General features: G+C 40.2%; 1 protein-coding gene and 1 pseudogene across 1 annotated transcript; one reads left to right on the top strand and one right to left on the bottom strand.

Moving 5' to 3' along the window:
* Nucleotides 1-38595: 38595 nt before the first annotated feature.
* On the top strand, nucleotides 38596-40036 carry LOC127238281 (cleavage and polyadenylation specificity factor subunit 7-like; annotated as a pseudogene).
* A 5445-nt stretch (nucleotides 40037-45481) lies between these two features.
* Nucleotides 45482-58663, bottom strand: Sntn (sentan, cilia apical structure protein). Its single transcript, XM_051206773.1, has 4 exons — nucleotides 58578-58663; nucleotides 54547-54581; nucleotides 49140-49279; nucleotides 45482-46216 (listed from the first exon to the last, which is right to left on the bottom strand). The coding sequence occupies exons 1-4, from the start codon at nucleotides 58586-58588 to the stop codon at nucleotides 46064-46066; spliced, it is 339 nt and encodes a 112-aa protein (XP_051062730.1). The 5' UTR covers nucleotides 58589-58663; the 3' UTR covers nucleotides 45482-46063.
* Between the last annotated feature and the right edge of the window lie 726 nt (nucleotides 58664-59389).

Below are 59389 nucleotides of genomic sequence, written 5' to 3'. Positions count from 1 at the left end.
CCTTTCCAAGTTTGTACCATCAGAGAAAGCTGAATACACATTCTTTAGCAATCACACAGATGTCTGTTTTCTAGTCAGTCACCTATTGCGTTCCTGCTAACAGTCTCCTGTCAGAGCACACCTGAGGCCTTCCCTTTAGTCACGGTCCAGCATTCCCACTGTTCAGTCTGTCAAAAGTGTTAAGTTGTTGCTGACTCTTACTCAGTACACTCACCGGGGTGGTCTTCAGTTACTCCCACATACTGTTCTCCATACCGCTCTTTCTTTGCCTCATTTCATTTTAATATTTTATCATTTGGATAGTCTGTAGTCTGTAGTTTCACCTCCCATCCCCTTTCCCTCAGCAATGCACTAAGGCAAGCATGCCAGGAAGTGTAGTTTACATGGCCGCCAACATTCTCTTATATATATGCCATCTCCTAATTAGCTGTTGCTCTGATGTTTAGCACTTCATCTTCTCTTTGCTCATCCATAAAATGATAAAATTCAGTCCTACAGAATAATTTTGAGAGTACAATAAAAACAGATTTGCATATTCTAGCAGGACTGGAGACACAGTGTAGAACTGTAAAATCTTAATGCTGCCATCAATCAATCAGGGTGCTTCATCTAAAGGTGCTACCACCCCCACTCTCCACACACCTCTTTGGCTCTGGGTACCTTGCAAGTTCTTAGTCTTCCTCACTGGGGTCAAAAGAATTCCTGTGCCCAGGGCAGCTGTCCAAGAGGAATAGCTCAAGTTTTGCAGCTGTTTCTACAGCTCAAAGATACTCAGACAGAACTAGGCAATGAGTAAACAAAACCTCAAAAGAGTCTGCTCTTGTTGACATGGCAACCCGACTACCAGCTGTCAGCCTGAGCTGTCAAGCTGCACTGGAGGAGATTTTACCACCTGTACCTGATTAACAATTCTCAGCTGTGGCAGGAGCGAGGCAGTGGTGAGTTTGTAAAAGGACTAAATTCGAGGGGCTTCTTCAGCACCCCAATCAATCAAAGCAACCTTTCTTTAAAGATGGGCTTAGGGTTATTTTCCTCCCTGGCTCTACAGCTACTTATCTCAAGTGAGTGGCATCTGCTTGCAGACCTTTTGTCTTCAGATTTGAACCTGACTGACTTTCAAAAGCATCCCAACATGCACTTGCAAGCAGCGACTAGGCAGATGTAACAGGAAAGCAGCAAAGGTCAGATCCCCTATGACTGGAGACAGAATTATAGGAAGATGCAACAGGAGAGCAGCAGAGGCAGCAGAGGTCAGATCCATTGTGATTGGAGACAGGAGGCTTCTTAAGGAGTCACTCACTGCCTTGGTGCCAGAGAGAAGTCTCTGGGATGTAAATTATAACCATCACAGGGCACAAATTTAGCTCTCTGAAAAAATGCGTTTATTTTTCCTTTTTTTTTATTGCTTGCGCTTTAAGTAAAAGGTTCTAATTTCTTTGCTGAAGGTCTGGGCACACAGTTGCCTCAAAAGATAGCTTTTTGTTGATGTTGTTTTGTTTTGTTTTGTTTTGGTTTTTTTTTTTTTTTTTTTGGCATTTTGGCACTTTGGCTAGGATCATGTACAGTTGTCTCGGGGTGGTTATAGGAGTCACCTCCCCCAGTTGCTATAACAAATGTCCTGAGATAACTTACAGAGAGAAAAGTTTTATTTTGTTCAAAGTTTGGAGGTCATCATATGTGAAAGGCTCATTTTGCCCTATTCTGTGACGAGTGGAACATCATGGTGGGGGTGGAGTATGTAACCAAGGAAAACTGCTATGCTCACCTCCCAGGATAGGCTGCATCTCCCATGATCCCATTAATGACATACTCCAGTGATCTAAGAACCCCTTATAAGGCCCCTTCTCCTAAAGATCCCCAGCACCCTGGTAGAGAGCCACCTTGAGGATTAACCATGTGTTAATCCTCTGGGGGAATATTTAACATCAAGACTATAGCAATGATGAAGGTCTCACTGCACTGCACAGAACTCACTGACAGAGGGTCAAAAGGCAGTGAAGCCTGTGTACCACCAACGGTCCTGATGTGGGGGTCTTGTCTTGTCCAAGTGAGGTCTTCCCTAAGAAAAGGCCCTAAAAGGGCTTCTGGGAGCCCTGGAAGTATACAGCTACCATGTAGAAGAAAAATTTGAACCTCATATTTCCAAAAGTCATTAAATTTAGACTTTACATAAAGTCCAAGTAAGTTAATAAATATAATTACAGAATTAAATCAAGAAGACTGAAAAAGTAAGATAACCTATGGTTTTTATAGCATGGTTGGGAGGATGTTTGCAAATTCTATTAGAACAGGAACTTAGCTCTGAAAGGCATGGAACATGCTGGAAGCTCCTTCTTCATCCCCAGTACTTGGACGTTGAAGCCTGGGTTCAGTCCAGGGTGGATGTGAGTGTATTTGGGCCATCTTGGTTCACTTATCTCCATTACAGGAATTCTTACTGGTTTTGCTTTGAACTTAAAAGCTGATATCATCTTTCCTGTATAGTAGGACAGTCTATTGAAATAGTACTTTGAGCATTTTCCTTGTTTCTTGCCTTGATTGGGGGGTGGGAGTGAAGAAGATGGATTTCAAGCCAAGAACAGGAGTCACAGAACAGGTATTCACTTCTGAGAAGAGCTTTTGTTTTGTTTTGTTTTGTTTTAATTTCCAAACCTTCATTACTTGGTACCCAGTGGTCCTAGTTTAGTCATGACTTTTTGGTATTAGTTCTAAAAACCCACATCCTGGGAAACTCCTAGGTCCCCAGCAGTCTGGGTTGGGAAGTAGTTGCACTCTGAAGATTTGTTAAACCAGTAAGTGAATGGAAGGTGTTGTAGAATATTATTTTGAGAAGTGTTACATTTGTTTATGCTGTGGACATTTGTTTTAATGATACAAAGATGTGTTGTATTCCTTTATGTTGCATTTAGTTAACTCTATGAAACTGTGTTACTATGCCTGTCTAAAACACCTGATTTGTCTAATAAAGAGCTGAATGGCTGGCCACTCTCTCCATATCTCTTCAATATTGTACTTGAAGTTATACCTAAAGAAATAAGAAAACAAAAGGAGATCAAGGGGATACAAATTGGAAAGGAAGAAGTCAAACTTTCTCTATTTGCAGATGATATGATAGTTTACATAAGCGACCCCAAAAAACTCTACTAGGGAACTCTTACAGCTGATAAACACCTTCAGCAAAGTGGCAGGCTACAAGATAAACTCAAAAAATCAGTAGCCCTACTATATACAGACGACAAAGAGGCCTGAGAAAGAAATCAGAGAAACATCACCCTTTACAATACCCACAAACAACATAAAGTATCTTGGGGTAACACTTACCAAACAAATGAAAGACCTATATAGCAAGAAATTAGTGTCTTTAAAGAAAGAAATTAAAGAAGTTATCAGAAAATGGAAAGATCTCCCATGCTCTTGAATAGATAGGATCAACATAGTGAAAATAGCAATCTTGCCAAAAGCAATTTACAGATTAAATGCAATCCCCATCAAAATCCCAGCACAATTCTTCACTGACCTTGAAAGGATAATAATCAACTTTATATGGAAAAACAAAAGACCCAGGATAGCCAAAATAACCCTGCACAATAAAAGAACTTCAGGAGGCATCACTATCCCTGACTTAAAGCTCTACTACAGAGCTATAGTCCTGAAAACAGCTTGGTAGTGGCACAAAAATAGACAGGTAAACCAATGGAATTGAATCAAAAATCCTAATATTAACCCACACACTTACAAACACCTGATTTTTGACAAAACAGCTAAAAGTATACAATGGAAGGAGGAAAGCATCTTCAACAAATGGTGCTGGCACAACTGGATGATGGTTTGTAGAAGACTGCAGATAGACCCATGTCTATCACTATGCACAAAACTCAAGTCCAAATGGATCAAAGACCTCAATATAAATCCAGCCACAATGAACCTCTTAGAAGAAAAAGTGGGAGGTACCCTTGAACAAATTGGTACAGTAGACCTCTTCTTGAACATAACTCCAGTAGCATAGACACTGAGATTGACAATTTAAATAAATGGGACTTCTTCAAACTGAGAAGCTTCTGTAAGGCAAAGGACACAGTCCACACGACCCCCAACAGACTGGGAAAAGATCTTCACCAACCCCACATCTGACAGAGGGCTTATTTCCAAAATATACAAAGAAATTAAGAAACTAGTCACCAAAACACCAAATAACCCTATTAAAAAATGTGGTACAGAACTGAAGAGAGAATTCCCAATAGTGGAATCCAAAATGGCTGAAAGACACTTAAGAAAGTGCTTAAGATCCTTAGTCATCAGAGAAATGCAAATCAAAACAGCTCTGAGATACCATCTTACTCCTGTCAGAATGGCTAAAATTAGAAACACCAATGACAACTTATGCTGCAGAGGATGTGGAGAAAGGGGAACACTCCTCCACTGCTGGTGGGAGTGCAAACTTGTACAGTTATTTTGGAGATCAGGAAAATGGGAATCAATCTACCACAGGATCCAGCAATCCCACTCTTAGTTATATACCCAAATGATCCACATCCATGCAATAAAGACATGTGCTCAACTATGTTCGTAGCAGCATTATTTGTAATAGCAAGAACCTGGAAGCAAGCTAGATGCCCCTCAACTGAAGAATGGATAAAAAAGATGTGGCACATTTACACAATGGAATACTACTCAGCAGAAAAAAAAAATGGAATTTTGAAATTTGCAGGCAAATGGATGGAACTGGAAGAAATCATCCCGAGTGAGGTAACCCATTCAAAAAAAAAAAAAAAAAAAAAAAAAAAAAAAAGAGGAACATAGCATGTACTCCCTCATATGTGGACTTTAGCCATAAAGCAAAGTATCACCAGCCTATAATTCACACCACCAGAGAAACTAGGATACAAGGAGGAACCTAAGAGATTCATACAAGGTCTCTCACAGAAAGGGAAAGGAACAAGATCTCCTGAGCATATTGGGAGTGGATGGGGGGGGGGAAGTGAGTGGAAAGGGAGTTAGGAGAAAGAAAAGGGGAGGAAAGGAAAGCATGTGGGACTAGGAAGATTGAGTCAGGGGACAAATAGTTGAGACAAGGGAGAGAGAGAGAGAGAGAGAGAGAGAGAGAGAGAGAAATACCAGAATAAAGGGGGCCATTATAGGTTTGAAGAGAAAACTGACTCTAGAGAAATGTCCAGAGACCTACAAGGATAACCCCAACTAACAATCTGAGTAATAGTAGAAAGGCTACCTTAAATGCCTTTCCCTGGTAATGAGATTGATAACTAATTTATATGCTGTCATAGAGCCCTCATCTAGTATCTGATGGAAACAGAAGCAGACACCCACAGCTAAACACTGAGCTGAAGTCCTAGAATCCAGTTGCAGAAGGAGGAGTGATAAGAAAATGGGGTCAAGACCAGGCTACAGAAACCCACAGAGAACGCTGACCTGAACAAGGAGAGCTCATAGAAGGCCTGGGAAGTCTAAGGGACCTCTGACAGTGAAACCAGGATGTAATCCTGGTGCAGGAAAGGACTTTGGGAGCACATTCGCTATGGAGGGATACTCCCTTAGCCTAGAGACAGGAGGGAGGGCCTAGTCCCTACTCCAAAGGACTTGATGATCTCTTCTGGAATGCATCACCCTCTGTGTAGAGTGGGGGAGTTGGGATGGGAGGATGTGGAGGTGCATGGGAGGGAAGGACAGAGGGGGAGGGAACTGGGATCAATATGTAAAATAAGAAAATAATGGCCAATAGTAAAGCAGGAGAAAGCATAGGTAGGGCTGGCAGTCAGAGAGAATAAATAGGAGGGGAAATTTGAGGGGAGAAATTCAAGAAAAAGCAAGAGAACAAGGAGAGGGGGACACCAGGCGCTAGCCACCGAGCCACACAGCCAGCCACAGAGTAAGAGTGAAAGTAAGACTTGAAGTAAGAAAAAGTCCAGAGGGAAAAGGGAGATATTGGATAATTTAAGTTGAGGAAAGCTGGCTAGGAACAAGCCAAGCTAAGGCTAGGCATTCATAGGGAAGAAGTAAATCTCATGTGCGATTATTTGGGAGCTGGGTGGTGGGCTCCTCAAAAGAGCTAAGAGCCTAAGAGTGAAAACAACCAACAACAGGAAGGTCTTTTGTCCTTCATGTGAAGTCTGATTGAGGTCAACTATAGAGCATAGGTCATTCAGCTCCTCTATGTGTGCCGAGTGCAGAACACTGTAGCTTGTGCACTAGGATGTTTGTTAAGAAGTTAATAAAGAACGTTCAGTGACATGAAAATTTGTACAAAAGTTGATTTTTAGAGCTCATAAATAGTCTCATTGGAGCATAACCACACTCATTTTTTATACTGTCTGTGATTCCTTTCAGTATATGGACTCCGTTGGTGGGTAAAAGGCGACAGAATGATAGCATACAGCAGCAAAATCCTAAGCATACTCAGGATACTGACTCTTTGCCTTAGAACAGGTTTTGCTCTCATCTGAGTCCAGAGCTTTTCAGAGTGACCAGAGGCTATTGTTAGCCATTCAACCATGGCACTGCGGATGGGCAGTCAGGGAACACTTTCTGTCTTCTGGATACCTTGAAATTCTCCTGGATTGCAAAAGGACTCAGAGAAGTAGAGAACAATGGTGATCAAGTCATGTAATTACTGTTTTATCTTGCTCAGCCTTCTGAGCCCCTAGCAGGATGCAATTGCCTGGAAAAATATTTTGCATTGTAATGAGTCAGAACTGTGGATGGTGAAAGAGTTCACCAAGGTCAGACAAGAGTAGTATAAGATAAGTTGCTTGAATATGCTGCAAAGGAACAGTAGTAAGAGAAAGATAAACTGCCCCAAGACAGGGGACTATGGTAGTCTCAAGGGATGCACTGTTTTCAGTGTTAGTTCCTGCCATACAAATGCAGACAGCTGTGATTGGTCAGACACTGGGCTGGGGCTGGGGTATCAGCAATGTGGTATGAGGTTGTAGTTAATTTTGATTGATCAAGCTCAATGTCTGACACACTTCAGGCAGACGTGAAACCCCATATGGATGCTCCTAGTAATCTTCAGGTTGTCTTCACTTTGTATGCTATTGTTAAGGACATTCTTGGATAGTCTTTCACTGTGGACAGTCCTTGATAGGAACCTGCTCCTCTCTGGGTCTCTGGGTCATGGCCTTATCTCCACACCCACTCCCACAGAGCAACAAACTCAATCCAAGGAAGTTGGCTGGAGGTCTCTTCTAGCTTGTTTAAGCAGGGAAGGGGTAAAACATCAGCCCTGCTATCTTGTATCAGGTAGATACTGGGATTTTCACAGTCTTGTTTAAATTATCCTGGCTGGCCATAGATGTAGCAGTTCAACATGAGTCCTCAAGGGCATTTAACCATCCAAGATGGAGGGTGATGATACATGGAAAGCCCAGCAGTATCATAAAGGAGACAGCCCAGAGCATCCCAGCATGGGCATAGCAACAGCCATGTATTAGACTTGTTACTGGTTACATTCCTGTTCCTCCCTTTGTTTCTTAGTTGTCTGGTCCTGCTTGGTTATTGAAATCAAAGACTGTATTTAATTCACCTTACTAATCTCACTTTCTTCCACAGATGGAGTTTGGGGATCTTTGCCTAGCTTTGAAGTTTTTGTCTGAAGAGGTGTAGCTGATAAAAATGGGCCTCCAGATGGTGAAAGCCTCTTGAGCTCTCTGGGTTCAGTTGCTATATTTATTTATGCTCATCCTTGGCCAAACTAGTGTAAAACAGGACAGGGTGTTCAATGGGGCTTAGGGTTCTCTCTCAGTTGGGTGTCATTAGCAAGTTTTATTATTGTTTTATGCTGTCAATTAAACATTAGAGTAGGAAGTTATGGCACTTAATGCACAAGTCTCTATTTTATTGCATCTCTTCATGTACTGTTTTGGGAGCACTGTTTTCTCCAAGAGAATCACTGCACAAGTGAGCAAATGCAGGTCTTTTCCTTGTGGGTACATGAAGTATTTAAAATATTGTGTTTATCCTACCACTAATTAGGTCAAAGTTGATGGTGAGGGCTTGAAGTGCTTTATGAAATGAATGGTTTTGGTTAAAAGAGATGTTTTGGCTTCTGTCTAGGTATGACTAAAAAGGAAGGAGGAAACTTGCACTTTGGCAGTGTTTAGTTCTCTACTGGCTACCTCATATAGGCCTCCTTAGGCAAAATGACATATTTATTCTTTGTAGGTATTTCCTTACTAGTGTGTGAAGGGGGCCAGTGGTGGTTAGGCTCCAGGGGAGGTGGGTCCTTCAACTGAAAGATTTACAGAAAGGCCAGGTTCTCTGTCCTCCAGAGCCTAGAGAGGCATCCAGGTTCCACCAAAGAATAGCCACCCCTGGAAACTGTCAAATGTCTCTGATTCTCAGTGGAATCCCCTGAGGGTCCCAAGGCACAGAGAACAAGTTGCTATCAGAGACCATGCCTCTCAGGTTTAAGGGGAGGGATGAACAAGGGGACAGAAAACAAGCTGTCACCATAACCAGGTATGTACCATTGGCCCTGAACCTGTCCATGACTCACTGAAGTCCTGTGTTTGGAAAAGTGGAAGAGCAGAGTCGAAGCTCCCCCTATGAGGGCCACCAAATGTAGTGGGTTGGAGTCATGGACAGAATTGAGTAGACACCAGATACTGAAAAGAAGCCTCAGCAAGGCAGTTAACAGAACTGCCAGCCCTGAGATGGTAGGTATTCTGCCATGATTTTTATTTGGATTCTATATTCTTTTTTGGTTTTGGATCCCGCCATGCAAATGAGGGCAATTCTGATGGCTCAGTGTTTGAGTCTGGGCCAGGGTCAAGCATACAGGCAGCATTTCTGAGGTCCAAGGTGATGGTTAAATTTGATTGTCAGTACTCAGCCTTGTGATTGCTACAGTGCTCCTCAGACTAAAGCCAACTTGAAACTTCTTGACAGCCTGGACACAGCTCAGTTTGTTCTTTGAAGTCCCTGTTTTCACAATGTTATCAGCAACATTCCTGGGCCAGGCTTATATTGTGGGAAGTCTCAGAGACCTGTTCTGGGTTTGTTCCCTCTATCTCTGCCTTCTTACAACACAGGTCCCTGGAACCATTACCCTGTCCTTCCTTCTCTGTGTTGCAATTCTGAATGCCAGTGATTACAGGGCTATGGAGGACTCTTGCTTATAGGAAACATAGAATGAATTTCTCCTAGTTACTTTCCTAGTTATACACAGCTGGAGTTTTCATCCGTCATCTCTGAAGGAACATAGATAAATCCTGCTTCATTAATTTCATTGGAGACTGGGGAAGTTTAGCAAGAGAAATGCATCATTTTGAATAATCAGCTTTCTAACTAGACATTTCCTCATGTATAAGGAAGTACCTGGGTCTCAGGTCTCTGGCTGGCCCTCTAATTTATACACACTAAAGTCTGTGTCATGAAGACTGCCTTTGGCAGCATTCCAGCAATGCAAGGAAGTGTGAGCTGAGGATTAATTTCTAGCCTTGTTCTTAGGCCCATTACTGAATAAACTTCAAAATCTAATTAGAAATTATAATTCAGTCTAATACATTCCCAGTTCTCACTGTGCATAGGGACTTGATGAGAAGATTTACCTGGAACATATTTACATTTATTGCCTCTTGTTTTCATAATGCCAAATACTTGTAATTGTTATTTAAAGATTCCTTTACTAAATTCTTACTCTGGGGCTCCCCATATTACCATTGTGTTGGAATGAGGTGCTGGCTTTCCATGGAGGGGAGAGAAGGTTCACCAGACCCTGAAGCAATGTGAGAGCTGTGTACTGCTTAGTGGAATGGTAAAGTCTCAGACTTTAAAAAAATTGACTACTTTCCCCTCTGCCTATAAAAAGTAAACAGAAATTTGAAAGAAAATGAAAATTTATAATTTGAACATTTAAATACTAAAATAAAGTTCTTATAATTTCACTGTGCAGTTATTACAACCTCTAATATAGTTGGCCTATTTATAAAATGCAGTGTGTGTGTGTGTGTGTGTGTGTTCCCAAGTGTGCTGAAGCATCATCCTGGTTGAAAACTGATTTATTTAATTTATCCACATTTTCTACATGATGAGGAATTCTAGACTTATCTAAGCAGTATATGAAAAGGTTTCTCAGCCCGGACTCCTTCATGTCCTTGGGTTATGATTTCATGTAAGAAGCATAGCAAGAGGGATGCATTAACATGATGTCATGTTGATGACTGTGCATTTTATATTCACATTAATCATGCTACATTCTTTCTTTTCTACTTAACAAATCTTATGCACACTTATTTCTCTGTTTCTAAACTGTTTCAAACAACATTTTCACTCATAGCTGACCAATTGGTTGCATCTTTAGAAAATAAAAAATATTTATGTTTCATTTCACATCAGACTCAAAATTAAAACTTCAAGGTGGAGTAAAAGATTTCTTTAATGATAAAGAACAATTCAAGAAAATATTGGGCCATTGACATTTCACTGGGGATGGGAGGGACGCTTGAGGTTGTCACCGAGGGATGAGACAGTTGGTTAATAGTTGCTGGAAGAAGGATATTGTTTTCTTCAGTGGTGTAACAACTGAAAAGTAACCCATGGGTTAGTAAAGAAGTTACCAGTTGAGCCTGGCAGTGGTGGTGCATGCCTTTAGTCCCAGCACTCGGGAGGCAGAGGCAGGTGGATCTCTATGAATTCGAGGTCAGGCTGGTCTACAGAGTGAGTGCCGGATAGGCTCCAAAGCTACACAGAGAAACCCTGTCTCAAAAAACAAAACAAAAGAAAACAAAAACAACAAAAAAGTTACGAGTCGCTCTCTTGCAGGCATCCCCAGTCAAACGCAGTGACTTACACGCAAATCCCCAGCAAAGACACGAAAGTAGGGAGGAAAGGTTCTTGAGAAAAAGAAGGGTACCAATTAAGGGGGAGGTAGGAAAGAGAGGGTAGAGGGAATAAAAATGACTAAAATTCACTATATACAGATATGATATTATGAATAATTTTAAAAAGAAAACACATAGTTGCCATTACATTGGAGCAAATTATTGTCCTCCTGGCCAGAGATGCCAAACATGACCATCAGCCACTATGAAGCAGAGATAACTTTGGCCCTGTAGATTTGGCAATGAAATAAACAAGACGGTTAAGGGAGACGTTAGTGTATATAGGAGATGGAAGGTAAACTGAAAGTAGGACTCCCTGATGCAAGTTCCTTGAAGTTATTACCCATGACAAGGTGGGATTTTTTCAGCAGTGCTGCTCTTCTTGAGTCACCCCATACTCCTATAAATATCAATTCATATATGATCCTGTAGAAAACCAAATAAACTCAGAGGCTTACCAAGTTGAGCTTAGAAGAAATCCTTTCTTTGGTCTGTCAGTGGGGCCCTAACTGGAATGAACAAGGATGAACAAAACAACCCCCATCCTGAGTTTGAATCCTGTCCTAGCTTTTTGCAGCTCTGTTACCTGGGAGAATTACTTATCTCTTGGAGACTTTAGAAAATGGAGCTGGTGTTGGAGTTCTGACCCAGGATTTTGTACATCATTGGCAAGCCCCCTGACACTGAGCTACATTCCTAGCTAGCAGAGAAGATTTCTGAGTTGAGGATTGCTAAAGGATTAAATGGAAGGGTTGCCACAGGCATATATAGCAAATGCCAAGAAGATATTAGCTATTGTAAGATATGAGGCAACAGAAAAAAATTTCAGTACATGAAACACCAAACCCCAACTCTAAGCAGCTTGCCTGTTTGTACAGCCTTGTCTTTCTAAGATAAGTTTATTCTGATTGGCCTCTAATAAGGAACTGCTTTTATTCTTATCCATGGCTCATGGTGAATTAAACCAACTTTAAATTGAGTTCAGAAATGAAAATGTCTTCCTTCCCCTCAGCTTTTTCTCTCTTTGTTATTCAATCACTAACAAGAGGTTTGGAGTATGAGTCTGCATATTTGAAGAGTCAGAAATCTGATTTCCATAACTGGTTTTCAGTCTCAAAGGAAAAAAAGTTGGTCTAATTGCAAAGTAGAAATGGACAAATCCTACTCAAGAGTTCAGGTTAGATGCAGCTTAAGCCACCTACCCAGATGAAGCCAGTTTCTGAAGAGTCAGGAGGGAATTTGATAAATGTTCTCAATTGCAAATCTGTATGCAATCCTTGCTGTGTGCTCGAATTGAAGGACAGTACTAGACCACAACCTTTAATCAGAAGCATGAGAAGGGAAAGGGGACCCTCAACCCTGGCTCTGATGGAAGAGTTTGTTAACAGAGAATTCCAGCACAACTACTAGCTACTCAAGGCATTTCTTCTATCCCAGCTATAAACCTGTAATATCTTAGGACTCTCACCACAAACTACATTTATAGGAAAAAGACATGTACCTATTGTATGACCCTAGTGGCTCCTGGTTTCTATCTATAAGATTATGATGATATCGAAGGCGTCTCTAGAGCCAGCTCACATGTCAAAAATCAGAAGATGAAAAAATAAAGGAGATTTCCGTTTTGAATTTGCCCCTTTTTATTTAAAAAATGTATATGGTTGTTTTGTTTGCACACATGTTTCTGTACCACACACAGGCATGCAGTGCCTGTGGAGGCCAGAAAAGGACATTGGATCTGCTGGAACTAGAGTTACAGTCCTTAGGTGCCTTATGGGTACTGGAAATCTAACCCAGGTCCTCTTGAAGAGCAGTCTTGACCGCAGAGCCCCAGCAATGCTTTTATAAGTGATGTTTTTTATTTATACTCTGAAAATTTCATACACGTGCACAATGATCTTGGTCACATACACTTCATATTTGCCCCGCCCAAGTCCCACAAGGACCTCCTCTAACAAACTTCCCTCACAACTTCATATCTTATTTATTTATTTATTTATTTATTTATTTATTTATTTATTTATTTATTTATTTATAACCCACTGAGTTCAATTAGAGCTGCTCATATTGGCATGGTAGTTGGACCATTGACTGGGACAGTGCAGCCTACTAGTGGCCATCCGCTCAAACAAAATTGATTCTCACTGTCCAGTAACTATAAACTTCCAATAACAAGCACAGAGCCCCAGAAGTCTCTCCTGACTCCATGATGGATTTTTAACTGGTTCAGGTAAACACAGCTGCTGTGAGTGCATTTGTGCAACTGCCAGGCCACCTCCAGAGGACGGTACTTCACAACTTTCTTCATCCTCTTTCCATATCTTTTTCCAAGCTGCTGCTTGAGACTTGGGATTAGAGAAGGGGTGGGTTGACACGGTGTTCCTTCTGTGACTGAATACTCATGGCTGCTTATCCTCAGCACGTTGAACAATTATGAGTCTTTGCCTTAACTAATCCCCACCACAAGGACAAGCTTTTCTGAGTAAAGTGGAGAACATCCTGGATCTCTAGGATATAAACATAAATGTTAGCAAGGCAGTTTGATGATATGGTTTCTTAGAAAAACCTAGATCAGCCCCTCAGGACTATGCTTTTCCTAGCCATGTGCTTTGACCATTCATGGTTCCAGAATGAGTTCCCTCCTATGGAGAAGTCTTCCCATTATTGTGCCAGTCTTGCCACTATTGCTTCTTAGCCAGCAGGTCAGTATTGTGGCATGCAGGGTAGAGTGCTTGATGAACATGGTTGCTTTTTTCTCTCTTGGAAACTGGCATAGCATCTTCCAGAACTATGAAAATTATCTCCAAGGAAGACAGTTTCCTGTTCTTTAAGAAACCTTTTGATATGATGCTTGATAGCCATAAAAATGGTATATATAGCTAGTGTTAAAACAGTGTCCCCACTTTCTTTCACTTTCTTTGAGGATCTCACACTTGGGTGTATCTTACATTCTTCTCATCACCTTATTTTCTTTTACTCTTCTTGCTTAAGTCTTTATTAAGCTTGACTCCAAGTAATTCTAGAGTAGTAATCCTGGCAAATTCAAGCATAGATCCCCTACATTGAAGATACTTTGAAATGGTTAAGGGCAGCAAGCATCTCTTCTTCATATGCTTACGTTTTATTTGTATATCTTGTGTGGCCAAATACCCCATTTTCCACTTAGATACTTGTGGTCTAACTACAGATTTCATGGTGTTTTTCACATATTCCAAATATGAGTTCTAGGTCAGGCTGTGTTGGGATCATTTTCCATATCTTGCAGTGCTACTTTCCTATTGCTGATTTTCAAAGCGCAAAACCATTGAATTTTGTTTGAGAGGGTTCAATTTATTAATTTTGGAAAACACACCTTTGAGAAACACAAATTGAAGAACAAGCTCTTCAACAATCTGTGGGTAGTCTAAAAAAATGTTACAAACTGAACATGTTCCTAGAGAGCTCAGATGTTAGGAAGTTAATGATAATTTGAGGTAGGGATATTAGGAGGCACTTAGAATTAAATGAAGTCATGAGAGTGGGGAAAAGAGGGAGCAATGTGAGGTAGGATGATGGCTTGCTTCTAGTCATGATGGTCTCTGCCATGTTACAATGAGACAAGGCCAATGCCAAGCAGACATTGGCACCATGTTTGGATTTTCCAGTTCAGAACTGGGTGCAGAATAAATATCTATTCTTTATAAATTATTTAGTCTCAGGTATTGAATTATTGCAGCAGAAAATGGACAGAGACACTCAGTATTTGAAGAAGCAGAAAGCCATTAAGAATGAAACAGAATATGGGCAATATAAAATGTGCTAAATATTAGAGTAACAACATTAATCCATTTTTCTCATTTTAATGATAATTTTTATTTAATTTTGAAACAATCTTATTTTACATGTCAATCCCAGTTCCTTCTCCCTCCCCTCCTCCCCTGTCCCTCCCGTCATTAACCCATGTGCCACTCCCTTTCTGCTCCCCAGAGGGTGAAGCATTCCATGGGGGATCTTCAAAATCTGTCATATTATTTGGAGCAGGGTCTAGGCCCTCCCCCATGTGTCTAGGATAAAAGAGTATCCCTCTATGTGGAATGGCCTCCTAAAGTCCATTTATATACTAGGGATAAATTCTGATTCACTACCAGAGGCTCCATAGAAGCACAGTCCTCTTAACAGACCCCCACGTTCAGGGGGTCTGGGTTGGACATATGCTCTTTTCCCAGCTATCAGTCTGGGGTCCATGAGCTCCACTTGTTCAGGTCAGCTGTTTCTGTGAGTTTTTCCAGCCTGGTCTTGACTGCTTTGCTCATCACTCTTCCCTCTCTGCAACTAGACTCCAGGAGTTCAGTTCAGTGTTTAACTGTGGGTGTCTGCTTCTGCTTCCATCAGCTACTGGATAAAGGCTCTAGGATGGCATAAAGGATAGTCATAATCTCATTATTGGGGAAGGGCATTTAAGATAGCCTCTCCACTATTGCTTAGATTGTTAGTTGGGGTCATCCTTGCAGATCTCTGGACATTTCCCTAGTGCCAGATTTCACTTAAAACCTATACTGGCTCCTTCTATATGGTATCTCTTTTCTTGCTCTCCTCTATTCTTCCCCTGACTCAATCTTCCTGATCTCTCATGTCCTCCTCTCCCCTACTCTTCTTCCCTTCTCTTTCTCCTAAATCCCCCCACCCCCACCTGCTCCCAATTTCCTCAGGATATCTTGTCCCTTTCCTATTCTGTGAGGGACGGTGTATGTCTCTCTTAGGGTCCTCTTGTTTCCTAGCTTTTCTGGTGGTGTGGATTATAGGTTGGTGATACTTTGCTCTATGTCTAAAAGCCATATATGAATGAATACATACCATGTTTGTCTTTTTGTGAATAGGTTACCTCACTCAGGATGGTTTCTTCAGCTCATCCATTTGCCTGCAAATTTCAAGATTCCATTGTTTTTTTTTTTTTTTTTTCCTTACCACATTTTCTCCATCCATTCTTCAGTTGAGGGATGTTTAGGTTGTTTCCAGGTTCTTGCTAGTACAAATAATGCTGCTAAAAGCGTAGTTGAACAGATGTCCTTGTATGAATGTGCATCTTTTGGGTATATGCTTAAGAGTGAAATTGCTGGATCTTGAGGTAGACTGATTAATCATTACCTGAGGAACAGCCATACTGTTTTCTAAAGTGACTGTATGAGTTTGCACTCCCATCAGCAATGGAGGACTATTCTCCTTTTGCCACATTCTCTCTAGCATAAACTGTCATTGGTATTTTTGATTTTATTCAGTTGTTTTGATTTGCATTTTTCTGATGACTAAGGATGCTGAGCACTTTCTAAAGTATCTTTTAGCCATTTTAGATTCCTCTACTGAGAATTCTCTATTTAGTTTCTGTATCCCACTTTTTAATCAGATTATTTGGTGTTTTGGTAACTATCTTCTTGTGTTCTCTGTATAATTTGGAAATCAGCTCTCTGTCAGATGTGGGGTTGGTGAATATCTTTTCCCATTCTGTGGGCTGCCATTTTGTCTTATTGACTGTGTCGTTTGCCTTACAGAACCTTTACAGTTTCAGGAGGACCCTTGCATTAATTGTCGATCTCAGTGTCTGTTACTGGTGTTATGTTCAGGAAGTAGTCTCCTGTACCAATTTATTCAAGGGTAATAACTCCCACTTCCTCTTCTAAGAGGTTCATTGTGGCTGGATTTATGTTGAGGTCTTTGATTCAATTGGACTTAAGTTTTGTGCATGGTGGTAGATATGGATCTATCTGCAGTCTTCTACACAGCAGCACTCAGTTATGCCAGCACCATTTGTTGAAGATCCTTCCCCCCCCCCCAGTGTATAATTGTAGCTTCTTTGTCAAAAATCAGGTGTTTGTAGGTATTTTCAATTCAATTCCATTGGTCTACCTGTCTGTTTTTGCACCAGTACCAAGCTGTTATCAGTACTACACCTCCATAATAGAGCTTGAAGTCTAGGATGGTGATGCCTCCAGAAGTTCGTTTATTGTACTGGGTTGTTTTGCCTATCCTGGATCTTTTGATTTTCCATGTAAAGGTGAGTATTATCCTTGCAAGTTCAGTGAAAAATTGTGCTGGGACTATGATGGGAAATGTAGATTGCTTTTGGCAATATTGCCATTTTTACTATGTTGATCCTACTTATCCAAGAACATGGGAGATCTTTCTATTTTCTAGTATCTTCTTTAATTTCTTTATTTAAAGACACAAAATTCTTATTTTATAGGTCTTTCACATGTTTGGTTAGTGTTACCCCAAGATACTTTATGTTGTTTGTGGCTATTATAAAGGGTGATGTTTCTCTGTTTTCTTTCTCACCCTATGTATTGTCTGTATATAGTAGGGCTACTGATATTTTTGAGTTAATTTTGTATTCTACAAGTTTGCTGAAGGTGTTTATCAGCTGTAGAAATTCTTTGGTAGAATTTTTCAGGTCACTTATGTAAACTATCATATCATCTACAAATAGTGAAAGTATGACTTCTTCCTTTCCAATTTGTATCCCCTTGATCTCCTTTTGTTGTCTTATTGCTCTAGCTAGAACTTCAAGTACAATATTGAAGAGATATGGAGAAAATGAGCAGCCTTGTGTTGGTCCTGATTTTAGAGGAATTGCCTTAAGCTTCTCTACATTCAGTTTGTTGTTGGCTGTTGGTTTACTGTATATTGTTTTTATTATGTTTAGGTATGTTCCTGTTATCCCCAATCTCTCCAAGACCTTTATCATGAAGGGGTGCTGGATTTTTTCCAAAGGCTTTTTCAGAATCTAGTGAGATGATCTTGTGGTTTTTCTTTTTCAGTTTGTTTATATGGTGAATTACATTGATGGATTTTTCATGTGTTGAACCATCCCTGCATCCCTGGGATGAAGCCTACTTGGTCATGGTGGATTAGTTCTCTGATGTGTTCTCGGATTCAATTTGCCAGTATTTTATTGGGCATTTTTGCATCAATGTTCATGAGGGATATTGGTTTGTAGTTTTCTTTCTTAGTTATGTCTTTGTGTGGCTTAGATACCAAGGTGATTATAATTTCAAAAAAAGAGTTTGGCAATGACCCTATTGCTTCTATTGTGTGGAACACTTTGAGAAATATTGGTATTAGCTTTATTTACTTATTTTTTTTTAATTGAATTCTTCACTGAAACCATCTGGCCCTTGGCTGGTTTTGGTTGGGAAACATTTGTTGACTGCTTCTATTTCATTAGGTGTTATAGGTCTATTTAAATAGCATATCTATTGTTTTTGAATTTTGGTGATATCTGCCCAGAAAATTGTCATTTCTGTGAAATCTTCACATTTTGTGGAGTATACGTTTTCAAACTATGACCTTAAGATTCTCTGGATTTCCTCAGTGTGTGTTGTTATGTCCCCCTTTTCATTTCTGATTTTGTTAATTTTCATGTTCTCTCTCTCTCTGCCATTTGGTTAGTTTGGATAAATGATTGTCTATCTTGGTCATTTTCTTGATGAACCATCTCTTTGTTACATTGATTCATTGTATTGTTTTCCTAGTTTCTACTTTATTGATTTCAGCCCTCAATTTGATTATTTTCTGGGATCAACTCCTCCAGGGTGAGTTTCCTTCATTTTGTTCTAGAGCTTTTGTTTGTGATGTTAATTCTTTTGTGTGACTAGTCTCCAGTTTCTTCATGTGGGCACTTAGTGCTATAAACTTTCCTCTTAGTACTGCTTTCGAAGTTTACCATAAGTTTGGGTATGTTTTGTCTTCGTTCTTATGGAATTTTAGGAATCTTTAATTTCTTCCTTTATTTCTTCCTTGACCCAGGAATGGTGCAATTGCACATTGTTCAATATCTAAAAATTGATAGGGTTTCTGCAATTTGTGTTGTTAAATTCTAACTTTAAAAAATGGTTTTCTGATAAGATACAGGGGGGTTATTCCAATATTTTTTGTACCTATTGAGGTTTGCTATATTGCCAAGTATGTGGTCAATTTCAGAGAAGGTTCCATGTGGAGCTGAAAAGAAGGTATATTCTTTTGTGTTTGGATGGAATGTTCTAATAATGTCTGCTAAACCCAATTGGGCCATAACTTCTGTTAGTTCTTTTGTTTCTTTGTTAAGTTTCTCTTTGGTGGTCCTTTCTAGTGTTGAGAGTGGGGTGATGAAATTTACCACTATAAGTGGGTGAGGTTTTATGTGAGATTTGAGTTTTAGTAATGTTTCTTTTATGAATGTGGATGGCTTTGTATTTGGGCATAGATGTTTAGAATTGAGACTTCATCTTGATTTGTTTCTCCTGTGATGAATAAGACATGACCTTCTTCATATCTTTTGATTGATTTTAGTTTAAAGTCTAATTTGTTATATATTAGGATTGTTACACCTGCTTGTTTCTTAGGTCCATGATTGGAAAATCTTTTCCCAACCCTTAACTCTGAGGTAATGTCTGTCTTTGAGGTTGATGTGTGTTTCTTGTATGCAGCAGAAGGATGAATTCTTTCTTCATATCCATTCTGTTAGCCTGTGTCTTTTTATAGTTGAGTTAAGACCATTAATATTGATGGAAATTAATGACCATTGATTGTTAATTTTTTGTTTGTTTTAGATTTGTTGTTTGTAGTGGTATTGTGTGTGGATTTCTCCCCATTTTTCTTTTGACTTCTGGTAAAGTAGAATTATCTATTGCCTATGTTTTTGTGGGTTTAGTTAACTCCCTATTGTTGGAGTTTTCCTTCCAGAACTTTCTGTAGGGCTGGATTAGTTGATATGTATTGTTAAATCTGGTTTTGTCATGGAATATCTTGGTTTCTCCATCTACAGTGATTGAAAGCTTTGCTAGGTATAGTAGTCTCGGCTGGCATCCCTGGTCTCTAAGTGTTGGTAGAATATCTGTCCAGATCTTCTGGCCTTCAGAATTTCCATGAAGAAGTCAGATGTAATTTTGATTGTTTTGCCTTTATATGTTACTTGGCCTTTTTTCCTTTGCTGTTCTTAATATTCTTTCTTTATTCTTTGTTTGGTGTTTTGATTATTATGTGGCAAGAGGACTTTTTTGTGTGTGTGTGGTCCACTCTGTTTGGTGTTCTGTAAGCTTCTTGTACTTTCTTTGCATGTCTTTCTTTAGATTGGGAGAATTTTCTTGTTTGATTTTACAGTCAAATGCTCTACCACTGAGCTATAGCCCCTCTTCTAGGATTTTGTTTAATATATTTTCTGCCCTTTTGAGTTGAGTTTCTTTAAGTTCTTCTGTATCTATTATTCTTAAGTTTGTATTAGGAATTTGTTGGACTTAAGATTTTCTTTGGTCAATGAATGTATTTCTCCTAGTGTATCTTAAATGCCTGAGATTCTTTCTTCCATCTCTTGTATTTTATTCTGTTGCTTATACTTGCATCTCTAGTTCCTTATCCTGATCCTTTACCTAGCTTTTGTATTTCCATTATTCCCAGTTGTTTTCTCTTTCTTTCTTTCTTTCTTTCTCTCTCTCTCTCTTTTTTTTTTTTGTCTCTATTTCAGCTTTCAAATTTTGCAGTATTTGAATTGTTTCTTGCAATTTTTGATTTGTCTTTTCTTCCATTTCTTTAAAGGATTTTCTCATTTCCTTTTTTAGAGTCTCTATAATCTTTATGAAGTTGTTTTTAGGATAGTTCTCTTCTGCTTCATCTGTGTTGAGGTGTTCAGGTCTTGCTTGTGTGTAGTCCCTAGACTCTGTGGGCGTCATATTTATTTTTCTGTTGTTGACTGTGTTCTTATACTGTCGTCTATCCATCCCTTCTTCCAGTGCATACAGGTGGGGTCTCTCCCTCTCCCGGTGGGTACAGGACCAAGGTTCTCTCCCAGTGTGTGCAAGCAGGTCCAATACTCTGATGACTCTTGTCTTCTAGTGGGTGGTAGCGGGACTAGGGCACTAACAGATTCTGGATGGCCAGTCCACTGGGACAGGCTCCCCCTGAGAAGTTCCCAGGGAGCTCTCAGCAGGGCGACATTTTCTATTTTCCATTTTAACCAAATAAGGAAATGTAGGTACAAATAGGGTAAGTGATTTGCTCAGTGTGCCAGTTTGAATAAGAATGTCCCTATAGGCTTATTTGAATGACTAGTCACCAATGAGTGGCACTACTAGAAAGGATTAGGAAGTGGCCTTGTTGGAGGAAATGTGTCACTAGGGGTGGGCTTTAAGATTTCAAAAGCCCATGCCAGACCCCGTGTTTCCTTCTCTGCCTGTGGATTTGACTTGGGACTATCAGCTACTTCTTCAGCACCATGTATGCCTGCATGTTGCCATGCTTTGGACTGTAATGACAACAGACTAAACCTCTGAAACTCTAAACAAGTCCCCATATAAATGCTTTCCTTTATAAAAGTGGTCACTGTCTCTCTCCTGTGGGTGCCCATAAAGATGCACTCTGACTTGGCACATGGGCAGAATTCAAAGCGGTCAGCAAGCCACAAAACCTAAAGGACAAAGATGTGGCTACAGAAGGATGTTTCAGCTGTCTTAGTCTAAATAATAGAAGACCTGAATCTGAGGTGTGGCTATTCCTGACTGTCAAGGCTAAGGAGAAGTTAGATCTGAGAGTGTGGCTACTCCTTACCTCAAGGCTAGGGAAGGAGAAGTTGAATCTGAGGTGTGGCTACTCCTGACCTCAAGGCTAGGGAACAAGAAGTTTAGAGCTAAGGTGTAGTTACTGAACCCTTATAATAAGGGAGGAAGAAAAGTCTGTTTGTTCCAATACACATGGCACTGTGTTCCCTTTTTTGGTTATGATATATAAGAGTAGTGAAAAATAAACTCATGGCATTTTAGTAGACTGATCTGCCCTCCTGACCTTTATTCTGTCTGTTTCTTTCTTATATATAGCTAGCCTTTCCCTCATCCACACTCTCCCACTCAGACTTGCGGCAGCTCGGCTGGCTGCGATTGCAGCCCCACAAAGTCTGCTCTGACACTCTCCATAGCAATAGAACAGTTAGTAAGGAACTCTGTTTGCTGGATAATGATTGAATCAGGATCAAATGTGGATTGTCTGATTCTCAGGTATTGCTCGGTGAGATAGCTGTTCTCTGTGTCTCTTCCTGTTTTTCTCTGTCTCTGTCTCTCTGTCTCTCTGTCTCTCTCTCTCTCTCTCTCTCTCTCTCTCTCTCTCTCTCTCTCTCTCTCTCTCTGTGTGTGTGTGTGTGTGTGTGTGTGTGTTTCTTCAGCAGATGTTAAAAATTCATGATGGGAATTTCACATATTCACATAATTGAAGATATAGTAAACATGTGAGCCCAAATTGGTAACTGCCAACTCCTGCTGAATTTTATCCTTCCTACATCTCTGCTCCTTTTAATGGTTAATGTTTATCTCCAAAGATAAAAGCTCTTAAAAACTCATCCCAATGCCATTATTACCCCATACAAAATTTGCATGAATTCCTTAGCATCAGAGGGTTTCAGGGGCACCTGCTAACTTAAGGGTAACAGCTCCCTACATCTGGCCATGAAATTGCTGCTTAGAACAATTGCACTGCACTACAGGTGGTGTGTACCAGGGTTGCCAGATAAGACAGTGCTTGGTTGATAAAATTTGAATTAATTTTTGGTCTGATTTTCAAAACATATTTGTATTAAAATAAATATTTGCTGTGTATTAATAACTCATGTTTTAGGGGTAACCCATATTTCTATTTGGCAGTAAGGGCTAGTCTTAACACTACCAGGGAAGGGGGATCAAAGCCTTCCCTAAGAAGGAGATTCACCTATAAAAAGATGTACACACACATAAATGTATACATAGTGTAATAGGCAGTTGGGATATGGAGCTCTGGGTACTTTGGCCTTTTTTCCACCTCCCACAAGCCCCATGGAAGCCTTTTATCTCCTACTTACCTGAGAAAGCTGGGATTCATGTAGAAAATATAGCTACTATTGTTGGAATGTTTGCTGTTTGCCAGATGTCATTAGTTTGTCCTTCTCACTTGAGTCTCTTAATCCTACAACAAGATTTCTGAGGATGGAATTCTCATTGTACAAGTAATCTAAAGCTGGGTGAGTTGATATGATTTTCTTTCTCTTCCAGTTGTGCTAAGACCAGAATTCAGACCCATTTCACACACTTCAAGAATTGTGATAGTTTTAGTTGTTTCTGACCCCACAGGACAAGTTGGAGATTTGCAGGAGTGCACATGTAAGGTCATTTGGTAGAGTCGGGCTTTAATTCTCCTAAACTCTTCAATCTGAATTTGGTGATACAGGAATCACTGTGTTTCCTAGCATGCTTAGCCAGGAATGAAGACAATTGTTCATCAGGAGCCAATACTGCCGTGGGAAGGGATCAGAGGAATACATTGAGTTCTATCTCCTTGATCTGAGGGAGCTCAATCTAACTAAAGCCAAGGATAGCAAGTCGGAATTGGGAGTTTCATTCAGAACAATGGAAAAGTAGCGAGTTCTATTCACACACCAGGAAAAAGTATAGACTCTGGAAGACATACCTCATGTCTGCTCTCTATTGCAGTTGTATGATTGGGCAACTTACTTGAAATCTCTGAGCTTCACCTTCCTTTTGTCAAGAATTATGTGACAGACATACTTGAGACAGTGGTCCTGACATTTTGTAAGTAACATATTTTAAAAGCCCTTGGCATCACAATGCTATACTTGATAGCTGTTATGATACCACCACTATCACCACCAATAGTACCACCATTTCCAAACACTCAATCATTATCACCACCATAATTACCATAACCACCATATTAATAATACCATCATTACAACTACCATCCCCACCACCATATCAACAACACCATCATTACCACCATCACCACCATTTTCATCATCACCACCACTTTTTAAATTATTATTATTACTAAGAAACTGGGGGTACTGGTTTAACTTATCCCACATCTCCGACTCTGTGTACTGTTTACTTTCTCTACTTATTTAAACACTTAATAAATCGTGTCAGGCCCTTGGTGAAAATTAAAAGAAGAAACTCAGAGTTGCTTGAGGCAAACCAAAACAACAAACCAGGTCATAGACTATAGGGATAGACCCAAGCTATTGGAGCGCTGAAGAATAGTACTACAAACTTTAACTGGTTCAAGCCATAGGAATAATCTAGAGGTGCAGTAGCAATCTGGCTTCATTATATTTTCTTCATCAGACTGGAGGTTGGTTCTTATGAATCTCAGAGAGTGTGCCTCTCTGTGCCTCTAAGCTTTGGTTGCTTTCATACCTGGACAGCTCTTTCTGGGGAAACTTTAATTAACTTGAGAGCCTTTTAAAAAGATGTCTTTGTGAGCGTGTGTGTGTGCGTGCATGTGCATGTACGCGCGCGCATGTGTGTGTGTGTGTGTGTGTGTGTGTGTGTGTGTGTATCATGTATGCATTCATGAGTAAGTACCATGACATGTGTGGAAGTTTTAGGTGTCTGCCTTGCCTTTCACTTTGTTGGAGACAGGATGTCTTGCTTGCATATGCCAAGCTAGCTGGTAAATGAGCATCTAGAGCAGTGGTTCTCAACCTTCCTAATGCTGTAACTCTTTAATACAGTTCCTCATGTCATGGTGACCTGATGGATGTGCTTCTGTATGCTGTGAATGTGTGTTTCTGTTATTGGTTGATGAATAAAGCTGTTTCAACCAATGGCTAGGCAGGAAGCATAGGTGGGGCTATCAGATTAGGAGAATTCTGGGAAGAGGGGCACAGAGAGGAGCTACCAGAGAGACTCCATGTAGTCACCAAAGGAGTAACATACCAGAGCATTATAGGTAAGTTCCAGCCTCATGGCAATACATAGTTTAATAGAATTGGGTTAATAATTAAGAGAGAACTAGCCAATAAGAAGCATGAGCCATTGACCAAACAGTTTATAATTAATATAGTCTCTATATGTTTATTTTTGACTAAAAGGATTTAGGACTGGATGGAACAGAAACTCTGTCTTCAGTGACCCACAAATCACAAAATTATTTTGTTGCTACTTCATAACTGTAAATTTGCTGATATTCTAAATTATAATGAAAATATCTGATTTGCAACCTCCAAGTAGGTGGAGACCCACAGGTTGTGAACCACTGCTGATCTAGGGAGTCTCCTGTCTCTGTTATCTATTTTACTGTTAGAGCACTGGGATAATAACCTTGTGCTACTGTATCTAGCTTTGCATATACTCTAGAATTCATGTTTTAATCCTTACTCATGTGCAGAAAGCACTTGTCCCATCTGAGACATCAGCCCAAGAGTAAACATAAACAGTAAGGCCATATCTTCAGCACTGACTCTTTGATATGGACTTGAAGTATGTCTACCTCTGAACATATCTCTGTGATTGTGAATTAAGTACTCTTTCAAGTGGCATGGCAAGACCACTGTGGTAGTTTGAATAACAATGGCCCCTATAACTCATATATTTGAATGGTTAGTCATCAGGGAGTGACACTATTTGAAAAAAAAAAAAAAAAAAAAAAAAAAAACAAGGAGATGTGGACTTGTTGGAGAAAGTATGTCACTCAGGGTGGGTATTGAGGTTTCAAAAGTCCATGCCAGGCCCAGTGTCTCTCTCTTCCTGCTGCTTGAGAATCCATATGTAAAACCCTCAGCTACTCATAATCAAGCCCCAGTTAAATGCTTTCTTTCACAACAGTTGCCATGGTCATGGTGTCTCTTCACGACAATGGAACACTGACAAAGACAAAAGTTGCTAGCATGAGTGGGGGTTGCTGTGACAGCCTGACCATGCTTCTTGTTAGTAGAATGTGGACATTGGATTAGCAAAGCCATTGAACACTTTAAGCAGAGCTTAATGGGCTGTACTAATAGGTGTGGGGAAGACAGTGGGGCTGAGAGCAATGTGTATTATAAAGGCTCAACTTGAGAGGTTTTAGAAGGAGAAGAATATTAGTAAGTGGTCTAGAGAATTTTTTGTGGTGTTTTGTTGAAGACGGGGCTGTTTTTGTGCCCTTGTCCCAGTAATCTGTCTTAGGTTAAACTGAAAGGTTTTGAATCAATGGTGTTGGCAGAAGAGACTTCAAAATAACCTACTATTGACTGTTGCGTGGTTATTAGTGGACACTTTTATGCAACTCTATAATGAAAAAGGGGAAGCTGAGCAAGGAAAAATACAAACTGTCCATTTTGAGGAGAAACTCAGCTGAATCCATGCTGAAGGAAATAAAAACGTTAAAGAAAAGATTAAGCAATGAAGGAAACCATCAACCACAGATATAAGTTCCAGCCTTAGCAAGCAGCAGAACTTGGCAGCTTCAGCCACAGGTTCTGGATTTAGAGTCAAGGATATAAGAAAGGCATTATGGAATCTTCCTCTGTGACTGAGGAAAACTGTTGAGGCCAATTATGTGTCAGAGGTGCCTCTGCATAGAGGCCCAGAGGGGCTATTGTATGAAGCTGTGAAGGTAAAACCTTGATTGCCTCGGAGATACCAACATGTTGAAGTTGCCAAAGCTGTGAGATGCTTGCGAAGAAGAGTTGCTAACAGGGAGAGGAAACAGCCAAATAGAAAACAAGTGTGTTGCAATCAACAAACTGAAAGGAGCTGGAGAGCTAAAGAACAAGTCAAATAAATGCTTTCTTTTTATAAGAGTTGCGGTGATCATGGTGCCTTTCAACAGCAATAGAACACTGACCAAGACAACCACCCTAATGCAAATGAGCCACCTAGTCTGTTTCAAAGGGAAACAGAGGCATGGCTATGGGAAGTAGAAATAGACACTAGGCAAGACAAAAATATGTATATTCTTGGAACAATGGAAAGGAGCCAACTGAGAAACTTCCAAAATGAGGATTGTATTTAAAATTATGAATGGGTTGAGGTATGAATTCCAGCTAAGACATGAATGTTTTTATTTTACTATAATTATTTTAGAACAAACAAAAAGAATATATACTGAAGAGGCATAGAGACAGGGAGATGGAAAGATGCAGTAATATTTTCAGGGAATATTGTTTATAAGTACGGCTGCTCACATTGCTTCTTTTGGCCTTCCTTGGTCCATTTAGGAGAATAGATTTGTTTCCTCAATGAAAGTGCTCATATGCATGGCTACTCTAGAAGTGGAACCAAGAGCTTTCCACTACTGCCATGTGCATAGTGTTCATCACTTGCTGTTTATTTTTTCCACTGTGAGCACTTTGAAAATGATCTCTTTGTGTGTGTTCACAGTCAACCTGTTTGCACGTGTGGACTGTGCCCTCTGGGGCCCTTTACTAATGCAACTGTACAGTTGGGAGTGAAGTGTAATGTATTTAGGCTCCTCAAAACTAGATATACCTTTGGGCAGAGCCCCATTTCATTTCCCCCAAGCATGCTGTAAGGGAATGTCAAATAACACTTACATGAATATTTTAGCATGTGGGCCAAGAATAAGTAGGAGAAAGAATTTCAGGCAGCTTGTCACCAGCAGACTATCCAATCAAGCCCATTCATGACTAAGTAGGCTTCCACGGAAAACATTTGTTTTACCTTCATCATTCTATCCTCCTGATGGTGTTTACCTTACAAAACACTTCTCAGACTTAGTTCTCCTTTGTGAATGAATCCTCTTGTTGGCACCCTCATTTGTGCCACAAGCACAAAGAGTTTAGATTTGCAAACTTTGTTGGAATAACACGACTCTATGAATTATCCTTGGACATGAGATTTTCAACACTTAACTGGAGAACTAAAAACCATCTTATGAACTATCACTAGAGGCTGAACAAATGATTCTATACAAATGGTCATGCTGTGTACAAGCATGGTTTGGTAAGTGACAACATGTATGGCAGTAGATATATGTAGCAGGTTATAGCATCCAGACTGGTATAATCTATAATAATTGTACAAAGATGAAGTCAACTAACTGCTGTGGAAAATCCTTCTGTACACTCACTATGGATATGTATCTTTATGATTGGTTTAATAAACAAGTCAACTGGCCAAAAGCTGAACAGGATAAAGTTAGGTGGGAAAGCCAAACTGAGAATGTTGGGATGAAGAAGGGTGGAGTCAGAGGAGTCACCAGCAGTGGCAAGATGGACATGCAGTACTGAGAAAAGGTACCAAGCCATATGGCAAAGTATCTGTAAGAAATATGGGTTAACTTAAATCTACGAGTTAGGTAGTAACAAGCCTGAGCTACAAGGAAAGCACTTACAATCAATATAAGCCTCAGTGTGTTTATTTGGGAGCTGCTGGCAGGACAGACACTTCTGCTGACAAATGATGCATTTTTTAGGATGTATCAGTATTTTTAATCAAAGTACATGTGTACATGTGATTTGGAAAGTCAAAGTTGAGCCATTTGATAACAACAAGGGACCACAGATTCCATCTACTCATGCATCTTCTTCTCTGCTAATTGTATATATTCATTGCCCCACTCCTGCTATCTATTTATTGGCTTAATCCAACCAAAAGCTGGAAGTGCAGTCTGTGAATTGATGTCAGTCTTCCTGGACACAAAGAGTAAGGAAATCTATAAATCAAGAGCAAGCAAATGCCATCTTCCATCCCCAGGATTCGTTTTAACTCTCGGCATTGACATTCACAAGCCAAGACCAGTGTAAATGTTACATCTTCCAGATTCTGTGTTACCCCATCCTCATAAAACTCACCACTTTCAGCAAGAGTTATTTTTCCCATTTCTGAGTGTGCTGAATTTTTTCTCAGCTCTTTATCACTTCTCATTTTGTGCTTTACTCTTTGATATAGTCACTCCAGGCTTCCAGAACAGATTTCTGTGGACTGGACAACTTCTTACTCACTTCTCTCAGATTTGGAGGCAACACATTCCAAGGCCCATGTAATGTCAGTTGTTGTAGCTAATGAGACCCTCATCTTAGTTTTTAGACACCCTCCTGTCAGTCCTCTCTTCATGCTTTTGGAGAAAATTCCTCCCTCTTTTGCTCCTTCTTTAAAGGCACCAAAACATTGACCAGGAATCAGTCCTCAACAAGCTAAGAAAGCCATCTCTAATTACCATCATCTTATTGATGCAAGGGGTTAATATTAGGATTTGAAAGGATATGAATTTTCAGTTCATGCTTCTTCTTCTCCTATAATATATATTTAGGTTGATTTTCCTAAAAGCAGGCCCTAAATAAAAACTTGTTTGTGAAGATGTTATAATGAGAAGAGTTCACAGATGAACATGTATGGAATAAGGGACATATGAAAAGAAAGGAGCAAGCTGAGGTGTGACTCAAGGTTGTAGAGGGGCTTTGATGTCATTATGCATCTGGCTGGCCACAGAGTTCACCCACAGGGGCAGGGAGCAGATGAAAATGGACTCCTGAACAAGTCGGTTCTTTGAATTTGTTCAAATCCAGTTCTATAGGACTTGATGACACAGTCAGAAGCCAACAAAGCAATGTAGGTGTTAGCTATTGAGTGCAGATGTTAATTGCAGTCTGATGTGAACAAAAGTAGTAAACAGGTTGAAAGGATGACAACAAAGCCCCTGTAGATCTTTTATTATATCCATATTTCCTTCCTCACTACTAGCTTCTTAAAGATAAAGGCTGGATTTCATGTCATGTGCATGCATATATCTTCATAGTGCTGACTTCTGATACCAGGGTTGGCTTTGTGAGAGTGTGGAGTGTGGCATTACTTATGAACTGGAAGAGCCTTATGTCTTAGGACTCCATCATCACCATTCTGAATTATTGTTGTGCAAGAAACCCTGCACTTTCGATTTGCATTGAACCCAATAAAATTATGCAGTAAATTTCCTCTGCCATAGGCTCTGGCACAGAGTAGGCATTTGGTTTATTTATTTATTTTTTTGAATAAAGAAATTAGTATCTGAGATTTACTAGGGAGTTAAAAAAAAAAAAAGCATAGAGTAAATGGCAATGCACTGGAACAACTGCAGTTCGTGGGTCTCTACACTTGAGAACAAAGAAGTTGGAATTAGAGCCTTGCTCTCTAACTCACTATCCACCCCACTCCAGTCATCTCTCTGGTGTCCTCATGGGGAGTGTGTAGAACCTGTTCATTTTGATGCTTTGTTTATTTCTCTTTAACATGGCATCAAAATTCTTGGCACCAGATAGCACAGCTTTTATTTTCCCCACAAAATAATTAAATTTACTTTCAAATGATTTTGTTTTGAGAAATAGGCAATGGGGAAAATGAGATGAACATGTTGGTGCTCAGAGTTAGCTGATGTGGCAGTGAAGAGTCCTATTCTGCCCATAGAGATGGGCTTATCTTTGTGAGCATGGTTGATCTATCAGATGCCACACCTAAAAAAAAAAACAAAAACAAAGACAAAACAAAACAAACAAACAAAAAACAGACTCTCCTTCCCCCAGAAGCTATCAAATGTTAATAGCTCCTATCTGGGGAGGGGGAAAGTCCCTCTGTCCTGTGTGATCTTGCATTAGCTGGCTTGATCTTGTAAAGGTGTTATGTATTCAACTACAGATGCTGTGAGTTCATGAGAGCAACAGTCTTATTACTTATCTTGCTCCAATCTTTCTCTGGCCTTTGGTATTTATGTTATTTTCTGCCTCCATTTTTATGTTGGTCCTTGAGCCTTTCAGGAATGTAATTTGTTACAACTGTCATATTTATGGCTAAAGCACTCCACAGAAACTCATTCTTTCCACTTTGACCAGTCTCAAGTCTCTATATCAATTGATGTCCACAATGGTACTTTTCTGATCAGGTTCAAGAACTGCAATAATCTATGGATGTACAGATATGAATTTAGAGAGCAGATTGAGACTGTGTCCATTTTGTGGAATAAACTCCCCAGATATAGGTTCTTTGCTAGATTTTAGACACACATTTAATCCTGTATTACAGCCTTTAAATCCAGTAATAAAGTGGTTGGTTACTCCCATAATTTTCTTACCACTATTGCACTCATGTACATATCTTTTCATCCTTATTGTTGTAGCTCACATTGTTCACTGCTGGGGAACATTGTTGATAACGTTTCTCTCCAAGCACTCTACATATCACCTTTGGGTTCTGTTAAAGCTATCCAAGAAGAAGGGAGCTTCTAAGTCAACACCAATTTGATTTCTACATGCTTTGTATCCCAAATGTGCGATGTGTTCACCAACGGGGTCTAGCATCTATTTCAGGTGGGCCAACAAATGTATTTCTATAGAATAGCCTGTGTTGTTTTAAGTGTCTCCAGGATGCACACAACCAACAATTTGAGGGGGAATTTCTCACTTTCAGTAGTGTATTTTTCATTTAGAGACCCATGGCTTTTGGGAGGAGCATCATCCCCTGTGTACTGTAGCTCCAATTGGTATATTCTTATAAAATAAGTTTCCATTTGGCTGTTTTACTTTTCTTTGTGGCAAAATAAAATTCCATCATCTATATTTATAACATTTTCATTATCCACTTACCAGTTGACTGATATCTTCTTTTTTTTTTTTTTTACATTTCATATTATTTTATTTCTACTTCTGGTATATTCTTTTTCTTTCTTTCTTTCTTTCTTTATTTAATTTATTATTGTACATGTCGATTTCAGTTCCCCCTCCCTCTCTCCTTCGCTCCCTCACTTTTACCCTCTCTGCCCTCTCACATGCACCCTGACCATGTTCCCCTCCCATCCCCTCACCCCAATTCCCTATGTAGGGCAATGCCATCCAGTTGGGTTTATGTAGATCTGACAGGTCATGTGAAGTAGGGACTAGGGCTTCTCTCCTGTCTCTAGATTAAGTCAGTTATCCCTCCATGGGGGATGTGTTAGCAAGGTCCTTTTGTGCACTAGGGATACATCCTGGCTCCACTGTTTGAGGTCCCTTAGACTGCTCAGTCATTCTGGCTGAGACCCATATTCAGGGGGCCTGAGTCAGTCCCATGCTGGCTTCCCAGCCATCAGTCTGGGGGCCCGTTAGCTCCTCCTTGTCTTCTTTTTTTAATCACAGTATTAATCACTTTTCTGTTGCTTTGATAAAATGTCTGAACAAATATTTACTTACGGAGTCTGGGCATTGGAGTTTATCATTTTGGGGAAGGTATGTCAACAGTTGGGGGAAAGTATAGTGGCAGGAGGAAGAAGCTGGGCAATCATGCTTTCATCCACACACAGGAAACAGAGAACAAGCTGTGGAATGAGGCTCTAAACCCTCAAAGACTGACCCACATGACACACTTCCTCCAGCAAGATTCTATCCCTTAAAGGTTCTGTAACCTACCCAATAGTGGCACCAGCTGGGGACTATGTGTTTTAAAACTGAGCTATGGGAGACATTCACCATTAGGCCACAAGAGTCCCCTTTTCTTCTTTCATCAACCACATATGTGTGTTCATGTATGCACATGCATGCACACACAAGACTACATCTAGATTCATTATGAAAGATTCATTATCTTTCTGAGTATGTCTTATTACACTTAACACCATTTCCAGGTTTACTCATTTGCTGAAAATGTCATGATTTCACTTTTTCTTCAAGGTTAAATAAATTCTATTTTGTATATATTTGTACCACATTTTCTTAACACATTTGTTTGCCAGTGGACATCTAGGTTGGTTCCACATTTAGATAATATGAATAGAGCACTAATAAACATGGAATGTATCTCTCCTCATGGCACTTCTTTAATGATGTAATTTCCAGTGTGTGTCTAGCTCTCTCTGAATCATTAAACTACTTGTGGACCACACAGCTGGATGGTTCCATGATTCATGTGGCCTTTGTTTTGGGGCATGGGTACTATACAGCTTTTGCACAAGGTCCTTGGCCAAACTGAAGTCAGTTTTTCTCAGTGTTTTCCATTGTCAAGCTTTACTCTGAACTGTGGAGGCCAGTCCATTACCATATGCAAAGCAAATTTCTCCTCCAGCCCTTAATACATAGCCAGTTCCTCTTAGCAATTTTCCATTCAGTCTCCCACCTTGCCTATTACCTGGAAGTCTTCTCTTGTTTCCATTCTTTTTAGAATTGGTCTCAATATCTCCTGAGTGTCACAATAGCTGTGAGCGAATCCTTTGTTATCCATTGAATTTGGGATTAACTTTAGCCCCATAATGCAAGTTGTACTTTGTGATAGCAAATAAAAAGAAAATCTGTCTGTCTTGCCTATTTTATCAGGTGTTTAGTACAAATCACATTTCATCAGGGACCTGTTCCTTCAATTTAAACCTGAGCAAGTCTGTGGGGGATGAAGATTCTTGAGTGGCTGGAAGCTACATTTATCATCCCGCACCTCGTAGTCAAGCTCACTGCAGTAAGTCTAAAGGAGAAATATTTGACACATGTACCTTTTATAACTAATTCCTTAGCACTCCCCTTCAAACCCATTAGGCCCTACTTCCAATCCAACACCCAGAAATATAGCCATCCTGCCTTCTCCATTCCTATTTCTGCTTCCCTGCATTGTCTCTTTCTACTTTGAAGAAATGGTTGTTGTGTCTTCTCTGTTTCATGGTTCATGAATATATAGATCCCAAAGGACTCCAGGAATTTCCTGGAATTTCCACTAAGCAGACTTTCTTAGATGTCAGGAGTACTTTTTGAGTTTATGTGATATATAGAATACTGTTTGCAGTGCTAAGTGTCAGTAGAAGAGCTTTCTCAGTTTGGTTTTCTATCTAAAACAGACTGTCCTCAAGGATTAAGTTAAGTGTAGAAGGTGTATTAGAAGGCAATATTAGAAACCACAAACTAAAAATGGGAAATTGAATCAAGGAAAAAAAGAGCAGTCCTGATATCTCAGTGAGCAGGCTATTATCAGAGACACCTGGAACTCGGTCTCACTGGAGATCTGAGAAGCTATGAGGGTCTTACCTCATAATTATAAGGTGTGGAGCTAAGAAAAATTACCAATTGATCCCTTCATCCATGGAAAGTAGTCCTGGAGAATTTGTACTTCTTTCACCCCTGCTATAGAGTGAACTTCTTGGGCCCCAGAAAAGAACAGATATCTGTATTTGAAGTAAGTTGTTAATGTGTCATTTCAAATGTATGACAAGATATGGCATGGGCATTAACATTATTTCATAACCCAGTGACATTCAAAATATTTAACAACTTGCATGGCATGGATACAGATCAGTCTGAATAGGTGTTAACTCTAGACATATGGTATGGATATGCCACGGAATATAAGATATCATACTAAGAACACACAGGAGAATCAGAATCTCAGTCCCCATGCTGGGGTTCTCCAAGAAGAGTATCATTCCTAAGTTTACAAACTATGTCATAGCTTTTGAGTTATGTCTAGATAATTTCCAAACAGTTAGAGATCTGAGAAAGCATTACCATCAAGTTGGTTTTATGTGTGACCTTGGAGTGAAGGTTGTTTCTCTGAGCCCCATTGCTTGTCTTTAACTTAACTTCAAAAGAATTCCAAGGGCCAAGAAATCCTGGTTCATTCCTGGATGATGCCTTCCAGTTTTGAATCTCTCTTTCCAGTGGGATTCCAGTGAAAAGCTGAGTGGAGAAAAATGTAGAAAGGATCATTCTTGAGTGATTCGCCCCATTGCTGTACAATTTAATGTCTTCACTCATGCTTTTCGGGGGAGGAATCAAACTTACTTTGAAGAACAAAGTATCAGAGAAATCAAAGATCCTTAAGAAATCCTCTGCTTCTTCTTTTTGCACTTTTAATTTCATTATTGATTTCCACTAAACCCTTCAGAGATCCCCTGTGTACCCACAGCTTTCTCTTCCTCAAAGACAGACTTGAAGACAGTAGCCAGTTTCAAGCATTTACAGACCATTAGACATGTAGCAGCCTTACCACCAACCAAACACCCACCCTCTTCCTGATGATGGAAGGACCAGAGAGTTCCTGTGAACAACCTGTCTTGACAGTGGACCTCGGGTATGTCTGAAGTGATAGTGTATCTTTGGGGCAAAAGGCCAAGAAACTGGATTGAGCAGCACACGAGTTTGCTTAGGCTAAACACAGATCATCAGATTTTGAAGTGGTATTGTCTTATAAATAAAAACTTGTACTGAGAGCATGATTGGGTGTCTGAGTACCTCAATCATTAGAAGGAATTATCATTCGAATGCTCATTCAAATGACTTTTCTCTCAGAGATTCCCTGTTGGCAGTTGGCTGTGGGTAACTCTCAGCCTGGGAGATTTCCCACTCTGTGAGGATTTCACTGGCTTCTTTAACTACCAGAAGGCTTTATTCTTTGGGTCTGTTTAAATTACTATATTTTATCACATTTATTTATTTAATTTGTGTATGTGTGCATGTGTGGTGGGGGGAGGTGTAAAGTCTCATGAACTCAGGTCCCAGGGAAAGCACGTGTAGGTCTGAGGACCATTCCTGTGAGTGAAGCCTTTCCTTTAACTGTATGGATCTTAGGAACTGAATTTAGGCTATCAGGCCTAGCTCAAGTCTTGTAAGACCATCCCTCACTTTGTAGCCTGGACTAGCCAGAACTCACAATCTTGTTGCTTTAGTGTCCTTGATGCACCACCACCCCTCATTTCTCTCTATATGATCTAGAGAATATTTGATCCAGTTGCTGATTCTGAGCTAGGAATGGCATTCTAGCCTGCGCTCCATCCCCCCCCCCCCCCCCCCCCACACACACACATCAGCCTCTCCCGGGCATCACCTGGCTAATGCCATTGTCTTGCAAATATTTTCCCTTTCCAGGAATTCTGTAGCTTTTCCTTAGTTGTGGCCTTCTTCATACCATTTGCATTTTCTTAGCCTCATTCAACAGATGACATATATTTTCCATTCCCTCTCCAAATGAACGAATCTCCAGGAAGCTAAATGAAACAACGCAGAGAAGAGGCTAGGCAAAATGTTATGTTGCTATCACATTGACAATAAAAAGAAAAAAAAATTGCTTTGTTATTCTTTTGGTTTCTAAACCCATGAAATACTGTTTTTTTTTTTTTTTTTTTTTTTCTCCTCCTTTTGGTTTTAGAGAAAAATTTCTTGTCGTTCAGATTGAATTGTAAATTATGAGCAGAATTTTCCATTTTCACTCATGGCATCATAGAAAGAAGAGACATGCAATCAGCCTGGATTGCAGTCCTGGGTTTGATCTACCACCTAAGTGTACTGTCGCCCTGAGAAGCCATTAACACTTCACTAGTGAAGAAGAGAACATTATCAGTCTCCTGAAGATATGTTAGGAATCAAGTGAAAGACCATACAGTAATATATGAGTGTATTAGGTGTTCAGGAAGGAGTTATTTGTTAATTAAAATAATAATAATTTAGGCAATTAAGTAAATTTGTCTCTTACAATAATATCTTTTAAAGCAAATGCATTTTGTTTTCAATCCCAAATTTGTATTTGAAAATAATGTGAGGCTCACTCAGAGAAGTAGAGAACTTTGTGTAAGACCCTCAGAATGAGGAATCTTCCAGGTTCGGTCGATACCCCAAGAACTCAATGTCCAGTCCAGTTGCTGCAAAACTCAAGGGGCTTTAATGAACAGGAAACGATTGCGCAAACGGGCTCCTCCAGCATGCAGGCTAGAGAGAAGCCCCCTCCCCTGGGCCCAGGTGTTTTTAAAGGCAACCCCACAAGCTTAGGGAGGGGGTGGGACCCTCTGTCCATTGAGTACATGACCCTTGGAGGCCGGATGGTCTGCTATTAGGGTCAGCAGACCTTAGGGCCTCAGAGTGTGCTAATTAATCTTGTCTGGGCAAACCAGAGTTTCAGCTACCTCTTGACCCTATTTACCACCTGTTGACTCACAGGAAAGGAGGGGCAGTGTGAATTCTTCTTATCTCAGGGCCCTGTGAGAGGAAGCTAGCAAATTCCAAGGAACAGATATTGGTTTCCAGGTTAGTCCATCATTAACATTACTTTTTAGGTCTTTCATTTTGCTCAAACCACACAGCCCTGGGTAGCAGATCTGGGACCAGAATAACACTTTATGTCCCTGTGTCCTTTGTTGTATTCAGTAAACCAGTCTTCATAAGCCCTTTCATTAGCTTTACTATTGCCAAGGTTCAGCTGACTGTCAGGGCTCCCATTGGTCTTCCAGCCTTCTCCCCTTATACATGACTATTTAAAACACAAGACTTAATCTTATACTTGGACCTACTTTTAGACACTAAAATAAAGAAAATTAGGGGTTCCAGGATTGCGTATGTTCCTGTCATGCTTAGAAAATTGCAAGGGTGTCACAGCCCTTATGTAGGAATATCTTGGCTATAATTAACCCTGGGAAAACTTCCCGGGGAGAATCAGGTTATACAATGACAATGAACAAAAGGTTTCCCTGGTTTAAAAAAGAAAAAAAAAAAAATGAATGAAATTGTTCCATCAAGAAACTTTATTGAGGTCATAGCTGGGAAATGAATAGGGTGGTCTTTCAAGTGCAGGCTATGGATTTTCTTCTAGAAATTCTTATAATTTCATCAATCGTCTTCTCACCTTCTCTTTTCCTTCCTTGACAGCCTGCTCAAAGATGCTCTCTGAGGAACTGACTCCTGAGGTTCCTCTTCGTAGGCATGTGACTTGTCTCCCTGACCCTGCACAAAAACAGGACCAGGAACACTTCTTACTTATCCCTATCTAATTGAATTCTCTTTCTGAGGACTGGTGTTGGGGTTTCAGAGATGCTACTGAGAACTGAGCATTTCAAGAGAAAAGTAGTCAGTAATAATGATGCATTGCTTGGCTCTTGTATGAAGAACAAGGAAAAAAGGTAGATGACAGATAGATGATAGATAGTAGATGACAAAAAGATGATAGATGAGAGATAGATGACGTATGGATGATAGATGATAGATACACACACACATACAGACAGAAAGAGAGAGAGAGAAAATGTAGACAATCTACATGCAGAGAAGAGAGTGAAAAGGGAAACCTCAACTCTCCCTTCTATTTCTATTTCTGCTTCCAGTATTTTGTGGGCTTTCATTACACTCCGCCCCTTCATTTCATTGTAGGCCATTGCTCCCCATAAATTCACCCATTCTCTTTTCCCTTTGTTTATATGGATAATCACAGTGAATACTGTTCCTTGCAACTGAAGGCTTCCAAGACTTATCTGTGTCACAGACTTAACTATGATGGTCAGCAACATTTTCAATATGGTGCCTTTTAAGCAAGCAGAACTCACACTCCAGGGACTAGATTCAAGAAGTGGATCTACCTCTATTATCTGACCACCATAACCCTTGATTTATCCATCACTGGTGCCTCAACATACACGTGCTTTTGTTCTGTTTTCAGTCTTTGCATCAGACAAAAATAGATTCTATAACTGATAGCCCCCACAGAGGAGTATGACTTTCCATCTGGGATGGAAATCTGAAAAGTCCTACTGGGATCCCAGAGTTCTGGAATTACTTCAAAATTCATCACACCACTGGCCAGGCTCTCCTCTTTCTTTCCCTGAAAGGTGTGAATTTGACCTTTTGATTGGTCATCAAGATTGCCATATTCAGCTACTTGTGACTGAGACACAAAGGGCTTTGCAGGAGGACAGCCCACAGGATTCTATTTGAGGAATGCCAAATGGTTCTCCAGGGCCCAGCTGGTACTGCAGTCTCTTGCACAGTGCCTGAAATGTGCACAGCTATTTTTGTGGAGTTATAATATTATTGCTCACAATGAAATCTAATATTAAAGCAGAGACCTGTTAGTTGTGTAGCTTTGTGAAAGATCAAAACTTCTGTGCTTCAGTTTTCTTATTCTTGAGCCAGTAGTAACAGTGTCCATACCACCAGCTTCTTACAGGGTTAAATGAGTTACTGCTTCTCAAGCCCTAGAACAACACTATGCAATCCCTGTGTATATCCAAAAGAGACAAATAAAGGGGCAAATATGGGCTGCTGCTGTAATCCTGTGTCATCTTTCTTACTTTGTCCATTCTCCGGGCCCGAGAGCCTATTTCCAGAGCCATGTCAGATGGAGTGGACTTGATAGATATATACACTGATGAAGAGCTCAACCCGTACTCAGAGTTCAACGATACAGATGAGATTGACCTGTATGATGTTGTGTGATGGCTACCTCACAGCCTTCAGATGACAGTAGCAGTAGCAGTGAACCACCCATCCCCTTCTGTTCACAAGGAGCCATCTCCCAAACCAAACACCAAGACCCCTGCAATCCTGTACACATATAGTGGCCTGCCGAGTAGACGAGCAGCTGTGTATGTAGGCAGCTTCTCCGGGTGGACTACAGACCAGCAGCTGGTCCAGGTTAATAGCTCCATAGGAGTCTATGATGTGGTGGAGCTGAAATTTGCAGAGAACCGTGCAAATGGCCAGTCTAAATGGTATGCTGAGGTGGTAGTAGCCTCTGAAAGTTCTGTCGTCCACAAATTGCTGGAACTGTTGCCAGGAAAAGTTCTTAATGGAGAAAAAGTGGATGTGAGACCAGCCACTTATCACAGCTTGAGGCACAGGCCCTAGTCCCAAGAGGGTGAATACCTCTACAGGCCCACTCCGGAGATTCTAGTGATTCTGCTGATGGATGGGCAACTCCCTCTGAGAACCTTGTACCCTCATCTGCTCATGTGGACAAACCCCCCAGTGTGTGCCTGTTGGCCTACTTTAACTGTCTTCCTTCAGCCCTTCCCCTGATGGGTCTGCCCCCACCCCCGCCACCTCTTCCCCCTCCTCCTCCTGGTATCCACTAGCAGTATCTCATGCTCCCTCCTCTTCAAGTACCTCCTCATCTGGCTGTTCCCTCTGGGGCCATTCCACCAGCCCTTCTCCCCCCAACCAAATGCTACAGTGGGGCCTCCACCAGATACTTACATGAAGGCCTCTACACCCTATAACCACTGTGGCAGCCGAGATTTGGGCCCTCCACCCTCTACAGTGAGTGAAGCTGAATTTGAAGTGTGAATGAAGCGAAACAGAGCGATTTCCAGCAGTGCCATTTCCAAAGAGTTGTCTGGTGCCATTGCAGGGGATCACAGTGATCCCTTGCCTTTGAGACTGCTCACAGTCATTGCAGTTACAGAGCAGTCTCGAGTCGCCAATGATGAGTGTCACCATATCCTCACTTCCTCTCTGAAAGACTGCCTTCATGGCATAGAGGCCAAGTCACACAGTGTGGGTGCCAGTGGAAGCTCTTCCAGGAAAAGACATCGGTCCAGGGAGAGGTCGCCCAGCTGGTCCCCGGGAGAGCAGCAGGGACACCGAGACTTGCTTCCTAAGAATTAAGGAAGACCGACTGGCATGATGATTATTTCCAGGAGGGGAACGGGGAGCATGAGAGGGACCAGATAGAGAACGGGACCGACACCACCGAGAAAGGAGTCTGGGTGGAATCAAATTGTTTTTAATGGACTTGGCATCTCCTCACCCTGACTAAAGGATGAAGGCCACTTTACCCCCTTCTCCTCTTCCAAAGCCCTAACTTCCTCCAGGCAATACCCTCTGTCTTATGGGACTGAAGATGGCTTGGCAGCCCTCCCAATCCCACACCTCCTGTTTGCCAGGGAGAAAGAACCTAAAGATGTGATGAGGTAGGGGATGGGGCAGACAGGAAGACAGCAACATGTCTAGCCCCTAGTCTCCATAGAGAACAGTGCTTTGTTCAAGGAAACCCGAGTTTCTGATCCCCCGGAGCAGTCAATGGTGAGAATACTGAGAAAACTTCCTTCCCAGAGAACATGGAGATGCTCTTTGTAGGGTCTTAGGAGAGTGACTGACTGGGGGTGCCACAAATGCCCAGGGTTCTGCCCTCGGTACTAGATTTGGTGGGGGCAAGAGGGTTCAAACCCTGCTACCATACCACTTCTTTGTTCAATCCTTTACCTGCCTAGCACTTTGAGGAGGGACCATGAGAACAGAAACTACCTTGTGGCAAGCAGCTGTTGTGGTTTTCTCTTCTCACATGTTGACTGTTTATTTCCCTGGCCTTCTAGAGGGCTAAATCCTTTTGACTCCTTGCTATCTGATTCTTAGTGGAAGTAAAACCCATGAGGATGCTTTTGCCTGGAAAGCTAGCCAAGACAGTTACCACCATTTGCTGCTCTAGGCTGGTTGTCTGTTGAAATAACCAACTTTTAGGTGTCCCCTTTCCCTGAGGCTTTCCATTTAACATGGGATCCTTCCCCCAAGAAGGCTTCTTATTGTTTTAGAGGAAGAAGGCACTGCCTTTGGGACATAGGGATGTCATGGAACCTCAGGAATGAGGACCCCTAGTTAAAATTAAATACCAGGAGTGTGGGGGAAGAATACAGTTTGAGCAGGATGTGACCTACTCACATGGACTCTTTTTCAAGTTTGATATAAGCATGGGCTTACATCCCCACGGTACATACTTTAATGTATTGTGGGATAACACAGCACTAGTAGGCAGGTAAAGTCACAGATGTGGTGTTTGTTGTTTTATTCTTTACTATAATACTTCCCTCACTTGACCTGGAGGTGCTTCCTGACTTTTGACAAGAACAGAGAAGAAATGGAGCCCGGCTTAAGTAAACTCAGCTCAGAGATCTAAGGACCAGCATACTGGTGGCTATTTTCTGCATAGGCAATTGGAATTGCTTTTCTCAGCATCCAAACTGTGATAGGTTGCTATTGCAGGAGGCAGCTTCAGTCGAATACCATAGAGTGATGTTTCTTCTGCAGGGTCTATGACATCTAATGTGAAAAGAGACATGGCATGTGAGATGAGACTTGGTGTGTGAGGCATAGGGTCACTGAAGACCCATCAGACTCAAGAGGGGAGAGGCTGAACTGGATCCCTCCTCTCTTCCCAGAACACTTCTGATAGAGCCCTTCAGTCACTCAGGGACAACCCTCCAGGGTTGGAGAAAAACATAACCTTGGAACAGAGGCTACAGTTGTAGCCTTTTTTTCCTGTTCTCAAGTCCTATTCTACTGCAGAACATGGCACCCTGCCCAATTGGCCAAGTGTTAAGTGATATGCTTATTCTTGAAAGCAGTTTGGGTGTCTTTTTAAAATGTAGAGAAAACCAAGTAAAGTTAAGGGAAACAATATATAGAATATCAGAAAAACTGTTTACTCACTCACTGACAAAAGTTTTAGTTTTATTCCTCTTAGCAAAAGAAGAAAAAAAAAAAAAATTCCCAGCCCTCAAAAGGTCTAGGCCCCATTCCCCTGTTGTCAGTGATTTGTTTGTCTTTCTGATAGGTTGAAAATTGTGTAATAAACTTGATAACAATGTCAAAAAGGGGGCAAATATGAAGAAATATAGTATGGACATGTAGGAAAAACCATTATTATATATAGTTAATACTCACTAATTTTTATTAGCAATCAACAGGCTTGCCCAGCTGTAAAGCCTACCAACAGTAACTGTGACAAGCCAAGTAAGATGTCAATGGTACAATAGTAGCACTTATATCTTGGAGGGTAACCAATAACTATCTAATTGGACTTAAAGCTTGCTTAATAGGACAGAATTTATGCTTGGACCATAGCCCTTACCTGGATGGTGAGGTAATGTTAGAGGAGAAGCTACTACCACCATTTACAAACCAATACAATTTTAACTGCATTCTGAATATTACTTTATACCTACAGATAAGTGTATCTCTCACCTCTAAACAAAAGAAGCATTTTTCCAACAGATGGAGACTATTTTAAAAAGTCACTGTTGGTTAAAATACAGAGAACAATAGACCATGGGGCTCCCAAACTCAACTGATATATGTATAACACAATCCCTATACCCTTTGTAGGGGCATTACAGAAGGGAAAAGTAGATTGTAAGGACCAGAGGACCAAGATGTCTGCTGTGAGACAGTCTTCTACATGTGACAGGGAAGATGCGGTCATGAAGTTTCAAGAATGTAGTTGCAAAACAACACTTGGATAATGATAACACCAAAGTGGATGGAGGGAAATGTTACAAGATCACACCTCTAGATAAAGTGCTATAGGCATATAGGCATTCAATAACTACTGAGACAGGGAGAATCATTTTTTTCTCCAGGACTGAGCCCCTGATAAGTTTCCAATCCCTGAACACATGTACAAACTACTCTAAATGGACTCATTGTGTGTGCGTAATAATTAAAAGAGAAGAGGTCAATTACTTGAGAAGTTGTGGATAGAGGAGTTATGGGGGAAAAGGAAGGATAGAAATTGTGTAAATACAATATTCATGTATGGAAATCTCAAAAAATAAGAAATTAAATTTTAAAAATACATAGAATTTTTAACCAAAGCTGTATTCCAATTGAAATACCAAAATGTAGGAAACAAATTAGAGAGAAAAAAGTCCTTTCATAAATTGATTAAAGAAAAAAACCATTTTCTATTTTTCTCTTCTACTTGATTCTAAACAAATAGCATGAAAGTAGGAAAAATTTGAAAGCTGGACACAATGAACTGAATTTTCTTTCTTTTTTTTTCTTTTTTCTTTTTGTTTTGTTAGCTAATTGAATTTGAATGTTCTGGTTGAACATACCTACCTCCTATTAAAACTTGAGGGAATGGACAAGTTTGGAGGTTTTCTTTATGCAGGCTAAGGTCTTAGGCTGAAATGTGAAGTTTGGTAAGGAGAGAGCCAAGGACTGAGGTTTGATGGATTTAGTCCATCACTGCTCATCACTGGGCTCAAGATTTGGTCCATCACTGGAAGAGGCTATGCCTCACTGGGCTAAAGGGTGTTAAAAGTGTTATCTCTTTGGAAAGGCTTTTTATGTTATATGTGTTTGATCCTGGCAGTGTTGGTCTATGGAGAATATGGAACATGAGAAAAGGATTCTGGAAGTTAGATTCAGGAACTTTAAAACAAAATAGAAGTTTTTTATCCACACAAAAAAAAGGTTTATTTTACACTCAAATGACACATCTGTTTGTTTGGGTTCTTTTCTCACCCAGCCCTTCTGAGGACCCAGGTTGGTAGAGTAGCCTCCTCAGGACTTTTCCTACTTGGTAACCTAGGGACCCAGAGAAATACAAGCTCAAGCTGACAATTCTTCTACCTGGAACAGAAACATATCACTGATTTTTGGCTCCTATAATCTCACAGGGAGTGGCACTATTAGGAGGTGTGGCTTTGCTGGAGTGGGAGTAGCCTTGTTGGAGGAAGCATGTCACTGTGTGGGTGGGCTTTGAGGTTTATTATACTCAGGATACCACCCAGTGAGTCAGTTGATTTCCTGTAAGTGCAAGATGTAGCCGTCTCAGCCCCGGCACTGTGTCTGCCTGTATGCCGCCATGCTGTCGTGATGACAGTGAACTAAACCTCTGAATCTATAAGCATGCCATCCTAATTAAATGTTTTCTTTATGAGAGTTACTGTGGTCATGGTGCCTCTTCATAGCAATGAAAAGCCTAACTAAGACACTGGCCAAAGCCTAGACACACTTGCCTGTAAGGCAGCAGAGAAGCACTCCTATGGGCATTTTGCAGATTGGTCAAGCAAAACCCCATCTTAAACTACAACATCTCCCCTAAAGGATTTGCTAGCTACTAACTTCTGGGAGGCAAATACAGTGACTCTTTCCCCTGTGCCTTTCCCTAAGCATCAACTGGTAGCACAAGTGTGGTAAATGTCAGGAATCGGGCGCTGTGGAGTGTAGCTGTGATCTCAATGAAGGACACTCCTTCCCTGCACTGGGATTCTGTCCCTGGTGGATCACTTGATGATCTGGGAAATGAATAATTAGTACTCTCTAAAGATTGAAGAAAAAGGTGTGTATAAGGGCACATGTTCAAGGAAGGCTTGTGTTTTCCCTGATGCCCAGTGACCTTTCTGAGCGAATTTGGATACCTGACACCACCTACTGAGCTGACCACTTGGAAGCCTGTACTCCTCAGGAATAAATAAAAGTTTTTATGAGAATCCATCTTAGAGATTCAGGTATGATGTGTGTGTGTGTGTGTGTGTGTGTGTGTGTGTGTGTAGTCTTTTGTATCACAGTCAAGATTTGCCTTAAACTCTTGATCCTTCTGTGCTCAAGTATTGGGATTATAAGTATCCTCCACCATTCTAGTAGGTTTCTGAAAATTATGTTTATTTAGGCATAATTAATAATCCCACACAATATAGTGTATCCATTTTAGTGTAAAGTTTAAAGAGTTTGATAAATGCACTCATTCATTCATATACTACCACCACAAGCAAGATTGGGATTACAGTCTTCCAGTTAACATCTTCCAGGTGTCTGTTTATAGACAATCTCACTTCTAACTCAGACACTGGCAACCATTCATTCACCAGGCTATTTTTCTGTTTCTTTGTTTTTGGTTTTTTTTTGTTTGTTTGTTTGTTTGTTTTTCTTTTTTTCTTATAGGTAGGTTAGGAAGGGTCTGATCTTTGAACATAGATCTTATAATAAACTCTGTTAGTATTCTGTAACCCTTATCTTACTTATAATTGTAGTGTGTGTGTGTGTGTGTGTGTGTTGAACTGATTGAATAGTCTTTCAGAGCTGGGGAGATGGCTCAGTTGGTGAAGCACTTGCCATGCAAACATGAGGACCTGTGTTTAATCTCTAGGATCCACCTATAAAAGCTGAGCAGGGCGAAGTCTCAGTACTGGGGAGGCAGACACAAGGGAATTCTTGGGGAATCACTGATCAGCCAGTCTAGCCTCCCAGGGAGCTCCAAGTCAGTGAAAGCTAAAAAAAAAAAAAAAAAATTAAGGTAGACATCATTTGGGGAAGAACACTGGAGGTTGGCCTCTGGCTTCCATGTGCACATACACAGTCACCTTCACACACACACACACACACACACACACCTGCATATACACAGACACAAAAAATATTGTTGTATGTCTACTTCTCTTGGAGTTATGTAAACACGAGCTAGGGAAGAAGTTATCTGGCCATTTGTTACTTTATTTTTAACAATGTTACCAAGTAAATGCCCACAAATATCGTCAAATGATCAATGAATAAATGAGATTCACATTCAATAGAAAAATTCTCTAAGTCATTACTCACTCATAAAAAAGTAGTATCCATCAATCCCTAGTATATAAACTGACTCTTTGGAGCCTATTTTCTAAAGAGAGATACCATGCTCAGCATAGACACAGGGGGTGGAGCCTTGGTCAGGCCTCATCTTGGTGATGAGACACACTTTGTTGACACCACATGGGAGAACTGGATGGGGGCTGGGGTGAGGGCAAGGTGGGGAGAACAGGGTGAAGGGAAGGAGGAAGAGCTGGCATTGATATATAGAATTTAAAAATAAAATAAAATAAATACACCCCCCAAAACTGAAGTATCCAATTTAATCATGTTATTGAAACAATTTTGAAGAGTGCGATTTGTTTGGAGTTACACTGAGTGAATATCACCAATATGAACCACCCCTACACTCAACACAAATCAAATAGGAACATCTTTTATGTGACACTTGTTTTTGTGATCATTTTGTTCATTCATATATTTAAAATTATTTATTTCATAATTTTACACTCAGTATATTTTGTAGCATGTCTGATACGATGGCAAGACTCAGGAGCAGGATCATGAAGTCCTCGAAGTCCAGCTTATTTTCTGTGTGTTCATCAAGCTCGGAAAGGATGTCTTGATAATTTGGCTTGCTTTCTTCTCTCTGAGAATAAAGAATAAATGAATCTATGCTGTATATAAACTTTGTATATAAAATTTAGAGATGGTAATGAATACTAAATATGTTATTAACAATATAGCATGGCCAGCACCACTACATAATCACTGTGCAAAATCCTTCATGATTTGCCTCTGAGAACCTGTTCAGTGATCATACTGTATATGTACTTCTGCCATACCCCAGCTGTGGTTGGACCATCAGAGAAGTAAATAACTTGTCTTAAAGTAAGCAGCTTTTGCTGTGAAGCCAATATTTGTGATCTTATCAGCCTGATTTAAGAGCCACACTTTTTTCCTTTTTTTTTTTGCTAGAAACAGATATTTTTGTATTTTAGTAATGTGTATTTTTTATTATGTTTTACATTCCAACCCCAGTTCCCCCTCCCTCCTTTTGCTCCCCCATTTATCTCCCACCCAACCTCCCATCTGCTTCTTGGAGAAGGTAAGGCCTTCCCTAGAAAGTCTACTAAGTCTGTCCCATCATCCCATTGAGGCAGGACCAAGACACCTTTCCACCCCCCCCACACACACACCCCTGTGTCTAGGCTGAGCAAGGTATTTTATCATACAGAATGGGCTCCACAAAGTCAGTTAGCATATTGGAGTTAGATCTCGGACCCACTGCCAGTGGCCTCATATATTGTTCCATTCACACCATTGCCACCCACATTAAGGGAGTCTAGTTCAGTCTTATGCAGATTCCCCATTTGTCTGACCTGAGTTAGTGATCTCTCACTAGCTTGGGCAGCTGATTCTGTGGGTTTCCCCATCATGGTCTTGACTCCTTTATTCACATTATTTCAGAGCCACACTTTTAATTAATAAGTTATTCTGCCTTTCTTTAGACACAGAACTTCCTATGTTTTAGGTATATATTCTCTTAACTATAGGAGGTACCTTTTATGAGTTCCCTGGACTGTGCAATTATTCATAAATGCAGAATAAAATGTGCTAGAGGAAAGCACATTGCTTTGTGGAATTGTTCAGCATTTAGTTTGATTGTCAATCATATCTGAGCTCATAGCTGTCATACACAGATTGCAGGAAAACATCTAAACAGCATATAAATGGAGAGCATTTTTAGTTTCAAACGTTTCAAACAGCAGCTGGAGGCTTTCACATTAAGCACACAAAAGTCATTTGAGGCACTCTGATACAGAGCTGTGTGTGCATCCAGTTTAACCACAAATGCTTAGCCCTGCAGTGGCTGCAAAAATCCCAGGAATGCTTGAGATGTTTTTGTAATGGTGATATATTTCTTTTACAGTCTAAATCACCTTTGTTTTTCTATTGTGACTCTCCCCAGGGGTCACATCTTCAGTCAGAGCCAAGGGAGTTGTTGACCCATTTGTTCAAAGAAAGCAGAGTAGTACTACTTGGAAAGGGTCAGAGTTCAATAGCAGGACTTTCCTGTGGGACTTCCCAGTTTTCCCAAAGGTCATGGAACATATAGATCTGTTCTCTCCCTCTGTTCTGCTTGGTGAAGGGCCAGGGAGCTGGCTAAGCACTTGTCATTCAAAGGTTTGGCCAATCATCTTTTAGCATCTTCTTGGCAGGGCTCCTTGGTACTAGTTTTTTTGTATCTTACTGGTGATTAAGTGTAAAGACTGACCATTGTGTTTAGGCTTATGAGAAATGTGACATTCTCTTTAGGACCTAGGCTTAGCAAAATGGTGTCACACAATTTACCAGAGAGCTCCATAAAGGTTTTAGAGCAGCAGTTCTCAACCTGTGGGTCATGACCTCTTTTGGGATTGAGTGACCATCAAGGTTTCCTAAGACCATCAGGAAACACAGCTATTTACATTACAATTAATAATAGCAAAATTACAGTTAAGTAGCAATGGAAATTTTATAGCAGAGTGGTAGTGGTTACCAGAACATGAGGAACTATATTAAAGGGTCACAACATCAGGATGGTTAAGAAGTCAGAGTACAACCTCAGGTATTCATCATCATCTTCCACATAGTCTGAATCAGGGTCTCTTGTACACCAGGCTCTCTGGCCAGAGAGCTTCCTGGGCAGTCTCCACTGCCCAGCTCACTCTAGGAGTGCTGGGATTACATAGGTGTGCTATTGTTCCTGGCTTTATATGGCTCTGGGGATTCAAACTTAGGGCTTCATGCTTGAATAGCAAGTACTTCACTTACTGAGCCATCTCTCAAGATCCCTCCAGTCTTTTGTTGTGTGTATTATACCATGCAGGCACACTTTTACACACATGAACTTATGTACACACACACACACACAGGATACTTTGATAGTATGTTATATAATTTAGTATATAAAAATCAATATATATGTACATATATATATATATATATATAAAATTTCTGTAACATATATATGATGCAATATATATATATGTATATGTGTATATTACAGAAATGCAATAGTTATTTTTGTCTCATATCATTCCAGAAACTTATAGACAACATATTTTTTTTGTTCTATCTGTGAGTAAATATTGGTGGCTTAGGCTTGGGTATACCCTTCTTTGTTTCTTATAAGATTTCCATAGGCTCAAAGTATAAGCACATGGGTAAGAGTCATCAGGCTAGCCAACTGTAGAAGGCATCAGAAAAAATTAAATAAAATAATAGGTAGGTCTTGCTCATGTTTCAAATATTATTTGCATTTTAGTGTTAAGAATCCCTTATTTGGTTTCTAACTCCAAAATGATCTCAGTGTCTTACTGTCCCACGACATCCTCTACTTGGCTGAATTGCAGCTATGGGCCACAGTGACCACAATTTAGCTTGTTCATAAGATTCAGTGGACAGCTTATATACAGGAGATACTCAATAAATGTTTGCTGATTGAAATAATATGATAGCATCCTGGGGCTGGAGTTCTTTGCTATTTGGTGTGAGCCTTGTTTATTAATGCCGGTTAATTTTCTTACCTCTGTGAAATTCCTAAATTGGGTTTGTAGCAGATTCTTGGCAGTGGCTTTCCCAAGTTTACCATCAGGGTCAGAAGAGTTTCTGAAAATTAGAGCAACAGTAGCAATGGCCTTTTCCAGGTCTGAGCCTTTCTTCAAAGCTGTGAGAGAAGAAATGTAGAAGTGGAGAATCAGAAGAATGATGTTTTATGAGATACAGGGATGTCTCCCAAGGGAACTGTGGGGAGTAAGCATGGGATATGCATCAGTAAGACCCAGTGCTTAGGCACATTGCCCTTTTTCTTAAAGTGGGATTTGGGGTTATCCAAGCCTGCATCTTTAAGCAATAGAGAATGAAAGTTTCATTCATAGCATTTGAGTTAGAGTTAGGTGGAGATTTGACACCTGCTTGCCACATGGCCCCAGGAAAATCTCTTACTTCTCTAAGCCTTGTTTTTCTGAGGTGTAATCTTACTCAGTTATTCAATAAATATTTACTGAGCATTTATTGTGCATTGATCTTAGGTTTTTGTATTAAAGATACTTCATGTAAAGACTTCAAGTTCTACTCTTGTGCAGTTTCTATTTTGTGTTAGCTACAGTACCACTTTTATGGGAGTGTGTTAAAGGGGAATGGTATCAGGGTAATCTCTGACATAGTAATAACAGCCACAACATGGCTTTCCCTCAAACCTTGTGATGCTCCAGTTACTTCCTCTGATTTAGGAACCTTGGTGGAGAGGGCAGTGCTAATCCCTTCGTTCCCACAGGACAGCACCAGGTGCACACAGAGAGATGCAAAAGGAACCATTTTAACAGCTTTATGTGCTAAGTTCCCTTAGTCAGCAATACATCTGCAAGGATAAGATAATCACACCTTACAGCTATGACATGTTTACCTTTCTCTCCAACTAGACAACACTCTTCATGAAGCCAAGAGTCTCCCCATATTCACAATGCCAGCAACAATGTCTGCTGCACAGTAGGGCTAGTTAGTGCTGCTGAGTGAATGAGCAAGACGAAAAGGAAGAAATCTCACAGCTTTCAGCCCAGGCAATATGCAACTATCATGGATTTTAAGAATGCCCAGATAGAGCAAGACTCAGAACCCTGAGGTTAGAAGATTAGATGTGATCTCTGCTCATATGCAGTTCATGATTTAGTAGAGAAATTAATATCAATCAAGAGAATACATATGTATATGCATATATACATACACACATATATATATATATATATATATATATATATATATTTGGCTTTTTATATATTTAACAATGTGTGAAAAAAAGTTTAGTTTTTTGTTTTTGTCACATTTGAATTTGCCATTATTTTTATTGTAGCTGCTTTTGGTAGGTGTCAGTAATATTCCAGTTTACCTTTTATTTGTATTTCCATTCCTAATGATGCTTACAACTGTGTGTAGCCCCAGTGTCAGGGACTCTAACACCCTCTTCTGGGCTCCACAGGCATCAGACATACACATGGTATGCAGACATGTGCAGGAAAAAGCCCATTCACATAAAACTAAAAAAAGATAAAAACAAACAAACAAAAAAACAGCAGCAACAAAAAGAAAGAAAGGGGAAAAAACAAACCATAAGGCAGAGAAACAAAACAAAATAAAGCAAAAAAAAAAAAAAAAAAAAAAAAGACCTTAATGTAAGACCCAAACTTAGAAAAACAGGCAAAACTCCAAGATCCAAGATCCAGTCATAGACATAGATGAGAACTTAGTTTTGTTAGTATTGGGATTAAAAGTGTGGACCACTATTCCCAGTTTAGAACTTCCTGAAATTGAGTACAATAGCACAGCAAATAATCCTAAAAACTGGCAAATGGGACTATACCACATGAAAAAGCTAATGTACCAGCCTGAAGATTTGAGGAAAGCTTGTATCTGACAAATATTGATGTCTAGAACCTACAAGACCTTTAAAATTCAATTTAAAAAGTCAGCCAATGAATAAATGGACTAATGAATTTAACAGGCAGGCAAAGCTCAAAGAAAAAGTACAAATGATCAAGAAATACTGATAAAAAGTTTAATATCATAAAAAACAAAAATAAAAAATGAGTTGAGCATGTATGTGTGTGTGCATGTGATTGAGGATGAAAATATGTAAAAATATGTGAGAATGAGTGTGCCAGTAAGAGTGTTGTGTGCATGTGTTCATTTTTCAGACCTCCGCTCTGTTTCCTTAGTCTGTGTTCTGTATCTTTGCTGACACTATATAGTCATGGTTTCCATAACCATAAACAGTCTCACCAATGAGGAGGGTGGCTCTTGGTGGTTCATCCTTTGTTGATATTGTTTTGGTTATTCTTACTATTTGTTCATTCTGGGGCCTTTCTTCCCAAATAAACTTCAGAGTAATCTTGTCTGTCTTCAGAAACCTTGCTGGGGCTTTAATACAGATTTCACTAAAGACCAGTGGGTGGCAAATAAGTGTCTTTACTTTTTGACAACCATTTCCAGTCTGAGTTGACTTTCCGAATCCATGACCACGAGGCTTCTTCCTGACTTTATTACATCATCAGTGAAGAACAGATAGGTTTTTGTTGGTGGCAGGCTAATTGTAAATAGGGGAGCTGGGACTGGAAATGCCAAGCACATGAACTGATGCACTCAGGGAATGGTTGGCTTATTTTGCTTCCTGATGAATCTGTAACACTGTGGATGGCAGGAAACGTGCAAAAATTTGTTGAGTGAATGACTGTAAAATTTATTTTAAGTTCTTTCTCCTTGGTATCCTTTTTGGTTTTAGATTCTCAATTGTATGCTCTTATGAGTTGTGCTTTCTGCTTGTAGCTTCTGCTTATCAGATCTCCCATGCTATCTTCCTCGGGATGCCAGACTCAGGAAAATACCCCTCTCTTCTTAGCTCTTTCTTACCCCACTTCAAACCATCTCTTCCCCCCCCAAGCCCTGACATTCCCAGGAACCCATGTTTCTATATCTTCAAGGGTCTAACATGTTATTACTCATCCAATACTGGGGGATGGGCATATTTCTTATTACTCCTGATCCATCTGTTCATATGTATGTATATACATGTGCATATATGCAATGGTGCTTTCTCTCAGCTTGCTCCAGTTTTAATAATTTTAACCTTATATTTAAGATGCTCAATAATGAATTCTATATAAACATATTGTTTTGAAAAAGCAGTTGTCTTCATGAAACACATTGATTCTGTAGAAAAATACATGAATTATTTGGACTGATAGATGTATTCATTAGTAATCAAGAATAGCTGGATATGGTATAGGAAGAGCTTCTCTTTTGGGTGTGAGACTGTTTTTGGAGGACTGGAGTCAGTGGACTCTGCTGGATGTGCCTGCCTGGTGAGGAAGGAGGAACAGGCCCTTTGAGTTTGTTAATAATGACAGGCACCTTCCTTTGTTACTACACATTTCAGGTGCCTTTCAAACGTAATCTTATTTAATGCCTCCTCAAACCCACAGGGGTACGTAATATTTGTATCTTAGCTGTACACATTGGAAACCCATACTTAGAGAGATTAAGAATAGTAAAGCCACACTGCTAAGAGATGAGGAATGAAAGGCTTAGGAGTTTGCCTGAAAACTAACAGAAATATCAGCAACTTTGGAATAAGGTCATCCATGCTGGCTGTGGAAGCTAGGCATTTCCCAGCTCTGATGGGGTTCAAGTCTGTCTGTTCTCTGAACTGGGACTCCATCTGGACTATTCAACTTCACATCCTTATCCTACAGCATCTTTCTCCCAAATGTAAAATAGCATATGCTCATGGCAAAAACATGACTAGAAATATTTAAAATAAGAGATAGCAAAGAGTTGTTTGTCCTACCAATACTCATGATATTTTTCTAAGTCTTTATAGTTTGCTTCTTTCTTTAATAAACCAGCAGGTTGCTGCCCAGCTTTTTCACCGTCTGCTTCATATAGACTTGTGAATTAGTATGTGAAGCATATTGTAAGGGGGCATTGGGGCTAGAAGAGTGAAGGTTGCTGTCTGGGTGTCTTTTATTGGCTCTCCTGTCTGTTATTTGGGCATGGGATGTCTGAAAGGCAGCACTTCCAGAATGCTTCATGTTACTGTCCTCTCTTCTGTAGCCCATTGGAATTAATGTACATTTTATTCTTACTCTACGCATCTCACAAGTATGTAACACAAAGAATTTGTCCTGGGCATGGAATAGTGAGTGACTTCAGGACACCATCGACTTCTTGGAGGTCACGGCAGTGAACACTCCTCCCTGGGGAGTGGATGTGATGCAACTCATTTAGTGCTTGTGTTAATCCTTTGAGGTAGGTCTAGTTTATAGATGAGGAAACTGAGTCATGGAGAGATAAAGTAACTTACCCAAAGTCAGAAAATCAAACTGGCTATTTTCTAGAATGCTGACTGCCTCTAAGTGCTGTGTATTCTTCCAGATCCTTTCCCACCCCCCAGAAGGGACAACATGTCCCTCTGTTGTATTTCTTGTATTTCCTGAATATAACAACTCTATAATCTTCACACTTGAAACTCAGTATTATCTCAGTTGTCTCTTAGATCACTGTTACAAATCATAATTTAAAACTTTCTCAGATGCAAATTAAAAAGATTAAAAAGAAGAGTAAAATTGATTTTAATAATATATATTACTCAACTCAGTATATTAAAAATTTCAACAGGTGGTTAATACTAAGTTCATAAGAGATTTTATAACCTCTATTTATTAGTTTCTTTTAGTTTTAAAATTTCTATTCAAATTAATCACTGCTCTAGTACTAAGTAGTTCTCTATGGCTGGTAGATAGTATGTGGGATAGTGCAGGTCCAGGCTGCATGTTTACTGAGATCAGTGATAACAATGTAATTATTTTTACATTCTTTTTGATATGTTGCAGGTCTTAGATTGCATGCAATATCTGTGTTAAACTGAACTGACAACTTCAGAGCCATTTTCCACATGTGTTCCTGCTTTTCCCTAGAACACAGAACACTAAATATTAAGCATTAGTGATTTCCTGACAAGTAGAAAAAGTACTCTAAACACCATGAGTGTGAAAATCATCTGATTTTAGAATTTTTTTTTCATATAAGTTACTCTTGCAAGTGAAAACATGTAGAACACACATCATCTGCCCAAGCCCATACTGATAATGTAAGCAGTACTGACAGTTACTAAGATCCTATTCCACATTTGCCAGGACAACAATTCCCCTAATACTCTACTATCTTGGTATTAAATACACATATGTGATTATCCTACATTGCTGCCCCCTAAACGCTCAAAGTGTATAAGATCAAATTACATAGAGACAGAGTTTCGTGAGCATTTCATGGTCTATCCAGAAGTTTCTCACATCTCAGGAATTCTTAATCCTATTAATTTTAACTCTTGGCCTGCTGTTAGGGAGCAGGAGACACACACATTTCAATAATTCTGTGCCTTACCTTTTATTGAAGCCAGTTGTTTAGATATTGAAACACTGTAAACAAAATAAAAGAAACTGAGTTTTTCAGAGCTTGGACACTGATCTCTGCATTAAGCGATGCATGATTTAAAAGATTGTTTTCAGTAGATATCCTCTTGCTCACTCCATTGGGCCATTGTGGTGGTTTGAATGTAATTAGTCCCCATGAGCTCATAGGGAATGGCACTATTAGGAGGTATGGCATTGTTGAAGTAGCTGTGGCCTTGTTGGAGGAAGTGTGTCACTGTGGGGGCAGGCATTTAGATCTCCTGTGCTCAAGCTATGCCTAATTCAGTTTACTTCCTGTTGTCTGTGGGATCAAGATGTAGGACTCTCAGCTCCCTCTCTAGTACCATGTCTGCCTGCATACCACCATGTCACACCATGATGATAATGAACTAAATCTCTGTACTGTAAGCTACCCCAAATAAATTATTTTCCTTTATAATAGTTGCTGTGGTTATGGTGTATCTTCATAGCTATAGAAACCCTAACTAAGAAAGAAGTTGGTAGCAGTTGTTGTGATAGGCCTTACCATGCTTTTGTTTGAAGGAATATAAACCTTCAAACTGGGGATTAGAAAAGCAGATGAATGCTTTAAGTGTTGTTTAATGGGCCATACTAGTAGGAACATGGAAGAGAGTGGTGCAGAGTGTGATTTGATGAACTGTGGGGGCCTGGCTCAGGAGCTTTCAGAGGAGAAGAATATGAATATGTAGCCTAAACATTGTTTTTGTCATATTTTGTTAAAGAATGTGATTTTTCTGCTTGTCTGAACAGTTTTATTGAGGGTAAAGTAAATAGATTTGGTTTAATTCCATTGGCGGAGGAAATCTTAAAATAACCTAGTATGTTCTGTTGTACAGTTACTAGTGTTAACTCTAATGAAGATTTATAACAAAAAGGAGTGAGTTGAGAAAGTAAAAATACAAAATACACAAACTGAGGAGGAAAAAGAGTACCAGGAATTGGAATGGAACTAAATTCTGTGTTCAAGGAGATAAACAGATTAAGAAATGGAATACAGGGAACATTGACTTTAGAACAAGATCCCAGCCAGATAGGTTTTCAACCTGTGAAAAAGAATTAAAGAAATATGTAGAGCCAGATATGGTGGTACATGCCTTTAATCCCAGCACTTGGAAGGCAGAGGCTGGTGGACCTCTAAGTTTGAGGCCAGCCTGGTCTACAGAGCAAATTACTAAACAGCCCAGCTCAGGAAGTGAAGGAAATCACTGAAAACAGAAAACTGGTGGAGATGTAACTGAACAAAGGGCAGGGGGTATGTTCTATCCCCATCAAGCAGCAGGACTTGACAGCTTTGGCCATGGGGTTCTGGCTTTAAAGTCAAGGACAGAAGAAAGAGAGAGTGGAATCTCCCTCTGTGACTAAGGAAAGCTGCTGAGGCTAGGCATGTGTAAGAGGTATCCCTGCATTGAGAGGGCATTGCATGAAGTTGTGAAGGAGAAGCCAGGATTGCCTTGGATACCTCAAGATGTTGGAGATGCCAGTGCTTTAGGATACCTGCCAAGGAGAGCTGCTAAGAGGGAGTGCAACCAGACCAAGAAAAAGAAGTGTGCTACAGTCAACAAAGCTGAAAGGAATTGGATATTGAAGAACATTTTGACATCAGACATGGAGATGCAGAGTTTGGAGTTTGTCCAGGTGGTTTTGGTCTGCCTCGGTCCAGTATTTTCTCAATATACCCTCTCCCCTATATTTTGGAATGGTTGTGTACATCCTATGCCATTGTATGTTGGAAGTATGTGATCTATTTTTTTTTAATTTTATATGGGATTAAAGTTAAGAGATCTCATAAATCACAGAAGAGACTTTGAAATTCAGAATTTAAAACAATGCTAAAACTATGGTATACTATGGTGACTTTTGAAGTTGGACTGAATGCTTTTTGCATTATGATATGATTACAAGCTTATAGGGACCAGAGAATGGAATGTTGCAGTTTGACTGTAATTGGCCCCCATAAACTCATAGATAGTGGTGCTATTAGAAGGTGTGACCTTGTCAGAGGAAGTGTGTCAGTGTGGAGTACTTTGAGGTCTCCTATGCTCAAGCTATGCCTAGTTCAGTTCAGTTCCTGTTGCCTATGAGATCATGATATAGGACTCTCATCCCCTTCTCCAGCAGCAGGTCTGCATGCATGTATTGCCATGCCCTACCATGATGATAATAGACTAAAATTCTGAGCTGTAAGCCACCCCAGTTAAATGTTTTTCCTTTATGAATTGCTTCTAATAATAATAATAGAAACCATGACTCAGGCATTCTTGTGTTGACTTAAGTACTTGCCACACAGTAAAATAGTGATAGATTATGTCTATCCATATATCCTCATAGTCCTGGTTCTTATACAGCCCTGTGCCTTCAACTTGGAAAGGGACAAATGAAAACACTTTACTGTGAGCTTCTCTGTGCTTTGGGAAGATGGAAGGCCACAGTACTTTCCAGAACTGGGAAGCCACTTGTAAATGTCCAGGTGTCCATTATTCCCTGGTCCTACATGGCTATGAGGAGTGAAGCTGTCACAGACCTGGAACTCTACTCAGGTGAAAAATGAAAAAAATAAATTCTTGTTTTAGAACAATTATCGAATGTTTAGTTCTTAAGTGTATTTGCACTAGCTATTTAGCCTACCCATCTAACCCAGAAATGAGCTTAATTATTGAGTAGTAGAGACATATTTTCTTGCAGCTTAGTGTCTAGTGCAAAAGACAGAGATCAAACAGGTAATGCAGTACAGAACAACAGAAACACAAACAAAGAGAAGGAAGGGCTAACCTTGTCTATGATTAGGATAACAGAATGAGCCAAATGAATCAGTAAAAGATGGGGAGGAATGCTTCTGGCAGAGGGAACACTGTGGTGAGGCCCTGAACTAAGGGAAATCAATGATGGGAGAACTCAAACATGGCACATAGTTGAAAACTAGAGAAAGGAGACAGTGAGAGAAGATAAGGCTGAAGTCAAGGATTGGGATCAGGAAACACTGAGACTTAGAGCCTTATGAGGCAAAGAGGGTGGGGGGCTATGTATCAGATAAGCATTTGGGCTCACCTGAAGTAGGTTGAAAGTAGCCCCATTGGAGGCAAGAGAAAGACAACTACTTTATGAACAGAAAATCAAAATTTGCATGATTTCATACATCCACCCCCAAACGACTGGGAAAGATAAAAGAATTACAGAAGAAGGTCAACAGCAGAGTAGTACTGGCACCTGCATAGAAGGAAATATTGGGTTTGGCATTAACTAGTAGAAACACTATTATTTGTGTGTGTGTTAGGTGTGGGTGGGTGGGGGCTTCACTTTTTCTCAGTTAGGAGCTAGCTGCCTTCCTCTGCCATGTGTTAGTTAGGGCTTCCAGTCTCTTCTCCATTAATTCCTCCTGATTTCTGAAACCGCTGCACCATGGTGATGCATCTGCAGGATGGAAGTCATCTTTTCACTTTTCAAAATGTGCACTTGCCACTTAGCACATGCTAGTTTTATCACCCTGATTGATTTTCTGTCTCCCCCATTAGTAAGTGAAGACCCTGATAAGCCAGAGATCTGCAGTTTATCTTCACACCTCCCACATCTTCCCTGGCAGAGCACCTTACCCTTGTTAGGTGTTCAAAACTGCTTTTGGAAGTAGTTTAGTATCCATGAAAAAGAACCTTTTTACTTGTTAGACCCAATTTACACATTGGAATAATATGTAAGTTTCCCCATCATAAATGCTTTAGAAGACTATGCTGTATAGCAGAAATCAGCATCATGCTTAATTTGCAAGTATTTCTCAGAGGCAATCAAAGATCTTTGTGTTAAATCAATCTTTTCAGTTCACTGGCAAAGCTTCAAGATTGTTCTCTTTGTCTTTCCATTATAATTTCAACCTGGACTTGGACGGCAATAGCCAGCAGCTTTTTCAATATTGTGGCTCCCCAAACCATTGATATGAATAAGTTGGAAATACATCTACAAGTTCACCAAGGAGAGTCAAGTCCCACTGACCTTTTAGGCATTTTGCTAGATGTTCAAGCGGAATTCTGGGACTTCTGAAAGCCTGGGCTCTCTTCCTAGTGGATCCTGTGGTCCTGGGTGCTGTGCACACAGCCTCCCGTACTCTAGCTTCCCGTGTTGTGCATCGGCTCTTCCTAAGCAACAATCACCTGCTCACTGCTTCTGTTGTCACCAGTCCATGGCAACCACACAATGACACTTGGAAAACCTTCCCCAGTGTTATTGTATGCAGACATTAAATCCTTCACATGCTTAATCAACATGTGAGTGTCTAAGGTGGGCCAGGTACTATGCTAGCTTCTGAGGAAATCATGATCTCAGTGTGTTTACTGGAATGGCAAGCATTAATTATCACGTATTTGAGGTGTGGGAGCTGTAAGGGGTTGTCCTACATAAGGTGGGTGACAAGAGGTCAGTCAACCACAGGTGAAGCAGAAGCTGAAGAGAAGAGAGCTGGCTGGGCTATGCAGAGACCTGCAGAGCACCGTGGAGAATTCTGCATTGAAGTTAAAATAACGGGAGCTCAGTGAAGGTTAGCGAAGGTTCACAGTTTGGAAGGATCACCTCAGTTTCAGCAAGGGTTACCTTAGAGAGGAGAGGAAAGAGAAGATAGTGAATGCAGAAAGACTGTTTTGTTCCTGGTAGTTTTAGAGCTCTTTCTGTGGGAGATTGGGGATTCACTATTGCAATTGAATGAGTCTACTTCTGAGTAAGTCTAATTACATGTGCTGTGGTTGCTGAAGTCACTGATGAGGTGATGGAAGGAAACAATAGGATACGCTTTTGGCCTTAAGATACTGTTT

The sequence above is a fragment of the Phodopus roborovskii genome, unplaced genomic scaffold (assembly GCF_943737965.1).
Source record: "Phodopus roborovskii unplaced genomic scaffold, PHOROB, whole genome shotgun sequence".
Taxonomy (NCBI): domain Eukaryota; kingdom Metazoa; phylum Chordata; class Mammalia; order Rodentia; family Cricetidae; genus Phodopus; species Phodopus roborovskii.
The sequence above is the reverse complement of the archived record's forward strand: the minus strand, read 5'-3'. Positions and strand labels throughout refer to the sequence as shown.

Excerpts from the sequence above, each read along its gene's own strand:
- Sntn (XM_051206773.1), bottom strand. Across the intron at positions 49,280-54,546 it reads ACAACTGGCTTCAATAAAAG|CTTTGAAGAAAGGCTCAGAC; the intron begins GTAAGGCACAGA and ends CTTCTCTCACAG. Across the intron at positions 46,217-49,139 it reads AATTTAGGAATTTCACAGAG|AGAGAAGAAAGCAAGCCAAA; the intron begins GTAAGAAAATTA and ends CTTTATTCTCAG.